Consider the following 72,089-nt stretch of genomic DNA (forward strand, 5'->3'; position numbering starts at 1 on the left):
GCAGTTATAGCAGGAGTACATATTTAACAGTGCACACTTTTGCTGCCAGAGTGCCAGTGTGGCTGACCAACAGTGACCACCAGTATATTGTCTGCCTGAAAAAGTTAAACACTCGTGTGGTGTTTTTTTTATTTATTCTATAAACGCATTCTGCTGACAGTGTCCAGCAGGTCCGTCATTCATTATATTTCTATCTTCTTCATACTAGTAGTTTAGGAGTCTGCAGTGCTGACAGTGTCCAGCAGGTCCGTCATTATACAATATATACCTGTTCTGCAGTAGTGATATATATATATTTTTATATAATTATCATCCAGTCTATACTAGCAGACGCAGTACGGTAGTCCACGGCTGTAGCTACCTCTGTGTCAGCAGTCGCTCGTCCATAATTGTATACCTACCTGTGGTGGGTTTTTTTTTTCTATCTTCTTCATACTAGTAGTTTAGGAGTCTGCAGTGCTGACAGTGTCCAGCAGGTCCGTCATTATACAATATATACCTGTCCTGCAGTAGTGATATATATATATTTTTTATATCATTATCATCCAGTCTATACTAGCAGACGCAGTACGGTAGTCCACGGCTGTAGCTACCTCTGTGTCGGCAGTCGCTCGTCCATAATTGTATACCTACCTGTGGTGGTTTTTTTTTTTCTATCTTCATACTAGTAGTTTAGGAGTCTGCAGTGCTGACAGTGTCCAGCAGGTCCGTCATTATACAATATATACCTGTCCTGCAGTAGTGATATATATATATTTTTTATATCATTATCATCCAGTCTATACTAGCAGACGCAGTACGGTAGTCCACGGCTATAGCTACCTCTGTGTCGGCAGTCTCTCGTCATCCATAAGTATACTAGTATCCATCCATCTCCATTGTTTACCTGAGGTGCCTTTTAGTTGTGCCTATTAAAATAAGGAGAACAAAAATGTTGAGGTTCCAAAAATAGGGAAAGATCAAGATCCACTTCCACCTCGTGCTGAAGCTGCTGCCACTAGTCATGGCCGAGACGATGAAATGCCATCAACGTCATCTGCCAAGACCGATGCCCAATGTCATAGTACAGAGCATGTAAAATCCAAAACACCAAATATCAGTAAAAAAAGGACTCAAAAATCTAAAATAAAATCGTCGGAGGAGAAGTGTAAACTTGCCAATATGCCATTTACCACACGGAGTGGCAAGGAACGGCTGAGGCCCTGGCCTATGTTCATGGCTAGTGGTTCAGCTTCACATGAGGATGGAAGCACTCATCCTCCCACTAGAAAAATGAAAAGACTTAAGCTGGCAAAAGCACAGCAAAGAACTGTGCGTTCTTCGAAATCACAAATCCACAAGGAGAGTCCAATTGTGTCGGTTGCGATGCCTGACCTTCCCAACACTGGACGTGAAGAGCATGCGCCTTCCACCATTTGCACGCCCCCTGCAAGTGCTGGAAGGAGCACCCGCAGTCCAGTTCCTGATAGTCAGATTGAAGATGTCAGTGTTGAAGTACACCAGGATGAGGAGGATATGGGTGTTGCTGGCGCTGGGGAGGAAATTGACCAGGAGGATTCTGATGGTGAGGTGGTTTGTTTAAGTCAGGCACCCGGGGAGACACCTGTTGTCCGTGGGAGGAATATGGCCATTGACATGCCTGGTGAAAATACCAAAAAAATCAGCTCTTCAGTGTGGAAGTATTTCAACAGAAATGCGGACAACATTTGTCAAGCCGTGTGTTGCCTTTGTCAAGCTGTAATAAGTAGGGGCAAGGACGTTAACCACCTCGGAACATCCTCCCTTATACGTCACCTGCAGCGCATTCATCATAAGTCAGTGACAAGTTCAAAAACTTTGGGCGACAGCGGAAGCAGTCCACTGACCAGTAAATCCCTTCCTCTTGTAACCAAGCTCACGCAAACCACCCCACCAACTCCCTCAGTGACAATTTCCTCCTTCCCCAGGAATGCCAATAGTCCTGCAGGCCATGTCACTGGCAATTCTGACGAGTCCTCTCCTGCCTGGGATTCCTCCGATGCATCCTTGCGTGTAACGCCTACTGCTGCTGGCGCTGCTGTTGTTGCTGCTGGGAGTCGATGGTCATCCCAGAGGGGAAGTCGTAAGACCACTTTTACTACTTCCACCAAGCAATTGACTGTCCAACAGTCCTTTGCGAGGAAGATGAAATATCACAGCAGTCATCCTGCTGCAAAGCGGATAACTGAGGCCTTGGCATCCTGGGTGGTGAGAAACGTGGTTCCGGTATCCATCATTACTGCAGAGGCAACTAGAGACTTGTTGGAGGTACTGTGTCCCCGGTACCAAATACCATCTAGGTTCCATTTCTCTAGGCAGGCGATACCGAAAATGTACACAGACCTCAGAAAAAGACTCACCAGTGTCCTAAAAAATGCAGTTGTACCCAATGTCCACTTAACCACGGACATGTGGACAAGTGGAGCAGGGCAGACTCAGGACTATATGACTGTGACAGCCCACTGGGTAGATGTATGGACTCCCGCCGCAAGAACAGCAGCGGCGGCACCAGTAGCAGCATCTCGCAAACGCCAACTCTTTCCTAGGCAGGCTACGCTTTGTATCACCGCTTTCCAGAATACGCACACAGCTAAAAACCTCTTACGGCAACTGAGGAAGATCATCGCAGAATGGCTTACCCCAATTGGACTCTCCTGTGGATTTGTGGCATCGGACAACGCCAGCAATATTGTGTGTGCATTAAATATGGGCAAATTCCAGCACGTCCCATGTTTTGCACATACCTTGAATTTGGTGGTGCAGAATTATTTAAAAAACGAGAGGGGCGTGCAAGAGATGCTGTCGGTGGCCAGAAGAATTGCGGGACACTTTCGGCGTACAGGCACCACGTACAGAAGACTGGAGCAACACCAAAAACGCCTGAACCTGCCCTGCCATCATCTGAAGCAAGAAGTGGTAACGAGGTGGAATTCAATCCTCTATATGCTTCAGAGGTTGGAGGAGCAGCAAAAGGCCATTCAAGCCTATACAACTGAGCACGATATAAGAGGTGGAATGCACCTGTCTCAAGCGCAGTGGAAAATGATTTCAACGTTGTGCAAGGTTCTGCAACCTTTTGAACTTGCCACACGTGAAGTCAGTTCAGACACTGCCAGCCTGAGTCAGGTCATTCCCCTCATCAGGCTTTTGCAGAAGAAGCTGGAGACATTGAAGGAGGAGCTAACACAGAGCGATTCCGCTAGGCATGTGGGACTTGTGGATGGAGCCCTTAATTTGCTTAACAAGGATTCACGGGTGGTCAATCTGTTGAAATCAGAGCACTACATTTTGGCCACCATGCTCGATCCTAGATTTAAAACCTACCTTGGATCTCTCTTTCCGGCAGACACAAGTCTGCAGGGGTTCAAAGAACTGCTGGTAAGAAAATTGTCAAGTCAAGCGGAACGCGACCTGTCAACATCTCCTCCTTCACATTCTCCCGCAACTGGGGGTGCGAGGAAAAGGCTCAGAATTCCGAGCCCACCCGCTGGCGGTGATGCAGGGCAGTCTGGAGCGAGTGCTGATGCTGACATCTGGTCCGGACTGAAGGACCTGCCAATGATTACGGACATGTCGTCTACTGTCACTGCATATGATTCTCTCCCCATTGAAAGAATGGTGGAGGATTATATAAGTGACCGCATCCAAGTAGGCACGTCAGACAGTCCGTACGTATACTGGCAGGAAAAAGAGGCAATTTGGAGGCCCTTGTACAAACTGGCTTTATTCTACCTAAGTTGCCCTCCCACAAGTGTGTACTCCGAAAGAGTGTTTAGTGCCGCCGCTCACCTTGTCAGCAATCGGCGTACGAGGTTCCTTCCAGAAAATGTGGAGAAGATGATGTTCATTAAAATGAATTATAATCAATTCCTCCATGGAGACATTCACCAGCAGCAATTGCCTCCACAAAGTACACAGGGAGCTGTGATGGTGGATTCCAGTGGGGACGAATTGATAATCTGTGAGGAGGGGGATGTACACGGTGATGAATCGGAGGATGATGATGAGGTGGACATCTTGCCTCTGTAGAGCCAGTTTGTGCAAGGAGAGATTAATTGCTTCTTTTTTGGTGGGGGTCCAAACCAACCAGTCATTTCAGTCACAGTCGTGTGGCAGACCCTGTCACTGAAATGATGGGTTGGTTAAAGTGTGCATGTCCTGTTTATACAACATAAGGGTGGGTGGGAGGGCCCAAGGACAATTCCATCTTGCACCTCTTTTTTCTTTCATTTTTCTTTGCGTCATGTTCTGTTTGGGGAGTGTTTTTTGGAAGGGCCATCCTGCCTGACACTGCAGTGCCACTCCTAGATGGGCCAGGTGTTTGTGTCGGCCACTAGGGTCGCTGAGCTTAGTCACACAGCTACCTCATTGCGCCTCTTTTTTTTCTTCTTTGCGTCATGTGCTGTTTCGGGAGTGTTTTTTGGAAGGGCCATCCTGCCTGACACTGCAGTGCCACTCCTAGAAGGGCCAGGTATTTGTGTCGGCCACTAGGGTCGCTGAGGTTAGTCACACAGCTACCTCATTGCGCCTCTTTTTTTCTTTGCATCATGTGCTGTTTGGGGAGTGTTTTTTGGAAGGGCCATCCTGCGTGACACTGCAGTGCCACTCCTAGATGGGCCAGGTGTTTGTGTCGGCCACTAGGGTCGCTGAGCTTAGTCACACAGCTACCTCATTGCCCCTTTTTTTTTTTCTTCTTTGCGTCATGTGCTGTTTGGGGAGTGTTTTTTGGAAGGGCCATCCTGCGTGACACTGCAGTGCCACTCCTAGATGGGCCAGGTGTTTGTGTCGGCCACTAGAGTCGCTGAGCTTAGTCACACAGCTACCTCATTGCGCCTCTTTTTCTCTTTTCTTTGCGTCATGTGCTGTTTGGGGAGTGTTTTTTGGAAGGGCCATCCTGCCTGACACTGCAGTGCCACTCCTAGATGGGCCAGGTGTTTGTGTCGGCCACTAGGGTCGCTGAGCTTAGTCGCACAGCTACCTCATTGCGCCTCTTTTTTTTCTTCCTTGCGTCATGTGCTGTTTGGGGAGTATTTTTTGGAAGGGCCATCCTGCCTGACACTGCAGTGCCACTCCTAGATGGGCCAGGTGTTTGTGTCGGCCACTTGGGTCGCTGAGCTTAGTCACACAGCTACCTCATTGCGCCTCTTTTTTTCTTAGCGTCATGTGCTGTTTGGGGAGTGTTTTTTGGAAGGGCCATCCTGCGTGACACTGCAGTGCCACTCCTAGATGGGCCAGGTGTTTGTGTCGGCCACTTGGGTCGCTGAGCTTAGTCATCCAGCGACCTCGGTGCAAATTTTAGGACTAAAAATAATATTGTGAGGTGTGAGGTGTTCAGAATAGACTGAAAATGAGTGGAAATTATGGTTATTGAGGTTAATAATACTTTGGGATCAAAATGACCCCCAAATTCTATGATTTAAGCTGTTTTATAGGGTTTTTTGAAAAAAACACCCGAATCCAAAACACACCCGAAACCGACAAAAAAAATTCGGTGAGGTTTTGCCAAAACGCGTTCGAACCCAAAACACGGCCACGGAACCGAACCCAAAACCAAAACACAAAACCCGAAAAATTTCCGGTGCACATCTCTAGTTTTGGATTCTATATACAGTAACTCCCCGGTGATTGGTACTATCTTCATTCCGGCATTGGAGTGTATACTGGACGGATGTGTCCATCTGCAGTACTGGGTGGCGTGGTGTCGGGCAGGTGCTCTGTCTGCTGTATCTGAAAGGGGTGCTCTGTCTGCTGTATAAGTCCTGGGGTGCCCTGTCTGCTGTATAAGTCCAGGGGTACCCTGTCTGCTGTATCAGCCAGGGGTACACTGTCTGCTGTATAAGTACTGGGGTGCCCTGTCTGCTGTATAAGTCCTAGGGTGTCCTGTCTGCTGTATAAGTCCAGGGGTACCCTGTCTGCTGTATCAGCCAGGGGTGCACTGTCTGCTGTATAAGTACAGGGGTGCCCTGTCTGCTGTATAAGTCCTAGGGTGTCCTGTCTGCTGTATAAGTCCAGGGGTACCCTGTCTGCTGTATCAGCCAGGGGTGCACTGTCTGCTGTATAAGTACAGGGGTGCCCTGTCTGCTGTATAAGTCCAGGGGTACCCTGTCTGCTGTATTAGGCAGGGGTGCTGCTAAGCCTTCCGTATCAGTCCAGGGGTGCCCTCTCTGTTGTATCAGTCCAGGGGTGCCCTGTTTGCCATATAAATCCAGGGGTGCTCTGTTTGCCATATCAATCCAGGGATGCTGCTAAGTCTGCTGTATCAGTCATGGGGTGCCCAGTCTGTCGTATCAGTCCAGGGGTGCCCTGTTTGCCGAACCAGTCCAGGGTTGCTGCTAAGTCAGCTGTATCAGTCCAGGGGTGCCCTGTCTGCCGTTTCCATCCAGGGGTGCTGCTAAGTCTGCCGTATCAGTCCAGGGGTGTCCAGTCTGCTGTATCAGTCCAGATGTACTGTACCCTGTCTGCCTTTTTGGTGCCAGCTTCACTCCGGAATTAGAGAGTGTACTGGACGGATGTGTCCATCTGCAGTGCTGGGTGGCGTGGTGTGGGGCGGGTGCTCTGTCTGCTGTATCTAAAATGGGTGCTCTGTCTTCTGTATCAGCCAGAGGTGCCCGGTCTGCTGTATCAGTCCATGTGAGCCATGTCTGCCATATCAGTCCAAGTATGCTGCTAAGTCTGCCGTATTAGTCCAAGGGTACCCTCTCTACCGTATCAGACCAGGCGTGCCCTGTTTGCTGTATCAGTCCAGTGGTGACCTGTCTGAAGTTTCAGTCCAGGGGTTCCCTGTCTGCCCTATCACTCCAGGGGTGCTGCTAAGTCTGCCGTATCTGTCCAGGGGTGTCCTGTGTGCCATTTCAGTCCAGGGGTGCTGCTAAGTCTGCTGTATCAGTCCAGGGGTGCTCTGCCTACTGTATCTGTCCATCCATCCGGGTGCTCCACCCCACTGTAAAATTAAAATAATAAAAGCTATAAACAAAGAGTGCTGTACCCCAGTTTACTATACAATTTTTATTTTATTTTCATAAGTACTGTGATACTGCTGGTCAAACTGCAGTATATTATTTCGTACTGATACACGTATTGTGCGATGCTGTTGGTGAGGTCAACCGCAATGCAAAATTATTATTATTAATTATATACATTTCTAACTCAGTTTGAGACACTGTAACCACCGGTGTGTCATATAAAAAATACTTCTACATATTTCTGACCATATTATTTCCTACTCATACACATATTGTGCTATGCTGTCGGAGAAGTCAACCGCAGTGTGTAATTATTATACATATTTCTGACTCATTTGTGCGACGCTGGCGGTGAAATCAACCGCAGTAAGTAATTATTATAAGTAATTATTATATAAATTTCTGACTCATTTGTGCGACTCTGTCGGTGAAGTCAACCGCAGTGTGTAATTATATATATTTCTGACTCATTTGTGCGATGCTGTCAGTGAAGTCAACTGCAATGTGTTATTATTATATATATTTATGACTCATTTGTGCGACATTGTTGCTGTAACACACTTCGTGTTGATAGAAATGGAGGACAAACAATTGAAAGATCAGGAACCACTTCCTACTATTAGTCCTGAAGCTGCTGCTTCTAGTCATGACATTGACAATGCAAGTCAGTCAACATCATCTGCTAAGGCCAATTCCAAATAAATTTAAAAAAAGTTAAGTTAGCTGGCGAGAAATATAAAAATGGCAATATGCCATTCAATACATGAAGTGGCAAGAAAAGGCTAAGGCCTTGGCCCGTGTTTATGACTGGTGGTTCTGCATTTTATAATGATGATGTAAGCCATCCTCCCTGTAGAAAAGTTAAAATATGAAACTTGTTAAGGCACAGGAACCAACTGTGCGTTCAGAAATATCACCAATCCCAAAGGAGAGTCCAAGTGTGTCCGCGGTTGCGATGTATAAGCCTGACCTTTCCAATACTGTACAGGAAGAGGAGGCTCCTTCCACCATTTGCATGCCCTCTGCAAGTGTTGGGAGGAGCAGTGCCAGTCAATGTGCTGACATTGAAATTGAGGATGTCACTGTAGAAGTACACCACGAGGAGCAGGAGATTGGTTTAGCTGGCACTAATGAGAATGTTGACGATGGGGATTTTGATGATGGGGATGTGATTTGTTTAAGTAAGGCTCCAGTGAAGACAGTTGTTACCCATGGTATAAATAAGCCCATTGTCATGCCTGGGAAAAAGACAAAAACATCCACCTCTTCTGTGTGGAATTACTCCCCACACCCGGACAATTACTGCGTAGCCATCTGTAGCATTTGTAAAGCTGTTGTAAGTAGAGGTAGGGATCGTAACCACCTAGGAACCTCCTCCCTGTTACGCCACTTGCAGCGCATACATCACGACTTATTGAAATATTTAGAAGCTTTGGCTAAGAACGTAACCAGTCCAGTGATACCTAGCTCCCTTTTCTCTGTTGGATCCAAGTGCCTGCAATTTCCACTACCAATACCCTCATTGTCAATTTCCTCCTCAATCAGGATCGGAAGTAGTTCTGTATCCAATTCTTTCGGAGGATCCTTGAGTGCTACACCTACTGCTGCTGCTGCTGTTGCTGCTGGGAGTCGATCTTCATCCCAGAAGGGGACCAGGAAGACTACTTGTAGTTTAACAAAACAATTGACTGTTCAACAATCCTTTGCAAGGAACATGAAGTATGACAGCAGTCACCCAGTTACAAAGCGTATTACTGAGGCCATAACAACTATGTTGGTGTTAGACGTGCATCCAGTATCCACTACTAGTGCAGTGGAATTTAGACAGTTGATTGACTACTGTTTCCCCAGTACCAAATCCCGTCTAGATTCCACTTCACTAGACAACCTATTCGTAGCCTGTACAAGGATATTTAAAAAAGTGTTATTAGTGTCATAAGAAATGCCATTGTACCTACTGTCCACTTAACCACGGAAATGTGGACAAATGGAACAGGGCAAACTAAAGACTACATGAATGTGACAGCCCACTGGGTAGATGTCTTTCCTTCTGCAGCACCAACAGCAGCGGCACCAGTAGCAGCATCTCACAAATGCCAATTCATTCAGAGGCAGGCTACGCTGTGTATCAACAGTTTCAGTAAGAGGTACACCACTGAGAACCTCTTAGAAAAACTCAGGGAAGTCATTACACAATGGCTTACCCCGCTTGGACTCTCCTTGGGAATTGTGATATCTGAAAATGTCACCAATATTGTGAGAACATTACATCTGGGCAAATACCAACACGTCCCATGTTTTGCTCACACAATTAATTTGGTGGTGCTGAATTTTTTAAAATATGACAGGGGCATGCAGGAGATGCTGTCGGTGGCCTGAAAAATTTGTGGACACTTTCGACATAAAGCAACTGCATGTCGAAGACTGGAGTGCCAGCAAACACTCTTGCCCTGCCATAAACTGAAGCAAGAGGTGGTAACAAGGTGGAATTCGACCCTTTATATGCTTCAGTGGATGGAGGAGCATCAAAAGGCCATTCAAGCCTATACATCCACCTACGATATAGGCAAAGGAGGGGGAATGCACCTGACTCAAGCGCAGTGGAGAATTATTTCCGTGTTGTGCAAGGTTCTTAAACCCTTTGAACTTGCCACATGTGAAGATACTTCTGACACTGCCAGCTTGAGTCAGGTCATTCCCCTCATCAGGCTTTTGCGAAAGATCTTGGAGAAAGTGAAGGAGGAGCTGAAACAGAGTTTTAAGTCTTACGTCATTTTCTTCGGCAACTGCGGCTGTGAGGAAAAAAAATCAACTTTCCTAAGAGACCCGCTGATGGTGATGTAGATCAGTCAGGAAGCACTTTTGACATCTGGTCCAGACTGAAGGCGCTGCCTACAATTATTGACATGTCTACTGTTACTACATATGATGCCGTCACCACTGAAAGAATGGTTGATGAATATTTCAGTGATAGCTTCCAAATAGGCATGTCAGACAGTCCGTTTCAATACTGGCAGGAAAAAGAGGCAATTTGGAGGCCCTTGGACAAACTGGCTTTGTTTTACTTAAGTTGCACCCCCTCCAGTGTGCACTCCGAAAGAGTGTTTAGCGCAGCCGGGAACCTTGACAGCGATTGGCGTAGGAGGTTACTTCCACTAAATGTGGAAAAAATGATGTTCATCAAAATGAATTACAAATTCCATGAGGAAGACATTTACCAGCAATTACATCCAAAAAGTAGAGAGGGACCTGTGATGGTGGATTCCAGCAGGGATGAATTAATACTCTGTGAAGAAGAGGATGTACACACTGATAGGGGTGAGGAATTAGATGCTGATGATGACATCATTCCTATTTAAAGTACTAAAGCCAGTTTGTGCACTGCCCATTGCCAGCTTGTTTTGTGGGGGTCCAAACAAACCAATCATTTCAGCCACAAGTGACAGTCCCTGTTGCTGAAATGATTGATTTGTTAAACCTTGCTTGTCCTGTTTAATATACAACATAAGGGTGGGTGGGAGGGGCCAAGGACAATTCCATCTTGCATCTCTTTTCTTTGCATTGTGTGCTCTTTGGAGCATTTTTTTGCCATAGTTTATAAAAATGATATCCTGTCTGCCACTGCAGTGCCACTCCTAGATGACGTGCCACGTGTTCGGGCCGCCCAGTGCTGTCGCTTAGCTTAGTCACCCAAGTACCTCGGTGCAACCTTTTGACCTAAACTGGATGAAAACAATATTGTGAGAAAGTAGTCACAAAATCCCAATCAAAGTTGCCCTGCCCCCCATAAAATGGGGCATGACGGAGGGCAGGGCAACTTTGATTTAAGAATCTTTTGATGAAAGTGCACCCCTGTTAAAAGCCGGCTACTGTGACAAAGTGCCATGGAAACAAGGGATTTATTGACACAAACCCCTGGTGATGCGTGGTCATGTGATCGGAGAGATCTGGAAGGAGTGTGCTATATACGTCACGCATAACACGGTGCGGTACGAGCGGGGCATCCCTGGAGAGGAAGGGAAGCGCCAGCTATGTAGCTCGGACACGTCATGGATGACGAGTTGTCATGTGACGGAGAACTTGGAGAGGAGGGATGCACGACTTTGTATAGTATGGAGAAGCTACAAACAACGGGATACCACGTGACCGCGATGATGTGGAAATACAACTTTGTGGCACCCTGGAAATGCTCCGTGATTGGAGTAACTAAGCAAGCTGTATAGTAGTTAGGGGTTGCCCTAGCGCACACGATCTTGGGCTCATTTACGCTCGCCACGCTGTCAGTATGTCGGCGGTCGGGCTCCCGGCGCCAGTATGCTGGTCGCCGGGAGCCCGGCCGCCGGCATACCATACTACACCCGTTGTAAGGAGGGCAGTCCTACCAGTGAATGTCTATACCACAATTGTGTGGTTTTCTGTGAAATTTTTAATTGTTTTTTAACTGGTCCTATGTGATGTTTGTATGCTTCATGTGTGTGATGTATGAAATTATATTCTTATACAGTATCACACTATGTTTGCATATTAACTCTTTTTCCGGTAAAACTCCTGTGACGCGCTTGAGAGTTTCTTCTGACCTAACATACAAGGAGGAAAGCTATACAGAATTAAGAGGTGGAAATTCCGCTAACGTGGAGTGAGGCACTGGTGAAGTGGTATCCTATGTATTGTTTTTTCTATATTCTATGGTAGAGGTGGGAAAGTCCTCTTATAGTTTACTACATGACTAGCTGTCTCTGCGCACTGTTGGTACATCGCACTTTATACTGCATTTGTAATGCCAAAAAGGCTTATTTACGAACCGCAAAACATGTGTACTCCCTCCGCTTCTTAGTTTATGAAAACAAGGAACACATCACTTCATTTTACAAATCAGCATAAGATTCAAAGATCAAGTTCATAAACAAAAAGCAATAAAATAAACTAGTGTATAAAACGTTGCCTGCCGGAGCCTAAATTGCTGCATTACAGTATTTTCAGCTATTTTTTTTTTTTCAATTCAAACATCACTGTGATTTTCTTTTATTATTCTTTATTTTATCAGGACAGCAAGAATGCCTGAACAATGAAGAAAATGAAAATTGCTTAGTAGACCTGGTTTTACAGAGTCACAACCAGTGCATTCACACGCAAATAAACTCAACATATTGAAAATAAACATTTGTGAGTGTGACTCCTTTTTATCTCTGTGGGGAACACAACAAAGGGAATGCTCAGAGGATTGATGAAGGAGCATAGAATTGGCTACTGCAGGCATTTGAACAGAATGGTAACAATAAAGGGATAATCTTTTCATCATGGTTATGTGACCTGTTCACTGGAGACAAATCATTGCATTGTAAGGGACAGGGCTGGACTGGGCCACAGGGGAACTTGGAAACCCCCCCGGCGGGCCCACTGACCGAGGGCCGCATCCCTTCCTCTAGTGTCAGGTTCCAGATAGTGCAGTCAAATTATACATTGCTGCTGTATTCAGTGGCTTAGGGAGGGCGGTTCCGGTGGAGCTCGAGCTACAGGCACCCAAGACAGTACAGGGCGCCACAGCTCGACTCCGCCGTAACCTCTGCCTGGCCGCAAGCAGCTTGCAGCCGCAGCTGTCAGTCACTGACAGCTGGCAGCCCGAGCTGCTTCAAATCTCTCCCTCCCCTCCCCTCGCCTCTCCTCCCGTCCCTCCTCTCCGCTCCCCTCCCTCCTCCCCTCCGGTCTGTGACTAACGTGTGACGTCACGCGTCACACGCGTGGACGGCGGAGACGCGGCCAGCAGCAGTCGGGAGGCAGAAGCGGGCAGGTGATTATTTTTTGTTTTGTTTTGTTTTTCATTTTACTGTATGTTGTGTTTTCGGCGCTACCAGGGGGCACAGCTACAGGGGGCACACCTACTGGGGCCACATCTACTGGGGGCACAGCTACAGGGGCACACCTACTGGGGGCACACCTACAGGGGCACACCTACTGGGGCCACAGCTACAGGGGGCACATCTACTGGGGGCACAGCTACAGGAGGCACACCTACTGGGGGCACAGCTGCAGGGGGCACACCTACTGGGGGCACAGCTACAGGGGGCACACCTACTGGGGGCACAGCTACAGGGGGCACACCTACTGGGGGCACAGCTACAGGAGGTATACCTACTGGGGTCACAGCTACAGGGGGCACACCTACTGGGGGCACAGCTACAGGAGGTACACCTACTGGGGTCACAGCTACAGGAGGTACACCTACTGGGGTCACAGCTACAGGAGGTACACCTACTGGGGTCACAGCTACAGGAGGTACACCTACTGGGGTCACAGCTACAGGGGGCACACCTACTGGGGGCACAGCTACAGGGGGCACACCTACTGGGGGCACAGCTACAGGAGGTACACCTACTGGGGGCACAGCTACAGGGGGCACACCTACTGGGGGCACAGCTACAGGAGGTACACCTACTGGGGTCACAGCTACAGGAGGTACACCTACTGGGGGCACAGCTACAGGAGGTACACCTACTGGGGGCACACCTACTGGGGTCACAGCTACAGGGGGCACACCTACTGGGGTCACAGCTACAGGGGGTACACCTACTGGGGTCACAGCTACAGGAGGTACACCTACTAGGGTCACAGCTACAGGGGGCACACCTACTGGGGTCACAGCTACAGGGGGTACACCTACTGGGGTCACAGCTACAGGGGGCACACCTACTGGGGGCACAGCTACAGGGGGCACACCTACTGGGGTCACAGCTACAGGGGGCACACCTACTGGGGTCACAGCTACAGGGGGCACACCTACTGGGGGCACAGCTACAGGGGACACACATACTGGGGGCACAGCTACAGGAGGTACACCTACTGGGGTCACAGCTACAGGGGGCACACCTACTGGGGTCACAGCTACAGGGGGTACACCTACTGGGGTCACAGCTACAGGGGGCACACCTACTGGGGGCACAGCTACAGGGGGCACACCTACTGGGGCCACAGCTACAGGGGGCACACCTACTGGGGTCACAGCTACAGGGGGCACACCTACTGGGGTCACAGCTACAGGGGGCACACCTACTGGGGTCACAGCTACAGGGGGCACACCTACTGCGGCCAAAGGAAACTTTCGCCCATGATGTCACAAGGTCTAGAAATGGCCTTGTGGCCACGCCCCCAAATCAGTACAGGGGAGGGGGCGCCGAAACATACCTTGCTCCAGTCACCATGACACCTTGCTACACCTCTGGCTGTATTAGATGATCAGCTACATGGGGCCATATGTAACAGTGTGCGAGTTTGCCTGAGGTGTGGAACGCCTACCGATCTTGGACAATTGTTTAAAGCAGCAATAATTTACAAGGCAAAACCAACTTGCTTTTTCCTTATTTTTGCCGCTTTAAGAAAATGTCAGAGATTGGCTGGCAGCTTGCATCTCCGGCAAACTCGCACCCAGTATTATACGTTTTCTGCCTGAAAAATGCTCCATATCTATGCTGCATTGTAGTATATAGTAGGAGGACAGTGCATAATTTTGCTGACCAGTGACCACCAGTATATAATATAGAGCAGTACGGTACAGTAGGCCACTGCTATACCTACCTCTGTGTCGTCAAGTATACTATCCATCCATACCTGTGGTGCATTTTAGTTGTTCTGCGCAGTAGTAGGAGGACAGTGCATAATTTTGCTGACCACCAGTATATAATATATAGCAGTACGGTACAGTAGTCCACTGCTCTACCTACCTCTGTGTCGTCAAGTATACTATCCATCTATACCTGTGGTGCATTTAAGTTGTGCGCAGTATATATGTAGTAGTGGGACAGTGCATAATTTTGCTGACCACCAGTATATAATATATAGCAGTACGGTACAGTAGTCCACTGCTCTACCAACCTCTGTGTCGTCAAGTATACTATCCATCCATACCTGTGGTGCATTTTAGTTGTTCTGCGCAGTAGTAGGAGGACAGTGCATAATTTTGCTGACCACCAGTATATAATATATAGCAGTACGGTACAGTAGTCCACTGCTCTACCTACCTCTGTGTCGTCAAGTATACTATCCATCCATACCTGTGGTGCATTTAAGTTGTGCGCAGTATAAATATAGTAGTAGGACAGTGCATAATTTTGCTGACCACCAGTATATAATATATAGCAGCACGGTACAGTAGGCCACTGCTCTACCTACCACTGTGTCGTCAAGTATACTATCCATCAATACCTGTGGTGCATTTAAGTTGTTGTGCTCAGTAGTAGGAGGACAGTGCATAATTTTTCATACCACCAGTATATAATATATAGCAGTACGGTACAGTAGGCCACTGCTCTACCTACCTCTGTATCGTCAAGTATACTATCCATCCATACCTGTGGTGCATTTTAGTTGTGCGCAGTATATATAGTAGGAGGACAGTGCATAATTTTGCTGACCACCAGTATATAATATATAGCAGTACGGTACAGTAGTCCACTGCTCTACCAACCTCTGTGTCGTCAAGTATACTATCCATCCATACCTGTGGTGCATTTTAGTTGTTCTGCGCAGTAGTAGGAGGACAGTGCATAATTTTGCTGACCACCAGTATATAATATATAGCAGTACGGTACAGTAGTCCACTGCTCTACCTACCTCTGTGTCGTCAAGTATACTATCCATCCATACCTGTGGTGCATTTAAGTTGTGCGCAGTATAAATATAGTAGTAGGACAGTGCATAATTTTGCTGACCACCAGTATATAATATATAGCAGCACGGTACAGTAGGCTACTGCTCTACCTACCACTGTGTCGTCAAGTATACTATCCATCAATACCTGTGGTGCATTTTAGTTGTTGTGCTCAGTAGTAGGAGGACAGTGCATACATTTTCATACCACCAGTATATAATATATAGCAGTACGGTACAGTAGGCCACTGCTCTACCTAACTCTGTGTCGTCAAGTATACTATCCATCCATACCTGTGGTGCATTTAAGTTGTGCGCAGTATATATATAGTAGTAGGACAGTGCATAATTTTGCTTACCACCAGTATATAATATATAGCAGTACGGTACAGTAGGCCACTGCTCTACCTACCTCTGTGTCGTCAAGTATACTATCCATCCATACCTGTGGTGTATTTAAGTTGTGCGCAGTATATATATAGTAGTAGGACAGTGCATAATTTTGCTGACCACCAGTATATAATATATAGCAGTACGGTACAGTAGTCCACTACTCTACCTATCTCTGTGTCGTCAAGTATACTATCCATCCATACCTGTGGTGCATTTTAGTTGTTGTGCGCAGTAGTAGGAGGACAGTGCATCATTTTGCTGACCACCAGTATATAATATATAGCAGTACGGTACAGTAGTCCACTGCTCTACCTACCTCTGTGTCGTCAAGTATACTATCCATCCATACCTGTGGTGCATTTAATTGTTCGGAGCAGTAGAAGGAGGACAGTGCATAATTTTGCTGACAACCAGTATATAATATATAGCAGTACGGTACAGTAGTTCACTGCTCTACCTACCTCTGTGTCGTCAAGTATACTATCCATCCATACCTTTGGTGCATTTAAGTTGTGCGCAGTATATATATAGTAGTAGGACAGTGCATAATTTTGAAGACCACCAGTATATAATACATAGCAGTACGGTACAGCAGGCCACTGCTCTACCTACCTCTGTGTCGTCAAGTATACTATCCAATTTAGAGATGAGCGCCTGAAATTTTTCGGGTTTTGTGTTTTGGTTTTGGGTTCGGTTCCGCGTCCGTGTTTTGGGTTCGAACGCGTTTTGGCAAAACCTCACCGAATTTTTTTTGTCGGATTCGGGTGTGTTTTGGATTCGGGTGTTTTTTTCAAAAAACACTAAAAAACAGCTTAAATCATAGAATTTCGGGGTCATTTTGATCCCAAAGTATTATTAACCTCAAAAACCATAATTTACACTCATTTTCAGTCTATTCTGAATACCTCACACCTCACAATATTATTTTTAGTCCTAAAATTTGCACCGAGGTCGCTGTGTGAGTAAGATAAGCGACCCTAGTGGCCGACACAAACACCGGGCCCATCTAGGAGTGGCACTGCAGTGTCACGCAGGATGTCCCTTCCAAAAAACCCTCCCCAAACAGCACATGACGCAAAGAAAAAAAGAGGCGCAATGAGGTAGCTGTGTGAGTAAGATTAGCGACCCTAGTGGCCGACACAAACACCGGGCCCATCTAGGAGTGGCACTGCAGTGTCACGCAGGATGTCCCTTCCAAAAAACCCTCCCCAAACAGCACATGACGCAAAGAAAAAAAGAGGCGCAATGAGGTAGCTGACTGTGTGAGTAAGATTAGCGACCCTAGTGGCCGACACAAACACCGGGCCCATCTAGGAGTGGCACTGCAGTGTCACGCAGGATGTCCCTTCCAAAAAACCCTCCCCAATCAGCACATGATGCAAAGAAAAAGAAAAGAAAAAAGAGGTGCAAGATGGAATTGTCCTTGGGCCCTCCCACCCACCCTTATGTTGTATAAACAAAACAGGACATGCACACTTTAACCAACCCATCATTTCAGTGACAGGGTCTGCCACACGACTGTGACTGATATGACGGGTTGGTTTGGACCCCCCCCAAAAAAGAAGCAATTAATCTCTCCTTGCACAAACTGGCTCTACAGAGGCAAGATGTCCACCTCATCTTCACCCTCCGATATATCACCGTGTACATCCCCCTCCTCACAGATTATCAATTCGTCCCCACTGGAATCCACCATCTCAGCTCCCTGTGTACTTTGTGGAGGCAATTGCTGCTGGTCAATGTCTCCGCGGAGGAATTGATTATAATTCATTTTAATGAACATCATCTTCTCCACATTTTCTGGATGTAACCTCGTACGCCGATTGCTGACAAGGTGAGCGGCGGCACTAAACACTCTTTCGGAGTACACACTTGTGGGAGGGCAACTTAGGTAGAATAAAGCCAGTTTGTGCAAGGGCCTCCAAATTGGCTCTTTTTCCTGCCAGTATAAGTACGGACTGTGTGACGTGCCTACTTGGATGCGGTCACTCATATAATCCTCCACCATTCTATCAATGTTGAGAGAATCATATGCAGTGACAGTAGACGACATGTCCGTAATCGTTGTCAGGTCCTTCAGTCCGGACCAGATGTCAGCATCAGCAGTCGCTCCAGACTGCCCTGCATCACCGCCAGCGGGTGGGCTCGGAATTCTGAGCCTTTTCCTCGCACCCCCAGTTGCGGGAGAATGTGAAGGAGGAGATGTTGACAGGTCGCGTTCCGCTTGACTTGACAATTTTGTCACCAGCAGGTCTTTCAACCCCAGCAGACCTGTGTCTGCCGGAAAGAGAGATCCAAGGTAGGCTTTAAATCTAGGATCGAGCACGGTGGCCAAAATGTAGTGCTCTGATTTCAACAGATTGACCACCCGTGAATCCTTGTTAAGCGAATTAAGGGCTGCATCCACAAGTCCCACATGCCTAGCGGAATCGCTCCCTTTTAGCTCCTTCTTCAATGCCTCCAGCTTCTTCTGCAAAAGCCTGATGAGGGGAATGACCTGACTCAGGCTGGCAGTGTCTGAACTGACTTCACGTGTGGCAAGTTCAAAGGGCATCAGAACCTTGCACAACGTTGAAATCATTCTCCACTGCACTTGAGACAGGTGCATTCCACCTCCTATATCGTGCTCAATTGTATAGGCTTGAATGGCCTTTTGCTGCTCCTCCAACCTCTGAAGCATATAGAGGGTTGAATTCCACCTCGTTACCACTTCTTGCTTCAGATGATGGCAGGGCAGGTTCAGTAGTTTTTGGTGGTGCTCCAGTCTTCTGTACGTGGTGCCTGTACGCCGAAAGTGTCCCGCAATTTTTCTGGCCACCGACAGCATCTCTTGCACGCCCCTGTCGTTTTTTAAAAAATTCTGCACCACCAAATTCAAGGTATGTGCAAAACATGGGACGTGCTGGAATTTGCCCATATTTAATGCACACACAATATTGCTGGCGTTGTCCGATGCCACAAATCCACAGGAGAGTCCAATTGGGGTAAGCCATTCCGCGATGATCTTCCTCAGTTGCCGTAAGAGGTTTTCAGCTGTGTGCGTATTCTGGAAAGCGGTGATACAAAGCGTAGCCTGCCTAGGAAAGAGTTGGCGTTTGCGAGATGCTGCTACTGGTGCCGCCGCTGCTGTTCTTGCGGCGGGAGTCCATACATCTACCCAGTGGGCTGTCACAGTCATATAGTCCTGACCCTGCCCTGCTCCACTTGTCCACATGTCCGTGGTTAAGTGGACATTGGGTACAACTGCATTTTTTAGGACACTGGTGAGTCTTTTTCTGACGTCCGTGTACATTCTCGGTATCGCCTGCCTAGAGAAGTGGAACCTAGATGGTATTTGGTAACGGGGGCACACTGCCTCAATAAATTGTCTAGTTCCCTGTGAACTAACGGCGGATACCGGACGCACGTCTAACACCAACATAGTTGTCAAGGCCTCAGTTATCCGCTTTGCAGTAGGATGACTGCTGTGATATTTCATCTTCCTCGCAAAGGACTGTTGAACAGTCAATTGCTTACTGGAAGTAGTACAAGTGGGCTTACGACTTCCCCTCTGGGATGACCATCGACTCCCAGCGGCAACAACAGCAGCGCCAGCAGCAGTAGGCGTTACACGCAAGGATGCATCGGAGGAATCCCAGGCAGGAGAGGACTCGTCAGAATTGCCAGTGACATGGCCTGCAGGACTATTGGCATTCCTGGGGAAGGAGGAAATTGACACTGAGGGAGTTGGTGGGGTGGTTTGCGTGAGCTTGGTTACAAGAGGAAGGGATTTACTGGTCAGTGGACTGCTTCCGCTGTCACCCAAAGTTTTTGAACTTGTCACTGACTTATTATGAATGCGCTGCAGGTGACGTATAAGGGAGGATGTTCCGAGGTGGTTAACGTCCTTACCCCTACTTATTACAGCTTGACAAAGGGAACACACGGCTTGACACCTGTTGTCCGCATTTCTGGTGAAATACCTCCACACCGAAGAGCTGATTTTTTTGGTATTTTCACCTGGCATGTCAACGGCCATATTCCTCCCACGGACAACAGGTGTCTCCCCGGGTGCCTGACTTAAACAAACCACCTCACCATCAGAATCCTCCTGGTCAATTTCCTCCCCAGCGCCAGCAACACCCATATCCTCCTCATCCTGGTGTACTTCAACACTGACATCTTCAATCTGACTATCAGGAACTGGACTGCGGGTGCTCCTTCCAGCACTTGCAGGGGGCGTGCAAATGGTGGAAGGCGCATGCTCTTCACGTCCAGTGTTGGGAAGGTCAGGCATCGCAACCGACACAATTGGACTCTCCTTGTGGATTTGGGATTTCAAAGAACGCACAGTTCTTTGCGGTGCTTTTGCCAGCTTGAGTCTTTTCAGTTTTCTAGCGAGAGGCTGAGTGCTTCCATCCTCATGTGAAGCTGAACCACTAGCCATGAACATAGGCCAGGGCCTCAGCCGTTCCTTGCCACTCCGTGTGGTAAATGGCATATTGGCAAGTTTACGCTTCTCCTCCGACAATTTTATTTTAGGTTTTGGAGTCCTTTTTTTACTGATATTTGGTGTTTTGGTTTTGACATGCTCTGTACTATGCCATTGGGCATCGGCCTTGGCAGACGACGTTGCTGGCATTTCATCGTCTCGGCCATGACTAGTGGCAGCAGCTTCAGCACGAGGTGGAAGTGGATCTTGATCTTTCCCTAATTTTGGAACCTCAACATTTTTGTTCTCCATATTTTAATAGGCACAACTAAAAGGCACCTCAGGTAAACAATGGAGATGGATGGATTGGATACTAGTATACAATTATGGACGGGCTGCCGAGTGCCGACACAGAGGTAGCCACAGCCGTGAACTACCGCACTGTACTGTGTCTGCTGCTAATATATAGACTGGTTGATAAAGAGATAGTATACTCGTAACTAGTATGTATGTATAAAGAAAGAAAAAAAAACCACGGTTAGGTGGTATATACAATTATGGACGGGCTGCCGAGTGCCGACACAGAGGTAGCCACAGCCGTGAACTACCGCACTGTACTGTGTCTGCTGCTAATATATAGACTGGTTGATAAAGAGATAGTATACTCGTAACTAGTATGTATGTATAAAGAAAGAAAAAAAAACCACGGTTAGGTGGTATATACAATTATGGACGGGCTGCCGAGTGCCGACACAGAGGTAGCCACAGCCGTGAACTACCGCACTGTACTGTGTCTGCTGCTAATATATAGACTGGTTGATAAAGAGATAGTATACTCGTAACTAGTATGTATGTATAAAGAAAGAAAAAAAAACCACGGTTAGGTGGTATATACAATTATGGACGGGCTGCCGAGTGCCGACACAGAGGTAGCCACAGCCGTGAACTACCGCACTGTACTGTGTCTGCTGCTAATATATAGACTGGTTGATAAAGAGATAGTATACTCGTAACTAGTATGTATGTATAAAGAAAGAAAAAAAAACCACGGTTAGGTGGTATATACAATTATGGACGGGCTGCCGAGTGCCGACACAGAGGTAGCCACAGCCGTGAACTACCGCACTGTACTGTGTCTGCTGCTAATATATAGACTGGTTGATAAAGAGATAGTATACTCGTAACTAGTATGTATGTATAAAGAAAGAAAAAAAAACCACGGTTAGGTGGTATATACAATTATGGACGGGCTGCCGAGTGCCGACACAGAGGTAGCCACAGCCGTGAACTACCGCACTGTACTGTGTCTGCTGCTAATATATAGACTGGTTGATAAAGAGATAGTATACTCGTAACTAGTATGTATGTATAAAGAAAGAAAAAAAAACCACGGTTAGGTGGTATATACAATTATGGACGGGCTGCCGAGTGCCGACACAGAGGTAGCCACAGCCGTGAACTACCGCACTGTACTGTGTCTGCTGCTAATATATAGACTGGTTGATAAAGAGATAGTATACTCGTAACTAGTATGTATGTATAAAGAAAGAAAAAAAAACCACGGTTAGGTGGTATATACAATTATGGACGGGCTGCCGAGTGCCGACACAGAGGTAGCCACAGCCGTGAACTACCGCACTGTACTGTGTCTGCTGCTAATATAGACTGGTTGATAAAGAGATAGTATACTCGTAACTAGTATGTATGTATAAAGAAAGAAAAAAAAACCACGGTTAGGTGGTATATACAATTATGGACGGGCTGCCGAGTGCCGACACAGAGGTAGCCACAGCCGTGAACTACCGCACTGTACTGTGTCTGCTGCTAATATAGACTGGTTGATAAAGAGATAGTATACTACTACTAATATTATATATACTGGTGGTCAGGTCACTGGTCACTAGTCACACTGGCAGTGGCACTCCTGCAGCAAAAGTGTGCACTGTTTTAATATAATATTATGTACTCCTGGCTCCTGCTATAACCTATAACTGGCACTGCAGTAGTGCTCCCCAGTCTCCCCCACAATTATAAGCTGTGTGAGCTGAGCAGTCAGACAGATATATAATATATATAGATGATGCAGCACACTGGCCTGAGCCTGAGCAGTGCACACAGATATGGTATGTGACTGACTGAGTCACTGTGTGTATCGCTTTTTTCAGGCAGAGAACGGATATATTAAATAAACTGCACTGTGTGTCTGGTGGTCACTCACTATATAATATATTATGTACTCCTGGCTCCTGCTATAACCTATAACTGGCACTGCAGTAGTGCTCCCCAGTCTCCCCCACAATTATAAGCTGTGTGAGCTGAGCAGTCAGACAGATATATATAATATTATATATAGATAATAGATGATGCAGCACACTGGCCTGAGCCTGAGCAGTGCACACAGATATGGTATGTGACTGAGTCACTGTGTGCTGTGTATCGCTTTTTTCAGGCAGAGAACGGATTATAAATAAAACTGGTGGTCACTATCAGCAAAACTCTGCACTGTACTGAGTACTCCTAATGCTCCCCAAAATTAGTAAATCAAGTGTCTCTCTAATCTATTCTAAACGGAGAGGACGCCAGCCACGTCCTCTCCCTATCAATCTCAATGCACGTGTGAAAATGGCGGCGACGCGCGGCTCCTTATATAGAATCCGAGTCTCGCGATAGAATCCGAGCCTCGCGAGAATCCGACAGCGTCATGATGACGTTCGGGCGCGCTCGGGTTAACCGAGCAAGGCGGGAAGATCCGAGTCGCTCGGACCCGTGAAAAAAAACATGAAGTTCTGGCGGGTTCGGATTCAGAGAAACCGAACCCGCTCATCTCTACTATCCATCCATACCTGTGGTGCATTTAAGTTTTTGTGCGCAGTATATATATAGTAGTAGGACAGTGCATAATTTTGCTGACCACCAGTATATAATATTTAGCAGTACGGTACAGTAGGCCACTGCTCTACCTACCTCTGTGTCGTCAAGTATACTATCCATCCATACCTGTGGTGCATTTAAGTTGTGCACAGTATATATATAGTAGTAGGACAGTGCATCATTTTGCTGACCACCAGTATATAATATATAGCAGTACGGTACAGTAGTCAACTACTCTACCTACCTCTGTGTTGTCAAGTATACTATCCATCCATACCTGTGGTGCATTTAAGTTTTTGTGCGCAGTATATATATAGTAGTAGGACAGTGCATAATTTTGCTGACCACCAGTATATAATATATAGCAGTACGGTACAGTAGGCCACTGCTCTACCTACCTCTGTGTCGTCAAGTATACTATCCATCCATACCTGTGGTGCATTTTAGTTTTTGTGCGCAGTAGTAGGAGGACAGTGCATAATTTTGCTGACCACCAGTATATAATATATAGCAGTACGGTACAGTAGGCCATTGCTATTGATATATTACTCGCATATAATTCCACACATTAAAAAATGGAGAACAAAAATGTGGAGGGTAAAATAGGGAAAGATCAAGATCCACTTCCACCTTGTGCTGAAGCTGCTGCCACTAGTCATGGCCGAGACGATGAAATGCCATCAACGTCGTCTGCCAAGGCCGATGCCCAATGTCATAGTAGAGAGCATGTAAAATCCAAAAAACAAAAGTTCAGTAAAATGACTCAAAAATCTAAATTTAAAGCATCTGAGGAGAAGCGTAAACTTGCCAATATGCCATTTACGACACGGAGAGCAAGGAACGGCTGAGGCCCTCTCCTATGTTCCTCATGACTAGTGGGTCAGCTTCACATGAGGATGGAAGCACTCATCCTCCCACTAGAAAAATTAAAAGACTTAAGCTGGCAAAAGCACAGCAAAGAACTGTGCGTTCTTCTAAATCACAAATCCCCAAGGAGAGTCCAATTGTGTTGGTTGCGATGCCTGACATTCCCAACACTGGACGGGAAGAGGTGGTGCCTTCCACCATTTGCACGCCCCCTGCAACTTCTGGAAGGAGCACCCGCAGTCCAGTTCCTGATAGTCAAATTGAAGATGTCCCTGTTGAAGTACACCAGGATGAGGATATGAGTGTTGATAGCTCTGAGGAGGAAATTGACAAGGAGGATTCTGATGGTGAGGTGGTTTGTTTAAGTCAGGCACCCGGGGAGACACCTGTAGTCCGTGGGACGAATATGGCCATTGACATGCCTGGTCAAATTACAAAAAAAATCACCTAGTCGGTGTGGAATTATTTTAACAGAAATGCGAACAACTTTTCTCTTCCTCCTTAGACAGGAACGCCAATAGTCCTGCAGGCCATGTCACTGTCAAGTCTGACGAGTCCTCTCCTGCCTGGGATTCCTCCAATGCATCCTTGAGTGTAACGCCTACTGCTGCTGGCGCTGCTGTTGTTGCTGGTGGGAGTCGATCGTCACCCCAGAGGGGAAGTCGGAAGACCACTTGTACTACTTCCAGTAAGCAATTAACTGTCCAACAGTCCTTTGCGAGGAAGATGAAATATCACAGCAGTCATCCTGCTGCAAAGCGGATAACTCAGGCCTTTGCAGCCTGGGTGGTGTTAAACGTGTTTCCGGTATCCACCGTTAATTCACAGGAAACTAGAGATTTGCTTGAGGTACTGTGTCCCCGGTACCAAATACCATCTAGTTTCCATTTCTCTAGGCAGGCAATACCGAGAATGTACACAAACCTCAGAAAAAGAGTCGCCAGCGTCCTAAAAAATGCAGTTGTACCCAATGTCCACTTAACCACGGACATGTGGACAAGTGGAGCATGGCAGACTAAGGACTATGTGACTGTGACAGCCCACTGGGTAGATGTATTGCCTCCCGCAGCAAGAACAGCAGCGGCGGCACCAGTAGCAGCATCTCGCAAACGCCAACTCATTCCTAGGCAGGCTACGCTTTGTATCACCGCTTTCCAGAAGAGGCACACAGCTGACAACCTCTTACGGAAACTGAGGAACATCATCGCAGAATGGCTTACCCCAATTGGACTCTCCTGGGGATTTGTGACATCGGACAACGCCACCAATATTGTGCATGCATTACATCTGGGCAAATTCCAGCACGTTCCATGTTTTGCACATACATTGAATTTGGTGGTGCAGAATTATTTAAAAAACGACAGGGGCGTGCAAGAGATGCTGTCGGTGGCCCGAAGAATTGCGGGCCACTTTCGGCATTCAGCCACCGCGTGCCGAAGACTGGAGCACCAGCAAACACTCCTGAACCTGCCCTGCCATCATCTGAAGCAAGAGGTGGTAACGAGGTGGAATTCAACCCTCTATATGCTTCAGAGGATGGAGGAGCACCAAAAGGCCATTCAAGCCTATACATCTGCCCACGATATAGGCAAAGGAGGGGGAATGCACCTGACTCAAGCGCAGCGGAGAATGATTTCAACCTTGTGCAAGGTTCTGCAACCCTTTGAACTTGCCACACGTGAAGTCAGTACAGACACTGCCAGCCTGAGTCAGGTCATTCCCCTCTTCAGGCTTTTGCAGAAGAAGCTGGAGAGATTGAAGGAGGAGCTAAAACAGAGCGATTCCGCTAGGCATGTGGGTCTTGTGGATGGAGCCCTTAATTCGCTTAACCAGTATTCACGGGTGGTCAATCTGTTGAAATCAGAACACTACATTTTGGCCACCGTGCTCGATCCTAGATTTAAAACCTTCGTTGGATCTCTCTTTCCGGCAGACACAAGTCTGCAGAGGTTCAAAGACCTGCTGGTGAGAAAATTGTCAAGTCAAGCGGAACGTGACCCGTCAACAGCTCCTCCTTCACATTCTCCCGCAACTGGGGGTGCGAGGAAAAGGCTAAGAATTCCGAGCCCACCCGCTGGCAGTGATGCAGGGCAGTCTGGAGCGAGTGCTGACATCTGGTCCGGACTGAAGGACCTGCCAACGATTACTGACATGTTGTCTGCTGTCACTGCATATGATTCTGTCACCATTGAAAGAATGGTGGAGGATTATATGAGTGACCGCATCCAAGTCTGCACGTCAGACAGTCCGTACGTATACTGGCAGGAAAAAGAGGCAATTTAGAGGCCCTTGCACAAACTGGCTTTATTTTACCTAAGTTGCCCCCCCTCCAGTGTGTACTCCGAAAGAGTGTTTAGTGCAGCCGCTCACCTTGTCAGCAATCGGCGTACGAGGTTACTTCCAGAAAATGTGGAGAAGATGATGTTCATCAAAATGAATTATAATCAATTCCTCCGTGGAGACATTCACCAGCAGCAATTGCCTCCAGAAAGTACACAGGGACCTGAGATGGTGGATTCCAGTGGGGACGAATTAATAATCTGTGAGGAGGGGATGTACACAGTGAAAGGGGTGAGGAATCGGAGGATGATGATGAGGTGGACATCTTGCCTCTGTAGAGCCAGTTTGTGCAAGGAGAGATTGATTGCTTCTTTTTTGGTGGGGGCCCAAACCAACCAGTCATTTCAGTCACAGTCGTGTGGCAGACCCTGTCGCTGAAATGATGGGTTTGTTAAAGTGTGCATGTCCTGTTTATACAACATAAGGGTGGGTGGGAGGGCCTAAGGACAATTCCATCTTGCACCTCTTTTTTTCTTTAATTTATCTTTGCATCATGTGCTGTTTGGGGACTATTTTTTAAATCTGCCATCCTGTCTGACACTACAGTGCCACTCCTAGATGGGCCAGGTGTTTGTGTCGGCTACTTGGGTCGCTTAGCTTAGCCACACAGCTACGTCATTGCACCTCTTTTTTTCTTTGCATCATGTGCTGTTTGGGGACTATTTTTTAAATCTGCCATCCTGTCTGACACTGCAGTGCCACTCCTAGATGGGCCACTTGGGTCGCTTAGCTTAACCATCCAGCGACCTTGGTGCACCTCTTTTTTTCTTTGCATCATGTGCTGTTTGGGGACTATTTTTTAAATCTGCCATCCTGTCTGACACTGCAGTGCCACTCCTAGATGGGCCAGGTGTTTGTGTCGGCCACTTGGGTCGCTTAGCTTAGCCACACAGCTACCTAATTGCACCTCTTTTTTTCTTTGCATCATGTGCTGTTTGGGGACTATTTTTTAAATCTGCCATCCTGTCTGACACTGCAGTGCCACTCCTAGATGGGCCAGTTGTTTGTGTCAGCCACTTGGGTCGCTTAGCTTAACCATCCAGCGACCTTGGTGCACCTCTTTGTTTCTTTGCATCATGTGCTGTTTGGGGACTATTTTTTAAATCTACCATCCTGTCTGACACTGCAGTGCCACTCCTAGATTGGCCAGTTGTTTGTGTCGGCCACTTGGGTCGCTTAGCTTAGTCACACAGCGACCTTGGTGCACCTCTTTTTTTCTTTGCATCATGTGCTGTTTGGGGACTATTTTTTGAAGTGCCATCCTGTTTGACACTGCAGTGCCATTCCTAGATGGGCCAGGTGTTTGTGTCGGCCACTTGGGTCGCTTAGCTTAGTCATTCAGCGACCTCGGTGCAAATTTTAGGACTAAAAATAATATTTTGAGGTGTGAGGTGTTCAGAATAGACTGGATATGAGTGGAAATTATGGTTATTGAGGTTAATAATACTATGGGATCAAAATGACCCCCAAATTCTATGATTTAAGCTGTTTTTGAGGGTTTTTTGTAAAATAAACACCCGAATCCAAAACACACCCGAATCCGACAAAAACATTTCAGGGAGGTTTTGCCAAAATGCGTCCGAATCCAAAATACGTCCGCGGAACCGAATCCAAAACCAAAACACAAAACCCGAAAAATGTCCGGTGCACATCACTAGTAATATATCAATAGCAATGGCCTACTGTACCGTACTGCTATATATTATATACTGGTGGTCTGCAAAATTATGCACTGTCTTCCTATTATATATAAACAACTAAAATGCAACTCAGGTATGGATGGATAGTATACTTGACGACACAGAGGTAGGTAGAGCAGTGGCCTACTGTACCGTACTGCTATATATTATATACTGGTGGTCAGCAAAATTATGCACTGTCCTCCTACAATATATACTGTGCAGAACAACTAAAATGCACCACAGGTATGGATGGATAGTATACTTGACGACACAGAGGTAGGTAGAGCAGTGGCCTACTGTACCGTACTGCTATATATTATATACTGGTGGTTAGCAAAATTATGCACAGTCCTCCCTCTATATATACTGCACACAACAACTAAAATGCACCACAGGTATGGATGGATAGTATACTTGACGACACAGAGGTAGGTAGAGCAGTGGCCTACTGTACCGTACAGCTATATATTATATACTGGTGGTCAGCAAAATTATGCACTGTCCTCCTACTATATATACTGCGCACAACAACTAAAATGCACCACAGGTATGGATGGATAGTATACTTGACGACACAGAGATAGGTAGAGCAGTGGCCTACTGTACCGTACTGCTATATATTATATACTGGCGGTCAGCAAAATTATGCACTGTCCTCCTACTATATATACTGCGCAGAACAACTAAAATGCACCACAGGTATGGATGGATAGTATACTTGACGACAGAGAGGTAGGTAGAGCAGTGGACTACTGTACCGTACTGATATAATACTGGTGGTCACTGGTAAGCAAAATTCTGCACTGTCCTCCTACTATATCCTACAATGCAGCACAGATATGGAGCGTTTTTCAGGCAGAGAACGTATAATACTGGTGGTCACTGGTCTGCAAAACTCTGCACTGTCCTCCTACTATATAATACTGGTGGTCCCCAGTCCCCACAATAAAGCACACTGAGCACAGATATTTGCAGCACACTGAGCACAGATATGGAGCGTTTTTCAGGCAGAGAACGTAGATATTTTCAGCACACTGAGCACAGATATTTGCAAGCACACTGAGCACAGATATTTGCAAGCACACTGAGCACAGATATTTGCAGCACACTGAACACAACTGAGAGAACGCTGCACGTCCTCTCCCTATCATCTTCAATGCACGAGTGAAAATGGCGGCGACGTGCGGCTCCTTATATAGAATACGAATCTCGCGAGAATACGACAGCGGGATGATGACGTTCCAGCACGCTCGGGTTAACCGAGCAAGGTGGGAGGATCCGAGTCTGCCTCGGAACCGTGTAAAATGGGTGAAGTTCGGGAGGGTTCAGATTCCGAGGAATTGAACCCGCTCATCACTAGTATGGAGTGCCTCCCATCCTGTGCTGGGGAAGAGTGACTGTCCTGCAGTGACATGGGTCATTAATGACACCAATGAATCAAGTTATATAGTATGTTAAGTTATACATTCTCGAACTGGGGAGGTTCAGTGGTAAGGTCATGGTGTGGTGTCATCACATGATCATGTCCCCTCACCACTTCACCAGAAAACCTACTTCAGTGAGAGCCAGGGGAACTCTACCCAATTCACAAGGCTCCCGGAAATACCATAAGAGAATTGCAAGTACAGTGTTGGTGGTCATTCCGAGTTGTTCGCTCGGTAATTTTCTTCGCATCGCAGCGATTTTCCGCTAATTGCGCATGCGCAATGTTCGCACTGCGACTGCGCCAAGTAAATTTGCTATGAAGATTGGTATTTTACTCACGGCATTACGAGGTTTTTTCTTCGTACTGGTGATCGTAATGTGATTGACAGGAAGTGGGTGTTTCTGGGCGGAAACTGGCCGTTTTATGGGTGTGTTTGAAAAAACGCTGCAGTTTCTGGGAAAAACACGGGAGTGGCTGGAGAAACGGAGGAGTGTCTGGGTGAACGCTGGGTGTGTTTGTGACGTCAAACCAGGAACGACAAGCACTGAACTGATCGCACTGGAAGAGTAAGTCTTGAGCTACTCAGAAACTGCACAGAGAAGTCTTTTCGCAATATTGCGAATCTTTCGTTCGCAATTTTGATAAGCTAAGATTCACTCCCAGTAGGCGGCGGCTTAGCGTGTGCAATGCTGCTAAAAGCAGCTTGCGAGCGAACAATTCGGAATGAGGGCCGTTGTACAGTATGTTATTATGACCATTAATCAACTTGTTTTCAGATTAAATCCAATGTACTGTACCGTACTGCTAACATTTGCTCTTTAGTGCACTTTAGGTTGCTAATTGCTCATTTCTAAAGTAATTTTATGTTTGTTTATAGTCGATTTGATCTCTCTCTGTTCTAAATAAAATAGTACTTTTAGCTGTTTCTTTATGATGCATTTTGGCTGAACCTAAAATGAGGATTTAGCATTATGGCCCTCATTCCGAGTTGTTCGCTCGGTATTTTTCATCGCATCGCAGTGAAAATCCGCTTAGTACGCATGCGCAATGTTCGCACTGCGACTGCGCCAAGTAACTTTACTATGAAGACAGTAATTTTACTCACGGCTTTTTCTTCGCTCCGGCGATCGTAATGTGATTGACAGGAAATGGGTGTTACTGGGCGGAAACACGGCGTTTCAGGGGCGTGTGGCTGAAAACGCTACCGTTTCCGGAAAAAACGCAGGAGTGGCCAGGGAAACGGTGGGAGTGCCTGGGCGAACGCTGGGTGTGTTTGTGACGTCAACCAGGAACGACAAGCACTGAAATGATCGCACAGGCAGAGTAAGTCTGGAGCTACTCTGAAACTGCTAAGTAGTTAGTAATCGCATTATTGCGAATACATCGGTCGCAATTTTAAGAAGCTAAGATTCACTCCCAGTAGGCGGCGGCTTAGCGTGTGTAACTCTGCTAAATTCGCCTTGCGACCGATCAACTCGGAATGAGGGCCTATGTGCGGGTGAGAAAACCAGATATCCATTCTTTATCATCGGGACTCTAGGGGGGAGATTTATCAAAGCTTAGAGAGAGAAAGTACCAACCAACCAGCTTCTGTCATCTCACATTTGAAAAATTACAGTTAGGAGCTGATTGGTTGGTACTTTATCTCTCTCCACTTTGTCTACAAGCTTTGATAAATCTCCCCGCAAATACCCCACCACCACCATTACCACACACAAACACACACACACACACACACACACACACACACACACACAAGAATTTCAGTGAGGAGACATACCATACCATTCTTAATTATGGGATTTGATACTTTTAGGATACACACAATTCTCCTCTGGTCCCATATTTGCAAATTATTATTACAGTGCTGCAAAAGTTGTTGATTGATGTAGATTAGTGCATGACCTCAGAAATATGAACAATTTTATATTTCATTTGTCTTATTAATATACTTACTATGTCCTTAAATTTCCTTCTATTTACATATGTATAATTGTTTGTGCTTGTATTATTGTGTACTGTATGAACGATGCAATAGAATAGACCTTGCATAGGGCTTAATAAGTATGTAATTATTTGCAATTTGTATTATTAGCATATCCTCTTAAGTGCTGTTTTTTGGGGTCTTGGTTTCTATGAACCAATAGGTTGTATGTGTTGCAGAGGACAAATGGACCAGAATCGTAAGAGTTTCAATATATTCTCTTATCTCTTGCTTTGATGCTTGTGCAGGAAATAGGATGATGACTCGGTCTCACACATTTTTATTCATACTCTTTCCAGATGAAAGATGGGGTGGGAAAGGTTAATGCATTAAAAGCAATGTGTCAACTTCCATTACATGTTATAATGCTATTCCGACTCCAGCTCATGATAAACACCATCTCACAGGAAAAAAAGCAAATAATACCTATTTCTGTTTTGTATCAGAAAACCAAAATTTATTATACAGTAGTATAAACACAAATGTTAATTAAATAAATAATTATATTTTGTATTACTGGTTTGAGAAATAAAAAAAAAAGGCAGTACGGATGGTGCAATGGTTAGCATTCCTGCCTCACAGCACTGAGGTCATGGGTTCAATTCCCACCATGGCTCTAACTGTGTGGAGTTTGTATATTCTCCCCGTACTTGCGTGGGTTTCCTCCCACAATCCAAAAATATACAGGTAGGTTAATTGGTTCCCAACAAAAAATAACCCTAACGTACGTGTGTGTGTACTTGTTGTAGGGAATATTGGCCCTCATTCCGAGTTGATCACTCGCTGGCTAGTTTTAGAAGCCGTGCAAACGCTATGCCGCCGCCCACTGAGGAGTGTATTTTAGCTTAACAGAAGTGCGAACGCCTGTGCAGCCGAGCTCTGCAAAAACAGTTTGTGCAGTTTCTGAGTAGCTCTGAACCTACTCAGCACTTGCGAGTACTTCAGCCTATTTGTGTCCAGATTTGACATCATACACACGCCCAGCGAACGCCCAGCCACGCCTGCATCTTCAGACACACCTGCGTTTTTGCAAACACTCCCTGAAAACGGTCAGTTGACACCCAGAAACCCCCCCTTCCTGTCAATCTTCTTGCGGCCGTCAGTGCGACTGAAAACTTTGCTAGAACCTGTGCAAAACCACAACGGGCTTTGTATCCGTACGTCGCGCGCATTGCGGGGCATACGCATGCGGAGAAATGCAGATTTTTATCCTGATTGCTGCGCTTCGAACAACTGCAGCTAGCGATCAACTCGGAATGACCCCCATAGATTGTAAGCTCCACTTGGGTAGGGACTGATGTGAATGGCCAAATATTCTCTGTAAAGCGCTGCGGAATATGTGTGCGCTATATAAATAACTGGTAATAAATAAATAAATAATAAAGGCAGGCACTTGCTTTATGATTTCTCAGTCACCTGTAGAAGAACATACTCCCCAACCATCAATGACCGGAGGCCCCGCTATCTTCACACGGAAGCTTGTTGAACAGTGCTGCGCTCTAGTAATGTCTTGCGGCTCCATCAATACCTTAGTATGGTGTTGATGTACTACAGAAATCCTGCGCTATGTTTTCAATGGTGCGCTAGTAGGACAGAACTCACAGATGACACTAATTATAATGTATCATTTTATTTTATTTTTATATATTTATATTTAATTAATAATGCAGTTGAACAAGCCGTATACTATATGAATTTACAAAAGGTACCCTATATAAACCTGGGAGGTGGATCATAAAAAAAACTATGCGTATATTTTGATATAAAAAATATTGTTTTGTTTTTTTATAAATAAAAATAGTTCCAGTAGTAATCACTGTAGACAATGGTATCAAACCTATATCCGAGTTCTGGGAAATAGATAGGCGTCGTTCCGGTGCTCCAGGCTGATGAGGTGCTATTGTTTTGCTCCAGGCTGATAAGGTGCTTTTGTTATATTCCTTAATTAGCACACAAATGTTCTGAGTGACCCCCACCCCCACACTTCCAACAGGCGCTGTCGGAGCATTAGTAGTATGGATATGGCTAAAACCAAGTTGGGGAAAGGACCTCTGACGCCACTAGGTGGAGGAGCAAGGCCCGAACAGGGTACCCGAAATGTAGCAGTAGGTGGCGTGGATAGTGACAGTACTATCATGCCGGCCTAGCTCCTCCCCCTGACGCCAGAGGTCCTTTAGCCCACTTGGTTTTAGCATCTATCTTAGTTGTATGGTCCTTCCTTCACCATGTAGGTTCAATCGGTGGGTGGTTATTCCACGTAGAGGCAGATATCCAATCTCTGGAAACTCCGCTAGTAGCCGCTTAACGGGAAGGAGCTGGTAAAGGGACCGATCGGACGTCTCCATGTCCCTGATAGTAAATGCCGCTCAACTTCCCGTGAATATAGGCGGTCAGTGCGGGATCTGGTTTTAAGATGTCCTCAAAGCATGGTGTTGATGTATCAAGCAGTGAAAAGAGTGGAGAAGTTGCCCATAGTAACCAATCAGCAGTGAAGTAGCATATATCAAGGACATTTCATAAAATGATAGTCAGCTGATTGGTTACTATGGGCAACCGGTCCACTTCTCCAATCTTTCCATTGCTTAAAATTAGTGATGTGCACCCGAAATTTTTCAGGTTTTGTGTTTTGGTTTTGAATTCGGTTCCATGGCCGTGTTTTGGATTCGGACGCGTTTTGGCAAATCCTCCCTGAAAATTTTTTGTCGGATTCGGGTGTGTTTTGGATTCGGGTGTTTTTTTACAAAAAACCCTCAAAAACAGATTAAATCATAGAATTTGGGGGTCATTTTGATCCCATAGTATTATTAACCTCAATAGCCATAATTTCCACTCATTTCCAGTCTATTCTGAACACCTCACACCTCACAATATAATTTTTAGTCCTAAAAAAGGTCGCTGGATGGCTAAGCTAAGCGACCCAAGTGGCCGACACAAACACTTGGCCAATCTAGGAGTGGCACTGCAGTGTCAGATAGGATGGCAGATTTAAAAAATAGTCCCCAAAAAGCACATGATGCAAAGAAAAAAAGAGGTGCAATGAGGTAGCTGTGTGACTAAGCTAAGCGACCCAAGTGGCCGACACAAACACCTGACCCATCTAGGAGTGGCACTGCAGTGTCAGACAGGATGGCAGATTTAAAAAATAGTCCCCAAACCACATGATGCAAAGAAAAAAAGAGGTGCAATGAGGTAGCTGTGTGACTAAGCTAAGCGACCCAAGTGGCCGACACAAACACCTGGCCCATCTAGGAGTGTCACTGCAGTTTTCTAGCGAGAGGATGAGTGCTTCCATACTCATGTGAATCTGAACCACTAGCCATGAACATAGGCCAGGGCCTCAGCCGTTCCTTGCCACTCAGTGTCGTAAATGGCATATTGGCAAGTTTACGCTTCTCATCAGACGCTTTTAATTTTGATTTTTGGGTCATTTTACTGAACTTTTGTAGTATACTTGACGACACAGAGGTAGAGCAATGGACTACTGTACCATACTGCTATATATATACTGGTGGTCACAGCAACATTCTGCACTGTCCCCTCCTACTATATACTGCGCAAAACTAAAATGCAGCACAGGTATGGATGCATAGTATACTTGACGACACAGAGGTAGAGCAGTGGACTACTGTACCGTACTGCTATATATATACTGGTGGTCACAGCAACATTCTGCACTGTCCCCTCCTACTATATACTGCGCACAACTAAAGTGCAGCACAGGTATGGATGCATAGTATACTTGACGACACAGAGGTAGAGCAGTGGACTACTGTACCGTACTGCTATATATATATACTGGTGGTCACAGCAACATTCTGCACTGTCCTCCTACTATATACTACAATGCAGCACAGATATGGAGCGTTTTTCAGGCAGAGAACGTAGATATTTTCAGCACACTGAACACAGATATTTGCAGCACACTGAGCAGATATTTGCAGCACACTGAACACAGAAACTGAGAGAACGCAGCCACGTCCTCTCGCTATCATCTCCAAAGCACGAGGGAAAATGGCGGCGACGCGCGGCTCCTTATATAGAATTCGAATCTCGCGAGAATCCGACAGCGGGATGATGACGTTCGGGCGCGCTCGGGTTAACCGAGCAAGGCGGGAAGATCCGAGTATGCCTCGGAACCGTGTAAAATGGGTAAAGTTCGGGGGGGTTCGGATCCCGAGGAACCGAACCCGCTCATCACTACTTAAAATATCAACCTCCAAGTTCCACAGACTCCAGGAATATGTAGACACTCCTGGAGGAGTGCTAGCTTTTCGCACTGGTCAGAGTTAAGGATTGGTTGTACAAAATATGATAGTAAATACAGAGAAAAAATATCAGCGGTCTTTGTGATCTTGGAACAAATAGTCAAATTATGTTGTAATGTGGTCATTTTTTTCATAACTTGGATGGCTATAGCAGAAGACGTGTTGTGGCCATGTTTGTTCTGGTCAGATTCTTGTTAAATGGGCTTTGGGAAGCTGTCACTGGCAACACCCAATTAAATGTATCTCCCATTAAATAGAGCTCACAGGGCCTACAAAAAGATTTCACTGGCTGTAACATTTTTCGTCTTTTTCAATATTATGGCATTAAAAACGTGTTTTTTTTTTTTTTTCCAGGAACAAAAAGATAAAAGATAAAAATCTAATAATAATAATAATAATAATAATAATAATAATGATAATAGTAATAATAATGATAATAGTAATAATAATACAATAACATTGTAAAACTTTTTCTTAATTAAGTACAAAGGTAAAAACGGACAATAAGTAATTGCACAAGTATTCACACCCCTTGTTTAAATATGTACTAGAAACACCTTTATCTGCAGTACCGTCTGTAGGCCTGCTTGGGTCTCTACCACTTTGCCCATCTGGATGCTGCATTTTCCATGTGTCTTCCTCTACGGTATTGCTCAAGTTCCGTCAGGTTGGATGGAGACATTTGCTAAACAGTAATTTTAAAATAATATTCCGGATTCTCTTTTAGACTAAAATCTGAGCTTTGGCTGTTCCACATCAGGACTTTTTCTCTGTGTGTATAAGTAATTTCAGTGCTGCTTTTGGTCATGTTGCTGCTAAAAAAAAAATTCCAGCTCTCTTGCAAAATTCAGACCAATTTAAGCCAAGATTTGTCTATTTTGTTCTACCCATTGGGCCCTCTAATTTGCCACTTTTGTTAGTCCATGACAGATATACTGTACTGTACATCCCCAACCTCACAGTATCATGCCGGTGTCATTTTTCATTCAATTTTCTGTATGGGGTGTGGCCATTTATGCTGGCTTTAGCCACACCCTTTTCAGTACTAGGGCCCCACAGCTGTCTGAATGGCCCTGGTTATGTCATGTTCTCTCCTTTTCTTTATGATGCAATGACAGTGCTGCAGGAGATATTACGTCTTTCAACTCTTCTTATATATGCTTCCTCTAATTGGTGCTTTGCTATTTAGAAATGCCCCCTTCAGTACCCGGGCCCCATGGCTGTTTAAATGGCCCTGCAGTGCTTACATCATGGTCTCTACTTTTCTTTATGATTCTACAACAGTGCTGCATGCGATATAAAAAGTCTATGAACTTTACAAATATATATGCTTCCTCTAAATGGTGCTTTGCAATAAACTTTTCTGGGATTTGCTTTGAAAATTCTTTGATCTTCATGATAAAGCTTTAGTTTAGAACTAGGCATACACATTATTGACTCTTATCAAGTCCAATCAGTTAATTATGCAACATCTGAACAATTATTAAAAATTGGTTTATTTAGGTGTTCCAAAATAGGTTAATACTTATTTACTGTCTGTTTTGTTTGTTATCTTTTTTACTTTTATAGTTGATTACAGTGGCGAATTTTACCTATCCCCCAGTTAAGATCCGCCACCCCTCTCAGTGTCAGTGAGCAAGATGCAGTCCGTGACTATACTGGCTTCACTGTGATTGGCAGTGACTTCCTATTGGAAGTCCTATCTGTCAGTCACAGAAACACAAGGCAGTCCCATTGGGAAGTGTTTCCTCCCCCTGGGGCTGCCAGATCGAACTGCTATTAACAGAGAGCTGGCTACTATGTGGCCACTCCCTGCCTTTGGCGCTATCCAATCCAAATCCGGGGGTTTGCGCATGCACATTCACACTGTGACATCCATTGCGCAGGTGCCGGGACCCAAGGCTGACTTTCTCCTCTCAGGGCAACTAGAAGTAAGTAGGAAGCGCCGCTGGTTGATTATGAAAAAAGTTTGGCTCTTCAGTCAGATCAGATGGGAAAAAGCTACATTATTCTTGAATAAAGATGTTCTAACTTTGATACACCTGAACCATCTTTTGGATGGAAGGAGAGAAAATATACAATAGTTAGGATGACAACAATCATGTACGATGCTACTTCTTTTATGACGGCAGTTTTCAATGTAAATATCTTTAATTGACGGTAGCTCACTGCCAGTAATACCCTCAGCTGTACATACAACTCCCTCCTAGAGCTTACGATCACCCTTGGTGTTGTTACCGCCAAACAGTAATGCAATACGTCAACACACTTTAAATAACAGTGATAAAACCTAACCAAATTTCCTTGGATACATTTCCAGCACGCGATTTCCTAAGGAAAATAGGTGGTGTTGGGGCCTCCTTACAATAGATACAATATTAGCGGCCCATGTCAGATCATCTGAAATAACAGTGCCCAAGAGTTTACAATCTTTAAGTATTTTTACCACCAAGTTGTCAATAGTTAAGGGTACCAGCTCCCACCTACTCTGACATCTGATGTCGATGATTATCACTTTAGTTTTTTTTTTTTAAACTAACTTATTGCCATCACTCCATTTAACCAAGATTTTGTACCAGAAGTATAGCAAATTGGATGAGGTCTAACAATTTAGTACATGGGCAGAATGAAAGGGAGACCAGTTGGATGCCCTAATGTGTAATTGGAAGGTGACCACACAGGCAGGCTGATAGCAGAAAGAGAAAAGTCTATGTCAAGAATACATAGGCCAAATGTTTATATACAGAGATTAAATACATATGCAAAGTTGTGTGTATAAATTCTTACTCAGCCTATCTCCTATATATTTGCCCAAATCTGTGACTTTGTGACTCATTTGCTAACGCTGGGTGGAGTCACAATGCTGGGCGGAGTCAAGTCACAGATCTGCCCAAATATATGGGAGAAGCATAGGAGAGAATAGGAGAACACATAACAGTACATCGTGATAACAGTACATACATAGTGAGTGCAGGAGAGACAGCAGCAGCGGCAGCAGGTTAAGGCTCCATACAAGCAGCGCCCCCAGCCGCCAGCCATTGGACACATGGCTGAAGGGTGCGCTGCGATTGGCCGCCAGTGCAACTAGCACCTGGGTCCCCCACACACACAGGGAGATGCTGCCGGAACTACGATGCCAGGCGCCGGAGGGTCCGGTAAGTTGCCCGTGCGCTCCGTCTCCTGGCACTGAGCCTCTCTCCATACCCGCCCCCGCTAGATGGAGGGAGTTGGGGATGCTCAGTACCACGGGGGCAGCAGCAGTAGCTCCATCCCACCCACAGCACACCCACGGAAGACAACGGTGAGAGGGTTGGGTATGCGTGACCGGCGATGCCGGAATCCCAGCTTTCAGATTGCCGGTGGGGGAAGGCAAGTGGAGCGAAGCCCCTTGTGGGCTCTTTGGCGAGCTGCGGTTGCCACAGGTTATATCCCCACCCTATGGGTGTCGTGGACGGTATCCGGTTAGATGGTCAACAATGTTAAGGTCGTCACTCATTAGGTCGACCACTACTGGTCGACATTGACATGCTCGGCATGGACAAATGGTCGGCACATGAAATGGTCGACACATGAAATTGTCGACTTGAGTATTTTTAAAAAATCTGTTTTGGAACATTTTCATACTTTATGATCCACGTGGACTACGATTGGGAATGGTAACCTGCCCAAAGCATGGCGAGTGAAGCGTGCCATGCGAGGGGACGCAGAAAACGACACCCAAAAAAGTAAAAAAACTTGTGTCGACCTTTTCATGTGTCGACCATTTTCATGTGTCGACCATTAGTATATGTCAACCATGTCAATGTCGACCAATAGTGGTCAACCTAATGAGCATCAACCTTAACATTGTCAACCATTCATACCGGAACCGTCGTGGACACCCACAAGTAAGAATAGTCCCTGTTAGTAGGCATGATGACTGTCGGGACTGTAAGAGGGTGGGATTCCAGCGTTGGTATTGTGAAGACTGCCGGTCACGTAACTGCCTCCCCAGTACTATATATCACTTTTATACTATTACTTGTCACTGTTACTTACACACGCGGACCTGCATTTTTTGTGGTTCTTAAGTGATCCTTAATTTGGTTCAGATGGTGTAGGGATGTCGTTCTTGGTCGATGTTCTTGAAATCCTCCCAGTTCAGCTTTGTTACTGTGGTAATATTTGTACAAAATCCAAACTTGTCCTAAACGATTCACTAATTGTACCAATCAGAAATAATTAATATTTCCCATCACAGATGAATGACAAACTAATTGTGGGTTTTCATTTTCTTTGTCCATTATTTATTTACACAGTTTATTAATTCCCCGGCAGCACAAATATTTATCAACAACGCTATTATCCACCCTCTCCTCCTCCTGTATGGCGTTTAGCATCCGTGCCGACAGCTTCAATAACCACCTACTAATTAATGTAATTGTTGGCCCGCATCTCTTAGTCTATTTTGTCTGTAATTACACTCTGTGGGAAATCTTGTGGGACTCGGAAGACATTTAATTTATTCTGCACAAATCAAAAACAACTTTCCTGAAAAGGGCTTTAATATTCATGTTTAACAGCATGCCACGGGATTCTAACCAGGGAGATTTAAAGTTGGTTCTTAGGACTGTCCCATTGTATAAAATCTACAGAGAAGTTATTTCAAATATTTAATTGTTCCTTTTCTTTCTAAGTTAATTAACTCAGTTTAGGGAGCATTTCCTTTGCAAAGCTACTACAAAGCCCTTGGCACAACTTGCGCAAAAGAACGGGGTAATTGATGGTTCATTAAGAAATTGTTGACGATTTTCTTCTTAATTTAGAATAGATTGTGTACACAAGAAATGTGTCGTCCTCGGTAATGAAAAGGAACCTGGATACCAATTAACACACACCGCTTGAATGGGAAGAACAATCTTGTATTTACTAGTTGAGGATGAACACCTACAATCTTGTTATTGTTATTATAATACTCAATAATATTATTATTAGTGTCATCATCATTAAAATTACTATTATCTCCAGTAATATTATTATTATTATTATTATTATTATTATTAGTAGTAGTAGTAATATTATTATTATTATTATTATTATTATTATCATTATAGTCATCGGTAATATTATTATTATTTTTATTATTATCATCATCATTAATATTACTAATATCATCATCATTAGTAATATTCTTCTATTTCTTCTTCTTCTTTTTCTTCTTCTACTTCTTATTGTTATTATTATTATTTTTTATTATTATTATTATTATTATTATTATTATTACTACTAATACTACTGTATCAGTGGTTCAAAAATGTGTTTAATTTAAAAAAGCTAAATAAAAACTTATCTTGCATTACCTTGTGTCATCATATTTGACAAAATTATTATTAAAGCATTTATTAAAAAAAAGTGTAAGTGCACGTATTAAATAATTCCATGTGAATTAATATGTCATATTCGCTTCTCCGGTTTATGTGCGACTCTGAAATCAACAACCTTCAAATATTTATAACAAATGTTTTCCTTCCACATCTAATTATAATTCACATTCCTACTTAGCATGGCAGAATATTGCAGGTGTTAGTGAATCTAAAAACTCTAATTGCAATTACATTTTACTTGTCATGTACTCACTTGCTTAAATATAGGGATACATCAGACTTATTTAAGAAATTAGCCCTAAAATGCTCTATTGGTTCTTGCTATGGTCATGGGATAATGGAGTATTGATGAAACAGCAATTGCCTGCATATAGAGTAAGCCCCCCCCCCACATACATTGGTGTCTCATATCTCAGTCTTGTGTATAGAGATGTGAGGATTAACCTGTGCTAGTAGGGGCACAGAATTAATTGGTTGTCTCTCCTGAATTTCCATGTTCTGCTTGGAGACATACATGACAGGCTGTGTGTATTTAGCTGTAAGATGGGAGTACTTGGTAATAAATCATGACAGAGGTCATGTATGCTCAGATCTTAAGTTCTCATATTTTCTCAAATACTATAGTCCTATCTGATATTAATTTTTAGTTCAATTTATGACACATGGGGCCTTCTGAGTATGTGTCTGCCCCTTTATGCTAATGTTGCTACAAAGCCCTTCCCTGATGTATATCTGAGCATTTGAATGTGTGAGGATTGTAGGGCCCCTTTTGAAGATCTTCTGATGTGGCAATAGTGCTTGGTGCGTCTTTAGTCCCACCATCGGTTGTATAATTGAAATCTTCACCATCCCTATGGCAGGTGCAGAGAAAGAAAGAAAGAAAGAGAAAGAAAGAAAGAAAGAAAGAAAGAAAGAAAGAAAGAAAGAAAGAAAGAGAAGAAAGACCCATCATGTGAATTTAACTGATTTTCCCTTTAAGTGTTGGATTTTATCATTTTATGCTGTTTGACTGTTAATAGGCTGTAAATACCAATAAAAATACCAATATATGGAAAACATGATAATAATCTCCTTAACGCAAGTCAATAACATATACCGCTTGTAGCCCTGCTTTGCATCACTAAACGTTTGGCAGCCTTCTACTTTATAATGATCTATTTCCATATTGTGCATATTAGAAGCCATTGTCCTTGCTTTCTCATTATTATATCAAAATTCAGAGCGTGTTCCCTGCAAAAGTGATACTAATGCAGCGGAAACTCAGATGAAAATATGCTAAGAATGTTTATTTGGCTACTGATGTGTTATATTTTTTAAACTGCTCACTGCAAACAGAAACAGTCAACTAGCTATCAATGTCTGAAAAATGAAGGAACAATGGCCCTCATTCTGAGTTGATCACTCGCTAGCTACTGTTAGCAGCCGTGCAATCGCATAGTTGGGGAGCGTATTTTCGCTTTGCAAGTGTGTGAATGCGTGTGCAGCCGAGCGGGCCGAAAAAGTTTTTTGCAGTTTCTGAGTAGCTCGGGACTTACTCAGCCCTTGCGATCACTTCAGTCTTTTTGGTCCCGGAATTGACGTCAGACACCCGCCCTGCAAACACTTGGACACGCCTGCGTTTTTCCAAACACTTCCTGAAATTGGTCAGTTGCTACCCACAAACGCCCTCTTCCTGTCAATCTCCTTGCGATCGGCTATGCAAATGGATTCATCGTTAAATCCATCACCCAACAGCGATCCACTTTATACCCGTAAGATGCGCCTGCGCATTGCGGTGCATATGCATGCGCAGTAGTAACCTGTTCGCTGCGCTGCAAAAAACGGCAGCGAGCGATCAACTCGGAATGACCCCCATTATACAATAAAGTCTTAAGCTGGGTGAGTATATGACCAATTGGTGTAGCATACTGTAGCCTGTGTGAATTCAAACTGGTCACACTCAGAAGGATGGATGTGATCACTTCACTTCTTCCTGATAGCCTGGGTCCCTGCGATATAAACTGACACACCCAAGCGGAAGAAGAATCCTTATTGCAGTGGTATGCGGCGGTAAGGATTTTTAATATTCGAAACGCATAAATTGATCTTCCAATGAGAATTTAACCATAAACTGTTGGACTTGTGAAAACAGTGCCCAATTACAGTATTCAAAATTAGCATATCTCAATTAGTAATACATACACTACAATTCCTTTGAAGAACTGGTGTTTCATAACAATTCCTTAGAATAATAAAGGTATGTGTTTATTTATTCCCGAAGCGAGGCGAGGAGCAAATCAATGTGCAATTAAACTGTGTAAATTACATTTTATAGATTGAGCATGTTCTTATGGATTTTCAGGGCTTTCATTGATAGTGAGTAACTTCAGACGCAGTTTAATGACTGGGGCTGGACAGTGCTGAAGAATTTTAGCAAGTTCGTTGAATTTGCCCCTGGACAATCCATGTTGTTGTGCTGCACAGTGATCTAGTGCAACTTTACTTTCATTTTTATTTCCCTTGCTCGCAGGGAAAATGCTTCCCAGCTGGCAAAATGGTCATCCATCAATATGAATAATACAATTATTATTTCTATTGTGTTTACTTAAAAACGATGCAATTTTCTGCATTGGGGCTGACAGGGTAGGGGGTTGTCCACATGGTAATGGCCACACCCACACAGCAATGGCCACACCCTTATGACACTGGTCCCACCCACATATCACTGACCATGCCCACACAGCACTGGTCACAGCACCTCCTCTTCTCCCAACAAGACCTTTTCATTCCCAGCCCAATGCCCTTGTGGTGTTCAATCTGGTCCTGGGGTATCTGTAAGTATGCACTGATGATGATGATGATGATGATGATGATGATTATATTACCAAACCAGTGCTGGGGTGGTGGTTGCAATGCAAGACGGGCACAAATCTTCATATGAGTACAAATATCTGTTTGTATCCTTCCACAAAGTGGTGGAAAACATGAGCATGATTTCCGTCCATATTGGCATCAGTACTATAGAGATTAGCCAAGATGGACAACCCTCCTAAACCTTAATCTGTTTAACACATTTAAAATTTCCCTCCATGGTTTAGTTAAGATGCAAAACTTCACCTTCAAGCCAAATGGTTTTACTCCTGTGGCTCAGGCCCTTGAGAATAATAGCAAAATAACAAAGATGATGGCTTTATATGATGTATGATAGGGCAAAACATGTTGACCGCTGTTCTCTGACCCTTGTTTTTAGATTTAACTGCATATTGGAGAGCGTCCCCATCTGGCCAGGCGTGCGCACCTGCTGTGGAGACGAGCCCCATTCATTTGAATGAAGAGCGTCTCCGTCTGCGCGCCCAGACAGAGACGCTCACAATGGGAGCGTCTCTGTGCACTCCCGGCGTGACTATGCGGACGGATCGCCTAGTCACACCGGGAGTGCACGTTTGCGATGGAGCCGCCTCAGATGAGCATGGCTCCATCTGTATTTTGAGAACCACACTAAGAATCACACTCAGCTTCCCGTTGTTCAATACCTGAAAGACGGAGAGCAGCCAGATGCTGGCCGATTGCTTTGGGACGGAACCTCATCCAAACTGCTAGATCGGCCAACTGCATAGGGTAAAGGTAGAGGGTGATCTGGAGCACCCAGGCCTTAGATTCATTTGGGCTGATGAGGCTGCTGCCATTTGTTATTGTCCGTGAAATCATTCTGACACACATAGAGTGGCCACTATAAATGTGCTGACTTTGATCTGATTACCTACGGTTCCATTATATGCTTGCAGTTGACAGCGGCAAGTGTCAATCAGTCAGGCTATCTGTAAAACAAAGAGTTAATTTTCATGGCCAGAGAGCAAGGACACACAGACACAACTGTGTATCAGGCAGTACTCTGATGTTAAATAGGACCACTGGGCTTTCTAAAGCTTTTCTAATTAGGCATCATCTCATATGCATGTCTAATCATGATATAAATGTGACATACTGTAAATTACAAGCTCAATTTTTTATTAACCACAGAGGGCAGTACTGGCTGATTATTAATAAGCAAATAATTATAATTTCTAGTCTTTATTTTTTATTTTTTTTGTCAAGCATTAAAAAGTCTTTGTTTGCTATCTATGAGAATGCAGGTGCTACCCTTGGAATGAGTATGGTGCAGTATTTGTATAACTGGAACAAAGGCTCATAAAGAAAGTGTGCTTAGAAGTGTGTGGGAATTAAAACTAAGCAACTTCTGAGCAAATATTTGTGGATATTTGATTTAAAGACAAATCCTAATTTTTAAATGTCAGCATATACATGTATTTGAACAAAATCATTATTTTAAAATATCGAATTAACTATCACAGTGGAGTGCTCTGTGCTGGAAGTAATTTACCTGGATATTTTAGAAACCCATATTTGAGCATAGCGGAATGTGCTGTGTGACTGTGTGAGTAACTTTTATTATACATGCCTATATTTCTGCAGTTCAACCTATATACCTGATTTTAGTTGTTATTATAGTGTGATATCTGTTGACTATTATTATACAGTAAACATCTTTATAAAGGAGAAGCTTGTTATTTTGTTGCATTTTGTTGCAAATTGTTGGTGTATGTGGTTACTCAATTTATTATGCCTGCTGGGTGCAACTGGGAACCTTTTTTTCTGGCTGTCATTACTGTTTAATTCATGAGTAATTAAATCAGTCTTCACAATAACACTTACTTATCTCCAGTTATGTTTTCTTAAATACATTTTAATAGCTAGCACTCACTTCTGATGAGGCCATTACCATTTTACAAATAGAAATTAAATCATCGTTTGAAAGTAAGGTTGGTAGTATCATTCTATAAAACTCAACATAGATCTCAGCAAAGGTCATTGAGGAATGTGGATAACCATGGGGCCCTTAGCACAAATGCAGTTGACTGTTCTTTTTTTTTTTTTTGACGTGATTGACATATTTTTGGCCAGCTGCTCTTTTTGTGGATTAGTACTTCAAGATTGGGGCAAAAGTGGAGAAACAAAATAATGTCATCTTCTAATAGGATAAATCCGGCCACCTGGCTCCCAAATTCAAACATTTTTTGTGCAGACTACAGAGGGGGGAGATACAGTATTCCAATGGACATCAAGGGAGGAGATGGAGTACAAATGGAGGGATGAGTTGTGTGGCTACAGGTGAGGATGAGGGGAGACTGGTGGATGAGGGGAGATAAAAATGAATTGAGGGGCTATAACTGGATCAAAATAATAGGTCATAGAGAAAACATTTGGAGTTATTGTAACTTGTGGGAGACATCACCTGTTCATAATTCACATTCTGAAAGCTGTGTCCTTGAAGATGGTAGCACCCAACAATCTCAACATTTTTTATGTTAGCTATCAGCAAAGTGCTACGTGCATTCCATACATTCTTAGTATATTCATGTATGCATAAAACGTGTACTGGTACAAGTCCTGTACGTGGATTTAGTCACCTAGATAGGTGTGGTATGAGTTGCCGGCGGCCGGATCCCCGGCGGCCAGCATACCAGTGCTGGGATCCCGACTGCCGGCTTGCCGACAACACTTGCGGGCACGGTAGCGCGCTACGCGATCCATGCTAGCTATTCTCCCTCCAGGGGTGTTGTGGACCCTCAAGAGGGAGAAAAGATGACGGTATGCTGGTTGTCGGGATTCCGGCGCCGGTATACTGTGCACCGGGATCCCGACAACCGGTCTACTGAATACCACCCACCTAGATATGTCTACAGATGTGTCTTACTGAGTAACTATCCTGCTGATGAGACTTAGCTTATATAGGGTGAAAGAAAAACATCTTGTTATACTGTTAGATATCACAATTTTGGGATAAGGTGTCACAACATAGGTGTGCGCATGGGGGGCAGGCTGAGAGGCACAGAGGGTGGGGGGGCAGGCTGAGAGGCACAGAGGGAAGGGGTAGCCGGCTGAGAGATCGTGAAAGGGTGGTGGGGCAGGCTGAAAGGCACAGAGCGAAGGGGGGGGGTGAGGCTGAGAGGCACAGAGAGAAGGGGGGCAGGCTGAGAGGCACAGAGGGATGGGTTAGCTCTCAGAGGCATGGGGAGGGACAGGCTGAGAGGCTCTGAGTGAAGGGGGGAGGCTGAGAGACACATAGTGAGGGGGATGGTGAGAGATGCAGATGGGAGATGGTGTGACAGAGAGACGCAGGCAGGAGATGATGGTGTGGCTGAGAGACGCGGGGTGGGTGATGCTGTGGCTAAGAGACACGGGGTGGGTGATGCTGTGGCTGAGAGACATGGGGGAGATGATGGTGTAGCTGAGAGATGCGGGGAGGAGATGATGGTGTGGCTGAGGGATGCAGACGGGGGGATGATGGTGTGGCACTGGCATCACTCATTTGGTAACGATAAATGATTTTACTGTAAAGCTGCTTAGTGATATACTGCAAATGTCGCACTTAAGTTTCTACTTTATTCACGACAAATACCAAAAGAAAACATCCTAATGGGTAAGATGTGTTTGCATTCTGCTGTGTTTTCTACCTCCACCAAGATCTGTCTTTTTCAATGTTTTTTTGTAAAATGTGTATCTGGCTTTTTCAGTGTACTGTATTTTATGCGGTTCTGGCTATATAAATATCTTTTATGTGGATCTTGATATTTAAACGTATTTTATGTGGATCTAGCTATTTCAATGTATTGCATGTGGATCTGGCTAGGTCAAGGTATGCGAATTTTTTATATATATATATATATATATATATATATATAGTGCAGGGGGATGAGGTTGTTACAAGCGACCAAAGGTGTCAAATAAATAATGTAAAAAACCAGGTACTGATAAAAAAAAAATTATTTTAATTTCAAAAGGCCGAGCACTAAAAAAAGGTTGGTAATAATTGAAACAATAAAAATAGACCAATGCAGCCTAGTAAAAAACTGTTGTATAAAAAAGAGCAAGAAGCTAGGCTGATAAAATCAAAGCTACATATGCCAAAAATTCATAAAAGGTACACACATACATGGGAAAAATACGGTATAAAATGCACAGGATAAAACATGAAAAAGCTTATCTTTTAAGAGGTTGAGGTAAAATCAGAGTAGCACCCAACGCGTTTCGTCCCTCATGGACTTCATCATGAGGGAAGTCCATGAGGGACGAAACGCGTTGGGTGCTACTCTGATTTTACCTCAACCTCTTAAAAGATAAGCTTCTTCATGTTTTATCCTGTGCATTTTATACCGTATTTTTCCCATGTTTGTGTGTACCTTTTATGAATTTTTGGCATATGTAGCTTTGATTTTATCAGCCTAGCTTCTTGCTCTTTTTTATACAACAGTTTTTTACTAGGCTGCATTGGTCTATTTTTATTGTTTCAATTATTACCAACCTTTTTTTAGTGCTCGGCCTTTTGAAATTAAAATAAAATTTTTTTTATCAGTACCTGGTTTTTTACATTATTTATTTGACACCTTTGGTCGCTTGTAACAACCTCATCCCCCTGCACTATTTTCAATTTGTAGGCATATATACCAGTGCCTTCGTATATCTTTGAGGTTTTTAAGCTGACGCCCTAAATACTTGGAAGGGAGTGTCCACCAGGTCTAGTTCTGTTTATTAGTCCAGAACGGTCCTTTTCTTTTTTCCCATACTGTTTATATACCTTAGATACTGTATCTGTGGCGCTGGTAGCTTCTTTTGTACACACATATATATATATATATATATATATATATATATTTATGTGGAGATTTTATATATATATATATATATATATATATATATATATACAGTTGTGCTCATAAGTTTACATACCCTAGCATAATTTGTGATATTCTGGCCATTTGTCAGAGAATATGAATGATAACTCACAAACTTTTCTTTCGCTCATGGTTAGTGGTTGGGTGAAGCCATTTATTGTCAAACAACTGTGTTTACTCTTTTTAAATCATAATGACAACAGAAACAACCCAAATGACACTGATCAAAAGTTTAGATATCCCAGTTCTTAATACCGTGTATTGCCCCCTTTAACATCAATGACAGCTTGAAGTCTTTTGTGGTAGTTGTGGATGAGGCTCTTTATTTTCTCAGATGGTAAAGCTGCCCATTCTTCTTGGCAAAAAGCCTCCAGTTCCTGTAAATTCTTGGGCTGTCTTGCATGAACTGCACGTTTGAGATCTCCCCAGAGTGGCTCAATGATATTGAGGTCAGGAGACTGAGATGGCCACTCCAGAACCTTCACTTTATTCTGCTGCAGCCAATGACAGGTAGACTTGGCCTTGTATTTTGAATCATTGTCATGTTGGAACGTCCAAGTATGTCCCATGTGCAGCTTCTGGGCTAATGAGTGCAAATTTTCCTCCAGTATTTTCTAGTGGTGTGCACCGGAAATTTTTCGGGTTTTGTGTTTTGGTTTTGGGTTCGGTTCCACGGCCGTGTTTTGGATTCGGACGCGTTTTGGCAAAACCTCCCAGAAATTTTTTTTGTCGGATTCGGGTGTGTTTTGGATTCGGGTGTTTTTTTACAAAAACCCCTCAAAAACAGCTTAAATCATAGAATTTGGGGGTCATTTTGATCCCATAGTATTATTACCTCAATAACCATAATTTCCACTCATTTTCAGTCTATTCTGAACACCTCACACCTCACAATATTATTTTTAGTCCTAAAATTTGCACCGAGGTTGCTGGATGACTAAGCTAAGCGACCCAAGTGGCCGACACAAACACCTGGCCCATCTAGGAGTGGCACTGCAGTGTCAGACAGGATGGCACTTCAAAAAAATAGTCCCCAAACAGCACATGATGCAAAGAAAAAAAGAGGCACAATGAGGTAGCTGTGTGACTAAGCTAAGCGACCCAAGTGGCCGACACAAACACCTGGCCCATCTAGGAGTGGCACTGCAGTGTCGGGCAGGATAGCACTATAAAAAAATAGTCCCCAAACAGCACATGATGCAAAGAAAAAAAGAGGTGCCTGACTTAAACAAACCACCTCACCATCAGAATCTTTCTTGTCAATTTCCTCCTCAGCGCCAGCAACACCCATATCCTCATCCTGGTGTACTTCAACAGTGACATCTTCAATTTGACTATCAGGAACTGGACTGCGGGTGCTCCTTCCAGAAGTTGCAGGGGGCGTGCAAATGGTGGAAGGCGCCACCTCTTCCCGTCAAGTGTTGGGAAGGTCAGGCATCGCAGCCGACACAATTGGACTCTCCTTGGGGATTTGTGATTTAGAAGAACGCACAGTTCTTTGCTGTGCTTTTGCCAGCTTAAGTCTTTTCATTTTTCTAGCAAGAGGATGAGTGCTTCCATCCTCATGTGAAGCTGAACCATTAGCCATGAACATAGGCCAGGGCCTCAGCCGTTCCTTGCCACTCCGTGTCGTAAATGGCATATTGGCAAGTTTACGCTTCTCCTCAGATGCTTTTCATTTTGATTTTTGGGTCATTTTACTGAACTTTTGTGTTTTGGATTTTACATGCTCTCTACTATGACATTGGGCATCGGCCTTGGCAGACGACGTTGATGGCATTTCATCGTCTCGGCCATGACTAGTGGCAGCAGCTTCAGCACGAGGTGGAAGTGGATCTTGATCTTTCCCTATTTTACCCTCCACATTTTTGTTCTCCATTTTTTAATGTGTGGAATTATATGCCAGTATCAATAGCAATGGCCTACTACTATATATACTGCGCACAACTGAAATGCACCACAGGTATGGATGGATAGTATACTTGACGACACAGAGGTAGGTAGAGCAGTGGCCTACTGTACCGTACTGCTATATATTATATACTGGTGGTCAGCAAACTGTGCAAAACTGAAACGCACCACAGGTATGGATGGATAGTATGTAAAAGCAAAAAGGTAGGATCAGTTTGCTCCTTTGGCGCAAAGGGGAAAAATTATGAATTGTGTCTATGTGTCTAACAATAAAAAACAATAGTCTGCGTACCCCCACTCACACTATGCGAGCGTGGGATATGTCCATAAAGGTATCTTTAACACGATATCACATCAATCTGGATCTTGTTCCAGGAGTCAATAAAAAACACGATTTGAAAATGACTGGGTATCATACCCCAACTCACACGAAACAGGAGATGATGACTCCTATAAAGGTATCTTTGAATATCTGATGTGGCTTTGGATATGCCTCCGTGGTGGGCGGTGATCTCATAAATGTAGAAAGATGGAAAAAACAACCAATGTGTAGTATTTCAATTAATGCCACTCATATGTGCAATTCTACACCATAAGGTATGACTGTGCATTACTTACACTAAGGTTAAATGTTTTGGTTATAGATTTAAGCATCCACCCTATACAATGGTTAGTTTAAATGGGAGCGTACCCCAAACTCACAGTATTTTGGAGGAATAAATCTATTGTTGAATCCTTGGGACACTATAACTGTTTGGGAGTCCATTCTTGACTAACAAAGCAGGAATTCAATAAAGAAACCTTGATGGGAGTATCCCTGCATTTATACTCGTGAGTTGTGGTACGCCATTTGAATATGAATGAGTGCGTAAAGATACCTTGATAAGAGTCACCCTATTGACCATTTTGTGAGTTTGGGGTACGCTCCCATTTAAACTAACCATTGTATAGGGTGGATGCTTAAATCTATAACCAAAACATTTAACCTTAGTGTAAGTAATGCACAGTCATACCTTATGGTGTAGAATTGCACATATGAGTGGCATTAATTGAAATACTACACATTGGTTGTTTTTTCCATCTTTCTACATTTATGAGATCACCGCCCACCACGGAGGCATATCCAAAGCCACATCAGATATTCAAAGATACCTTTATAGGAGTCATCATTTCCTGTTTCGTGTGAGTTGGGGTACGATACCCAGTCATTTTCAAATCGTGTTTTTTATAGACTCCTGGAACAAGATCCATATTGATGTGATATCGTGTTAAAGATACCTTTATGGACATATCCAACGCTCGCATAGTGTGAGTGGGGGTACGCAGACTATTGTTTTTTATTGTTAGACACATAGACACAATTCATCATTTTTCCCCTTTGCGCCAAAGGAGCAAACTGATCCTACCTTTTTTGCTTTTACATACGTTTTTTTGGATTTAAAGTGAAATCCAACTGGTTCAGTTTGCCCCACAGGCAGCATTTCCCCATTGCGCCACTGTGTATATTTTACAAAAATTTTTTTGTTTAGACATGGATGGATAGTATACTTGACGACACAGAGGTAGGTAGAGCAGTGGCCTACTGTACCGTAATGCTATATATTATATACTGGTGGTCAGCAAACTGTGCCAAACTTAAATGCACCACAGGTATGGATGGATAGTATACTTGACGACACAGAGGTAGGTAGAGCAGTGGCCTACTGTACCGTAATGCTATATATTATATACTGGTGGTCAGCAAACTGTGCAAAACGTAAATGCACCACAGGTATGTATGGATAGTATACTTGACGACACAGAGGTAGGTAGAGCAGTGGCCTACTGTACCGTACTGCTATATATTATATACTGGTGGTCAGCAAACTGTGCAAAACTGAAATGCACCACAGGTATGGATGGATAGTATACTTGACGACACAGAGGTAGGTAGAGCAGTGGCCTTCTGTACCGTACTCCTATATATTATATACTGGTGGTCAGCAAAATTATGCACTGTACTCCTACTATATACAACAATGCAGCACAGATATGGAGCGTTTTTCAGGCAGAGAACGTATAATACTGGTGGTCACTGGTCAGCAAAACTCTGCACTGTACTCCTCCTATATAATATACTGGTGGTCCCCAGTTCCCACAATAAAGCAGTGTGAGCACAGATATATGCAGCACACTGAGCACAGATATGGAGCATTTTTCAGGCAGACAACGTATAATACTGGTGGTCACTGGTCAGCAAAACTCTGCACTGTACTCCTCCAATATAATATACTGGTGGTCCCCAGTACCCACAATAAAGCAGTGTGAGCACAGATATATGCAGCACACTGAGCACAGATATGGAGCATTTTTCAGGCAGACAACGTATAATACTGGTGGTCACTGGTCAGCAAAACTCTGCACTGTACTCCTCCTATATAATTGTCTGGTGGTCCCCAGTACCCACAATAAAGCAGTGTGAGCACAGATATATGCAGCACACTGAGCACAGATATGGAGCGTTTTTCAGGCAGACAACGTATACTGGTGGTCACTGGTCAGCAAAACTCTGCACTGTACTCCTCCTATATAATATACTGTGGTCCCCAGTACCCACAATTAAGCAGTGTGAGCACAGATATATGCAGCACACTGAGCACAGATATGGAGCGTTTTTCAGGCAAACAACGTATACTCAAGAAAAGAGATTACTCTGCGCCAAGAGACACTAAATAAAACCACAGTGTGCAGTCTGTCATGTGTAGTAATTGACTCAGTAAGACTTCAGATATATGTAACCACTTTTATATTTGATCTGTTAAAAATAACAAAATTGGACACACAAATAACATATACTTTGTAACAATTGGCTATTCTCTATGAAAGCAATATAAATAGTATACAATATATTTAAAACTATCTTGTTGGCTCTGTTTGGTTGGAATTATATAAATTAGCACTGGCGTCCCAGTGTCAAATTGAGTGAAAAAGTCCTGCAATGTAATAACGCAGTCTCTTGATAAATAGCTTACAGAAATTGCAGTGTATAATTACCCATGTGCTAGTTCCTGGAATAATTAAATGCAGGGTCCGTTTTGTAGAATGATGCACATATGCAGGTAATCAGTATGGTATGGAATTACCGTTCAGAAGGCAAAGCACACACTGGTTGTTTAATTTATCAGGAAGCCTCTAGGGTTATTTCCACGTCGCGGGTAATAGACCTCACAGCGGAGGACAATGGTATGTACCCGATGTAAGCAGGTGGAATCCTGGATGTAATTGAGGCAACTATAGGCAGCCGTGAGCGGTGATCAGCGGGTGCCCGCCGGCTTTGATAACGGTAGAAAGCCGTAGACGGTAGACGTTGCGGGAGACCGCCGGCTGTGAACACCTGCAAGAAGCCGTAAGCGGTGATGTCAGCGGGTAGTCGCCGGCTGGAGCGCCCGGCGTGCAGCGTGTAGAGGTGTGCTGAGACTGTAAGGAGCCGTGAATAGGCTCGATGGGCAGGTTGAACCAAACAGAAAACAAACGTGGAGTGGGCGTCAACGCGTTTCGTCTCCTAGGCAACCGGAGACTTCCTCAAGACGTATACTGGTGGTCACTGGTCAGCAAAACTCTGCACTGCACTCCTCCTATATAATACTGCTGGTCCCCAGTCCCCACAATAAAGCAGTGTGAGCACAGATATATGCAGCACACTGAGCACAGATATGGAGCGTTTTTCAGGCAGACAACGTATAATACTGGTGGTCACTGGTCAGCAAAACTCTGCACTGTACTCCTCCTATAATACTGCTGGTCCCCAGAATAAAGATATGCAGCCCCCTGAAACAAAGTGAGAGGACGCCAGCCACGTCCTCTCACTATCATTTCCAATGCACGAGTGAAAAATGGCGGCACCGCGCGGCTCCTTATATAGAATCCGAATCTCGCGAGAATCCGACAGCGGGATGATGACGTTCGGGCGCGCTCGGGTTAACCGAGCCATACGGGAGAATCCGAGTATGCCTCGGACCCGTGTAAAATGGGTGAAGTTCGGGGGGGTTCGGTTTCCGAGGAACCGAACCCGCTCATCTCTAGTATTTTCTGATAACATGCTGCATTCATCTTGCCATCAATTTTGACCAAGTTTCCAGTGCCTTTGTAGCTCACACATCCCCAAAACATCAGCGATCCACCTCCGTGTTTCACAGTAGGAATGGTGTACCTTTCATCATAGGCCTTGTTGACTCCTCTCCAAATGTAATGTTTATGGTTGTGGCCAAAAAGTAAAATTTTGGTCTCATCACTCCAAATGACTTTGTTCCAGAAGTTTTAAGGCTTGTCTCTGTGCTGTTTGGAGTATTGTAAGCGGGATGCTTTGTGGCATTTGCGTAGTACTTGACGTTGCAGCCCATTTTTCTTCAAATGCCTCCTTATTGTGCATCTTGAAACAACCACACCACTTTTTTTTAAGAGAGTCCTGTATTTCAGCTGAAGTTATTTATGGATTTTTCTTTGCATCCCGAACAATTTTCCTGGCAGTTGTGGCTGAAATTTTTTTTTACCTGACCATGATTTGGTTTCCACAGAATCCCTCATTTTCCACTTCTTAATTAGAGTTTGAACACTGCTGATTTGCATTCTCAATTGCTTGGATATCTTTTTATATCCCTTTCCTGTTTTATACAGTTCAATTACCTTTTCCCGCAGATCCTTTGACAATTATTTTTCTATCCCCATGACTCAGAATCCAGACACATCAGTGCAGCACTGGATGAAAGATGCAAGGGTCTTTCAGGAGTCCAGAAACTCACTGACCTTTTATACACACACACTGATTACAAGCAAACAGATCACAGGTGAGGATGGTTACCTTTAGTAGCCATTCAAACCCGTTTGTGTCAACTTGTGTGCATGTTATCAGGCCAAAATCTCCAGGGTATGTAAACTTTTGATCAGGGTCATTTGGGTAGTTTCTGTTGTCATTATGATTTAAAAAGAGTAAACACAGTTGTTTGACAATAAATGGCTTCACCCAACCACTAACCATGAGTGAAAGAAAAGTTTGTGAGTTATCATTCATATTCTCTGACAAATGGCCAGAAAATCACAAATTCTACTAGGGTATGTAAACTTATAAGCACAACTGTATATATATATATATATATATATAATGTGTGTGTATTGATGTAGCTTTCCATATATACTGTATATCCACAGCTCCAGCCCTGCCCACATGCCAGGTCTGCAGCTGCAGCAGTCACTAAATAAATGAGCTGCCCTCCGCCACATCTCTAACATCAAAAGATGTGTCGAGCGGGCAGTGCTAGTCTTCCTCCCCTAGCCCTGCCTCCCTCAGTCCCGCTCTGAACCATGTTCACATGCCAATGCCTGCATTCTGGGATTGACGTAAGGGTAGATCCCACGTACCCATCCTATTCAGCACTCCCACATTATTTTGCATTATTATGCTCTCCCACTTACACTAATTGGAAAATGGTGCTAGCCACGCCCAATAGGTGGTGCTAGACTTGCCCCTCCTACGGTGCACAGCCTAGTAAAATGTGCTGCGCACGCCTATGTGTCACAACCTATTATTCCATGGGCGAGATGTAGTAATGATCACATTTATAATAGAAATGTGGAATTTGGTCGTCCAAAAATACATCATGTGTTTGAAAGATGACAGTTGGGAGCTGATTGGCTGGAGCACCATTTATCAACACAACGGGTTTTCTCTGACCTCCTAGTGGATGCTGGGAACTCCGTAAGGACCATGGGGAATAGCGGCTCCGCTGGAGACTGGGCACAACTAAAAGAAAGCTTTTAGACTACCTGGTGTGCACTGGCTCCTCCCACTATGACCCTCCTCCAAGCCTCAGTTAGATATCTGTGCCCGGCCGAGCTGGATGCACACTAGGGGCTCTCCTGAGCTCCTAGAAAGAAAGTTTATTTTAGGTTTTTTATTTTACAGTGAGACCTGCTGGCAACAGGCTCACTGCATCGAGGGACTAAGGAGAGAAGAAGCGAACCTACCTGCTTGCAGCTAGCTTGGGCTTCTTAGGCTACTGGACACCATTAGCTCCAGAGGCATCGACCGCATGGAACTGGCCTTGGTGTTCGTTCCCGGAGCCGCGCCGCCGTCCCCCTTACAGAGCCAGAAGCAAGAAGAGGTCCGGAAAATCGGCGGCAGAAGACATCAGTCTTCACCAAGGTAGCGCACAGCACTGCAGCTGTGCGCCATTGCTCCTCATACACACTTCACACTCCGGTCACTGAGGGTGCAGGGCGCTGGGGAAGGGGGGCGCCCTGAGCAGCAATAAAAACACCTTGGCTGGCAAATATATCACAATATATAGCCCCAGAGGCTATATATGTGATAAATACCCCTGCCAGAATCCATAAAAAAGCGGGAGAAAAGTCAGCGAAAAAGGGGCGGAGCTATCTCCCTCAGCACACTGGCGCCATTTTCTCTTCACAGTGCAGCTGGAAGACAGCTCCCCAGGCTCTCCCCTGTAGTTTGCAGGCTCAAAGGGTTAAAAAGAGAGGGGGGGGGGGCACTAAATTTAGGCGCAATATTGTATATGCAAGCAGCTATTGGGAAAAATTCACTCAATATAGTGTTAATCCCTAAATTATATAGCGCTCTGGTGTGTGCTGGCATACTCTCTCTCTGTCTCCCCAAAGGGCTGTGTGGGGTCCTGTCCTAAGTCACAGCATTCCCTGTGTGTGTGCGGGTGTCGGTACGGCTGTGTCGACACGTTTGATGAGGAGGCTTATGTGGTGGCAGAGCAGATGCCGATAAATGTGATGTCGCCCCCTGTGGGGCCGACACCAGAGTGGATGGATAGGTGGAAGGTATAAACCGACAGTGTCAACTCCTTACATAAAAGGCTGGATGACGTAACAGCTGTGGGACAGCCGGCTTCTCAGCCGCGCCTGCCCAGGCATCTCAAAGGCCATCAGGGGCTCAAAAACGCCCGCTCCCTCAGATGGCAGACACAGATGTCGACACGGAGTCTGACTCCAGTGTCGACGAGGTTGAGACATATACACAATCCACTAGGAACATCCGTTACATGATCCCGGCAATTAAAAATGTGTTACACATTTCTGACATTAACCCAAGTACCACTAAAAAAGGGTTTTATGTGTGGGGAGAAAAAGCAGGCAGTGCTATGCGAGCGTGGGATATGTCCATAAAGGTATCTTTAACACTATATCACATCAATCTGGATCTTGTTCCAGGAGTCAATAAAAAACACGATTTGAAAATGACTGGGTATCATACCCCAACTCACACGAAACAGGAGATGATGACTCCTATAAAGGTATCTTTGAATATCTGATGTGGCTTTGGATATGCCTCCGTGGTGGGCGGTGATCTCATAAATGTAGAAAGATGGAAAAAACAACCAATGTGTAGTATTTCAATTAATGCCACTCATATGTGCAATTCTACACCATAAGGTATGACTGTGCATTACTTACACTAAGGTTAAATGTTTTGGTTATAGATTTAAGCATCCACCCTATACAATGGTTAGTTTAAATGGGAGCGTACCCCAAACTCACAGTATTTTGGAGGAATAAATCTATTGTTGAATCCTTGGGACACTATAACTGTTTGGGAGTCCATTCTTGACTAACAAAGCAGGAATTCAATAAAGAAACCTTGATGGGAGTATCCCTGCATTTATACTCGTGAGTTGTGGTACGCCATTTGAATATGAATGAGTGCGTAAAGATACCTTGATAAGAGTCACCCTATTGACCATTTTGTGAGTTTGGGGTACGCTCCCATTTAAACTAACCATTGTATAGGGTGGATGCTTAAATCTATAACCAAAACATTTAACCTTAGTGTAAGTAATGCACAGTCATACCTTATGGTGTAGAATTGCACATATGAGTGGCATTAATTGAAATACTACACATTGGTTGTTTTTTCCATCTTTCTACATTTATGAGATCACCGCCCACCACGGAGGCATATCCAAAGCCACATCAGATATTCAAAGATACCTTTATAGGAGTCATCATTTCCTGTTTCGTGTGAGTTGGGGTACGATACCCAGTCATTTTCAAATCGTGTTTTTTATAGACTCCTGGAACAAGATCCAGATTGATGTGATATCGTGTTAAAGATACCTTTATGGACATATCCAACGCTCGCATAGTGTGAGTGGGGGTACGCAGACTATTGTTTTTTATTGTTAGACACATAGACACAATTCATCATTTTTCCCCTTTGCGCCAAAGGAGCAAACTGATCCTACCTTTTTTGCTTTTACATACGTTTTTTTGGATTTAAAGTGAAATCCAACTGGTTCAGTTTGCCCCACAGGCAGCATTTCCCCATTGCGCCACTGTGTATATTTTACAAAAATTTTTTTGTTTAGACATGGATGGATAGTATACTTGACGACACAGAGGTAGGTAGAGCAGTGGCCTACTGTACCGTAATGCTATATATTATATACTGGTGGTCAGCAAACTGTGCCAAACTTAAATGCACCACAGGTATGGATGGATAGTATACTTGACGACACAGAGGTAGGTAGAGCAGTGGCCTACTGTACCGTACTGCTATATATTATATACTGGTGGTCAGCAAACTGTGCAAAACGTAAATGCACCACAGGTATGTATGGATAGTATACTTGACGACACAGAGGTAGGTAGAGCAGTGGCCTACTGTACCGTACTGCTATATATTATATACTGGTGGTCAGCAAACTGTGCAAAACTGAAATGCACCACAGGTATGGATGGATAGTATACTTGACGACACAGAGGTAGGTAGAGCAGTGGCCTTCTGTACCGTACTCCTATATATTATATACTGGTGGTCAGCAAAATTATGCACTGTACTCCTACTATATACAACAATGCAGCACAGATATGGAGCGTTTTTCAGGCAGAGAACGTATAATACTGGTGGTCACTGGTCAGCAAAACTCTGCACTGTACTCCTCCTATATAATATACTGGTGGTCCCCAGTTCCCACAATAAAGCAGTGTGAGCACAGATATATGCAGCACACTGAGCACAGATATGGAGCATTTTTCAGGCAGACAACGTATAATACTGGTGGTCACTGGTCAGCAAAACTCTGCACTGTACTCCTCCTATATAATATACTGGTGGTCCCCAGTACCCACAATAAAGCAGTGTGAGCACAGATATATGCAGCACACTGAGCACAGATATGGAGCATTTTTCAGGCAGACAACGTATAATACTGGTGGTCACTGGTCAGCAAAACTCTGCACTGTACTCCTCCTATATAATTGTCTGGTGGTCCCCAGTACCCACAATAAAGCAGTGTGAGCACAGATATATGCAGCACACTGAGCACAGATATGGAGCGTTTTTCAGGCAGACAACGTATACTGGTGGTCACTGGTCAGCAAAACTCTGCACTGTACTCCTCCTATATAATATACTGGTGGTCCCCAGTACCCACAATTAAGCAGTGTGAGCACAGATATATGCAGCACACTGAGCATAGATATGGAGCGTTTTTCAGGCAGACAACGTATACTCAAGAAAAGAGATTACTCTGCGCCAAGAGACACTAAATAAAACCACAGTGTGCAGTCTGTCATGTGTAGTAATTGACTCAGTAAGACTTCAGATATATGTAACCACTTTTATATTTGATCTGTTAAAAATAACAAAATTGGACACACAAATAACATATACTTTGTAACAATTGGCTATTCTCTATGAAAGCAATATAAATAGTATACAATATATTTAAAACTATCTTGTTGGCTCTGTTTGGTTGGAATTATATAAATTAGCACTGGCGTCCCAGTGTCAAATTGAGTGAAAAAGTCCTGCAATGTAATAACGCAGTCTCTTGATAAATAGCTTACAGAAATTGCAGTGTATAATTACCCATGTGCTAGTTCCTGGAATAATTAAATGCAGGGTCCGTTTTGTAGAATGATGCACATACTGTATGCAGGTAATCAGTATGGTATGGAATTACTGTTCAGAAGGCAAAGCACACACTGGTTGTTTAATTTATCAGGAAGCCTCTAGGGTTATTTCCACGTCGCGGGTAATAGACCTCACAGCGGAGGACAATGGTATGTACCCGATGTAAGCAGGTGGAATCCTGGATGTAATTGAGGCAACTATAGGCAGCCGTGAGCGGTGATCAGCGGGTGCCCGCCGGCTTTGATAACGGTAGAAAGCCGTAGACGGTAGACGTTGCGGGAGACCGCCGGCTGTGAACACCTGCAAGAAGCCGTAAGTGGTGATGTCAGCGGGTAGTCGCCGGCTGGAGCGCCCGGCGTGCAGCGTGTAGAGGTGTGCTGAGACTGTAAGGAGCCGTGAATAGGCTCGATGGGCAGGTTGAACCAAACAGAAAACAAACGTGGAGTGGGCGTCAACGCGTTTCGTCTCCTAGGCAACCGGAGACTTCCTCAAGACGTATACTGGTGGTCACTGGTCAGCAAAACTCTGCACTGCACTCCTCCTATATAATACTGCTGGTCCCCAGTCCCCACAATAAAGCAGTGTGAGCACAGATATATGCAGCACACTGAGCACAGATATGGAGCGTTTTTCAGGCAGACAACGTATAATACTGGTGGTCACTGGTCAGCAAAACTCTGCACTGTACTCCTCCTATAATACTGCTGGTCCCCAGAATAAAGATATGCAGCCCCCTGAAACAAAGTGAGAGGACGCCAGCCACGTCCTCTCACTATCATTTCCAATGCACGAGTGAAAAATGGCGGCACCGCGCGGCTCCTTATATAGAATCCGAATCTCGCGAGAATCCGACAGCGGGATGATGACGTTCGGGCGCGCTCGGGTTAACCGAGCCATACGGGAGAATCCGAGTATGCCTCGGACCCGTGTAAAATGGGTGAAGTTCGGGGGGGTTCGGTTTCCGAGGAACCGAACCCGCTCATCTCTAGTATTTTCTGATAACATGCTGCATTCATCTTGCCATCAATTTTGACCAAGTTTCCAGTGCCTTTGTAGCTCACACATCCCCAAAACATCAGCGATCCACCTCCGTGTTTCACAGTAGGAATGGTGTACCTTTCATCATAGGCCTTGTTGACTCCTCTCCAAATGTAATGTTTATGGTTGTGGCCAAAAAGTAAAATTTTGGTCTCATCACTCCAAATGACTTTGTTCCAGAAGTTTTGAGGCTTGTCTCTGTGCTGTTTGGAGTATTGTAAGCGGGATGCTTTGTGGCATTTGCGTAGTACTTGACGTTGCAGCCCATTTTTCTTCAAATGCCTCCTTATTGTGCATCTTGAAACAACCACACCACTTTTTTTTAAGAGAGTCCTGTATTTCAGCTGAAGTTATTTATGGATTTTTCTTTGCATCCCGAACAATTTTCCAGGCAGTTGTGGCTGAATTTTTTTTTTACCTGACCATGATTTGGTTTCCACAGAATCCCTCATTTTCCACTTCTTAATTAGAGTTTGAACACTGCTGATTTGCATTCTCAATTGCTTGGATATCTTTTTATATCCCTTTCCTGTTTTATACAGTTCAATTACCTTTTCCCGCAGATCCTTTGACAATTATTTTTCTATCCCCATGACTCAGAATCCAGACACATCAGTGCAGCACTGGATGAAAGATGCAAGGGTCTTTCAGGAGTCCAGAAACTCACTGACCTTTTATACACACACACTGATTACAAGCAAACAGATCACAGGTGAGGATGGTTACCTTTAGTAGCCATTCAAACCCGTTTGTGTCAACTTGTGTGCATGTTATCAGGCCAAAATCTCCAGGGTATGTAAACTTTTGATCAGGGTCATTTGGGTAGTTTCTGTTGTCATTATGATTTAAAAAGAGTAAACACAGTTGTTTGACAATAAATGGCTTCACCCAACCACTAACCATGAGTGAAAGAAAAGTTTGTGAGTTATCATTCATATTCTCTGACAAATGGCCAGAAAATCACAAATTCTACTAGGGTATGTAAACTTATAAGCACAACTGTATATATATATATATATATATATATATATAATGTGTGTGTATTGATGTAGCTTTCCATATATACTGTATATCCACAGCTCCAGCCCTGCCCACATGCCAGGTCTGCAGCTGCAGCAGTCACTAAATAAATGAGCTGCCCTCCGCCACATCTCTAACATCAAAAGATGTGTCGAGCGGGCAGTGCTAGTCTTCCTCCCCTAGCCCTGCCTCCCTCAGTCCCGCTCTGAACCATGTTCACATGCCAATGCCTGCATTCTGGGATTGACGTAAGGGTAGATCCCACGTACCCATCCTATTCAGCACTCCCACATTATTTTGCATTATTATGCTCTCCCACTTACACTAATTGGAAAATGGTGCTAGCCACGCCCAATAGGTGGTGCTAGACTTGCCCCTCCTACGGTGCACAGCCTAGTAAAATGTGCTGCGCACACCTATGTGTCACAACCTATTATTCCATGGGCGAGATGTAGTAATGATCACATTTATAATAGAAATGTGGAATTTGGTCGTCCAAAAATACATCATGTGTTTGAAAGATGACAGTTGGGAGCTGATTGGCTGGAGCACCATTTATCAACACAACGGGTTTTCTCTGACCTCCTAGTGGATGCTGGGAACTCCGTAAGGACCATGGGGAATAGCGGCTCCGCAGGAGACTGGGCACAACTAAAAGAAAGCTTTTAGACTACCTGGTGTGCACTGGCTCCTCCCACTATGACCCTCCTCCAAGCCTCAGTTAGATATCTGTGCCCGGCCGAGCTGGATGCACACTAGGGGCTCTCCTGAGCTCCTAGAAAGAAAGTTTATTTTAGGTTTTTTATTTTACAGTGAGACCTGCTGGCAACAGGCTCACTGCATCGAGGGACTAAGGGGAGAAGAAGCGAACCTACCTGCTTGCAGCTAGCTTGGGCTTCTTAGGCTACTGGACACCATTAGCTCCAGAGGCATCGACCGCATGGAACTGGCCTTGGTGTTCGTTCCCGGAGCCGCGCCGCCGTCCCCCTTACAGAGCCAGAAGCAAGAAGAGGTCCGGAAAATCGGCGGCAGAAGACATCAGTCTTCACCAAGGTAGCGCACAGCACTGCAGCTGTGCGCCATTGCTCCTCATACACACTTCACACTCCGGTCACTGAGGGTGCAGGGCGCTGGGGAAGGGGGGCGCCCTGAGCAGCAATAAAAACACCTTGGCTGGCAAATATATCACAATATATAGCCCCAGAGGCTATATATGTGATAAATACCCCTGCCAGAATCCATAAAAAAGCGGGAGAAAAGTCAGCGAAAAAGGGGCGGAGCTATCTCCCTCAGCACACTGGCGCCATTTTCTCTTCACAGTGCAGCTGGAAGACAGCTCCCCAGGCTCTCCCCTGTAGTTTGCAGGCTCAAAGGGTTAAAAAGAGAGGGGGGGGGGGCACTAAATTTAGGCGCAATATTGTATATGCAAGCAGCTATTGGGAAAAATTCACTCAATATAGTGTTAATCCCTAAATTATATAGCGCTCTGGTGTGTGCTGGCATACTCTCTCTCTGTCTCCCCAAAGGGCTGTGTGGGGTCCTGTCCTAAGTCACAGCATTCCCTGTGTGTGTGCGGGTGTCGGTACGGCTGTGTCGACACGTTTGATGAGGAGGCTTATGTGGTGGCAGAGCAGATGCCGATAAATGTGATGTCGCCCCCTGTGGGGCCGACACCAGAGTGGATGGATAGGTGGAAGGTATAAACCGACAGTGTCAACTCCTTACATAAAAGGCTGGATGACGTAACAGCTGTGGGACAGCCGGCTTCTCAGCCGCGCCTGCCCAGGCATCTCAAAGGCCATCAGGGGCTCAAAAACGCCCGCTCCCTCAGATGGCAGACACAGATGTCGACACGGAGTCTGACTCCAGTGTCGACGAGGTTGAGACATATACACAATCCACTAGGAACATCCGTTACATGATCCCGGCAATAAAAAATGTGTTACACATTTCTGACATTAACCCAAGTACCACTAAAAAAGGGTTTTATGTGTGGGGAGAAAAAGCAGGCAGTGTTTTGTTCCCCCATCAAATGAGTGAATGAAGTGTGAAAAAGTGTGGGTTCCCCCGATAAGAAACTGGTAATTTCTAAAAAGTTACTGATGGCGTACCCTTTCCCGCCAGAGGATAAGTTACGCTGGGAGATATCCCCTAGGGTGGATAAGGCGCTCACACGTTTGTCAAAAAAGGTGGCACTGCCGTCTTAGGATACGGCCACTTTGAAGGTACCTGCTGATAAAAAGCAGGAGGCTATCCTGAAGTCTGTATTTACACACTCAGGTACTAGACTGAGACCTGCAGATAGTGCTGCTGCAGCGTGGTCTGTGACCCTGTCAAACAGGGATACTATTTTGCGAACATATTAAAGACGTCGTCTTATATATGAGGGATGCACAGAGGGATATTTTGCCGGCTGGCATCCAGAATTAATGCAATGTCCATTCTGTCAGGAGGGTTTTAGAGACCCGACACTGGACAGGTGATGCTGACTTTAAAAGGCACATAGAGCCTTATAAGGGCGAGGAATTGTTTGGGGATGGTCTCTGGGACCTCGTATCCACAGCAACAGCTGGGAAGAAAATTTTTTACCTCAGGTTTCCTCACAGCCTAAGAAAGCACTGTATTATCAGGTACAGTCCTTTCGGCTTCAGAAAAGCAAGCGGGTCAAAGGCGCTTCTTTTCTGCACAGAGACGAGGGAAGAGGGAAAAAGCTGCACCAGTCAGCCAGTTCCCAGAATCAAAATTCTTCCCCCGCTTCCTCTGAGTCCACCGCATGACGCGGGGGCTCCACAGGCATAGCCAGTTACGGTGGGGGGCCGCCTTAAAAATTTCAGCGATCAGTGGGCTCGCTCACAGGTGGATCCCTGGATCCTTTAAGTAGTATCTCAGGGGTACAAGCTGGAATTCGAGGCGTCTCCCCCCCGCCGTTTCCTCAAATCTGCCTTGCCGACAACTCCTTCAGGCAGGGAGGCTGTGCTAGAGGCAATTCACAAGCTGTATTCCCAGCAGGTGATAGTCAAGGTGCCCCTACTTCAACAAGGACGGGGTTACTATTCCACACTGTTTGTGGTACCGAAACCGGACGGTTCGGTGAGACCCATGTTAAATTTGAAATCCTTGAACACATACATAAAAAAATTCAAGTTCAAGATGGAATCGCTCAGGGCGGTTATTGCAAGCCTGGAGGATGGGGATTACATGGTATCCCTGGACATCAAGGATGCTTACCTACATGTCCCCATTTACCATCCTCACCAGGAGTACCTCAGATTTGTGGTACAGGATTGCCATTACCAATTCCAAACACTGCCGTTTGGACTGTCCACGGCACCGAGGGTCTTTACCAAGGTAATGGCAGAAATGATGATACTCCTTCGAAAAAAGGGAGTTTTAATTATCCCGTACTTGGACGATCTCCTTATAAAGGCAAGGTCCAAGGAGCAGTTGTTGGTCGGAGTAGCACTATCTCGGGAAGTGCTACAACAGCACGGATGGATTCTATACATTCCAAAGTCACAGCTGGTTCCTACCACACGCCTATTGTTCCTGGGGATGGTTCTGGACACAGAACAAAAAAAGTATTTCTCCCGCAGGAGAAAGCCAAGGAGCTGTCATCTCTAGTCAGAGACCTCCTGAAACCAAAACAGGTATCGGTGCATCACTGCACACGAGTCCTGGGAAAAATGATAGCTTCTTACGAAGCAGAATTCCATTCGGCAGGTTCCATGCAAGAACCTTTCAGTGGGACCTCTTGGACAAGTGGTCGGGATCGCATCTTCAGATGCATCGGCTGATAACCCTGTCTCCAAGGACCAGGGTATCTCTACTGTGGTGGCTGCAGAGTGCTCATCTTCAAGAGGGCCGCAGATTCGGCATACAGGACTGGGTCCTGGTAACCACGGATGCCAGCCTTCGAGGCTGGGGGGCTGTCACACAGGGAAGAAATTTCCAAGGACTTTGGTCAAGTCAGGAGTCGTCCCTACACATAAATGTTCTGGAACTGAGGGCCATTTACAATGCCCTAAGTCTGGCAAGGCCTCTGCTTCAAAACCAGCCGGTACTGATCCGATCAGACAACATCACGGCGGTCGCCCATGTAAACCGACAGGGCGGCACAAGAAGCAGGATGGAGATGGCAGAAGCCACAAGGATTCTCCGATGGGCGGAAAATCACGTCTTAGCACTGTCAGCAGTGTTCATTCCGGGAGTGGACAACTGGGAAGCAGACTTCCTCAGCAGACACGACCTACACCCGGGAGAGTGGGGACTTCATCCAGAAGTCTTCCAACTGTTGGTAAACCGTTGGGAAAGGCCACAGGTGGACATGATGGCGTCCCGCCTAAACAAAAAACTAGATATTGCGCCAGGTCAAGGGACCCTCAGGCAATAGCTGTGGACGCTCTAGTGACACCGTGGGTGTACCAGTCGGTTTATGTATTCCCTCCTCTGCCTTTCATACCAAAGGTACTGAGAATAATAAGAAAACGAGGAGTAAGAACGATACTCGTGGTTCAGGATGGGCCAAGAAGAGCTTGGTACCCAGAACTTCAAGAAATGATATCTGAGGACCCATGACTTTTACCGCTCAGACAGGATCTGCTACAGCAGGGGCCCTGTCTGTTCCAAGACTTACCGCGGCTGCGTTTGACGGCATGGCGGTTGAATTCCAGATCCTAAAGGAAAGGGGCATTCCGGAGGAAGTCATTGCTACGCTGATAAAAGCCAGGAAAGAAGTAACCGCAAACCATTATCACCGTATTTGGCGAAAATATGTTGCGTGGTGTGAGGCCAAGAAGGCCCCAACAGAGGAATTTCAGCTGGGTCGTTTTCTGCACTTCCTACAGTCAGGAGTGACTATGGGCCTAAACTTGGGTTCCATTAAGGTCCAGATTTCGGCTCTGTCGATTTTCTTCCAGAAAGAACTGGCTTCACTGCCTGGAGTTCAGACATTTGTAAAGGGAGTGCTACATATTCAGCCCCCTTTTGTGCCTCCTGTGGCACCTTGGGATCTCAACATGGTGTTGAGTTTCCTAAAATCACATTGGTTTGAGCCACTTAAAACTGTGGATTTAAAATATCTCACGTGGAAAGTGGTCATGTTATTGGCCTTGGCTTCGGCCAGGCGTGTGTCAGAATTGGCGGCTTTGTCATGTAAAAGCCCTTATCTGATTTTCCATATGGATAGGGCAGAATTGAGGACTCGTCCCCAGTTTCTCCCTAAGGTGGTATCAGCTTTTCACTTGAACCAACCTATTGTAGTGCCTGCGGCTACTAGGGACTTGGAAGATTCCAAGTTACTGGACGTAGTCAGGGCCTTAAAAATTTATATTTCCAGGACGGCTGGAGTCAGGAAAACTGACTCGCTTTTTATCCTGTAGGCACCCAACAAAATAGGTGCTCCTGCTTCTAAGCAGACTATTGCTCGCTGAATTTGTAGCACAATTCAGCTGGAGCATTCTGCGGCTGGATTGCCGCATCCTAAATCAGTAAAAGCCCATTCCACGAGGAAAGTGGGCTCATCTTGGGCGGCTGCCCGAGGGGTCTCGGCTTTACAACTTTGCCGAGCTGCAACTTGGTCAGGGGCAAACACGTTTGCAAAATTCTACAAATTTGATACCCTGGCTGAGGAGGACCTTGAGTTCTCTCATTCGGTCATCCGCACTCTCCCGCCCGTTTGGGAGCTTTGGTATAATGCCCATGGTCCTTACGGAATTCCCAGCATCCACTAGGACGTCAGAGAAAATAAGATTTTACTCACCGGTAAATCTATTTCTCGTAGTCCGTAGTGGATTCTGGGCGCCCATCCCAAGTGCGGATTGTCTGCAATACTTGTATGTAGTTATTGCCTAACTAAGGGTTATTGTTGAGCCATCTGTTGAGAGGCTCAGTTATATTTCATACTGTTAACTGGGTATAGTATCACAAGTTATACGGTGTGATTGGTGTGGCTGGTATGAGTCTTACCCGGGATTCAAAATCCTTCCTTATTGTGTCAGCTCTTCCGGGCACCGTATCCTAACTGAGGCTTGGAGGAGGGTCATAGTGGGAGGAGCCAGTGCACACCAGGTAGTCTAAAAGCTTTCTTTTAGTTGTGCCCAGTCTCCTGCGGAGCCGCTATTCCCCATGGTCCTTACGGAGTTCCCAGCATCCACTACGGACTACGAGAAATAGATTTACCGGTGAGTAAAATCTTATTTTATCATTCACAACAAGCTTTATTACTTGTTGATAAATGGGCCCCTTCTACCTGAATTTTGCATCACAATTGTTTCATAGTTGCAAACAAATTTGCTTACAGTGGACCAGTGACAGTAGACTGGTGCTTTTGTTGCTAAGGAGTTGGTATAAAGTAGAGATGTGCGGCGGGCACTTTTCGTGTTTTGGTTTTGGTTCTAATTCCCCGCTCGTGTTTTGGTTTTGGGTTGGTTTTGCCAAAACCACCCTTTCGTGTTTTGGTTTTGGTTTTGGATCTGGATGATTTTTGAAAAAAAACCCCCATAAAAACAGCTAAAATCACAGAATATGGGGGTAATTTTGATCCTACAGTATTATTAACCTCAATAACATTAATATCCACTCATTCCCAGTCAATTTTGACCACCTCACACCTCACAATATTGTTCACCAACATAGGCCAAAGCCTGGCTGGCTAAACTAAGCAACAGAGCATCGGCACAAACACACGGCAGTTATTTCTGTTTAAAAATGTTTTACAAATTAGTACTGTATTAGCAATAACCAATCAAACCAATAGAAAACAATCCAACACAGAAATTTCGTCAGAATCGTGTGTACAATATCATTGCTCTGAAGTAGTTACCAAACAGCAAATAAAAAAAACCCTAAACCATGTGTAAAATAGCAACAGTGGACATTGATGCCCCCTACACAAGTGCACATGCCCCCAGCACATGCCTTTTTTCAGTGCCCAGTCTGTACCTCCCTCCTGGGGGCCTTGGGTCACTGATGACTGGCACCCTGTGCCCATGTAAAGCCCCAATCAGCCATTTTGTTGAGCAGCTCTCCAAATTCTCCCTAATCACAAAAAAAAGCATTCTGTACCTGCGTAGGACAGTGCGGAATACTTTGGGACACACAGTTAAATATTGACCAGGTTACAGTGCTGGTCGGATACAGTGCGGGTCAGATACAGTGCAGGTTACAGTACAGGTCGGATACAGTGCAGGTCAGAGTGTGGGTTGGATACAGTGTGTGGGTTGGATACAGTGTAGGCTACAGTGCAGGTTGGATACAGTGTGTATTGCATACAGTGAGGATTGGCTACAGTGCAAGGTCAGATACAGTGCGTGTCGGATACAGTGCGAGATAAAGTGCAGGTCAGATACAGTATGGGTCGCATACATTGTGAGTTGTATATATTGTGGGTCAGATACAGCATGGGCCGGATAAAGTGCAGGTTACAGTGCGGATCAAATACAGTGTGGGTTGGATACAGCGCAGGTCAGACTCAGTGTGGGTTGGATACAGTGCAGTTTGAATACAGTGTGGATTGGATACAGCGCAGGTCAAATACAGTGTTGGTTGGATACAGTGCGGGTCGAATACAATGCGGGTCGGGTGCAGTGTAGGTCGGATACAGCACGGGTTTCAGTGCAGGTCAAATACAATGTGGGTCGGATACAGTGTTGTTCAGATACAGCATAGGTTACAGTGCAGGTCGGTTATACAGCATGGGTTTCAGACCTAGTGATGTGCACCGGACATTTTTCGGGTTTTGTATTTTGGTTTTGGATTCGGTTCCGCGGCCGTGTTTTGGATTCGGACGCGTTTTGGCAACACCTCACTGAAATTTTTTGGGCGGATTCGGGTGTTTTTTGATTCGGGTGTTTTTTTACAAAAACCCATCGAAAACAGCTTAAATCATAGAATTTGGGGGTCATTTTGATCCCATAGTATTATTAACCTCAATAACCATAATTTCCACTCATTTCCAGTCTATTCTGAACACCTCACACCTCACAATATTATTTTTAGTCCGAAAATTTGCACCGAGGTCGCTGGACGACTAAGCTAAGCAACCCAAGTGGCCGACACAAACACCTGGCCCATCTAGGAGTGGCACTGCAGTGTCAGACAGGATGGCACTTCAAAAAATAGTCCCCAAACAGCACATGATGCAAAGAAAAAAAGAGGTGCACCAAGGTCGCTGGATGGCTAAGCTAAGCGACCCAAGTGGCCGACACAAACACCTGGCCCATCTAGGAGTGCCACTGCAGTGTCAGACAGGATGGCACTTCAAAAAATAGTCCCCAAACAGCACATGATGCAAAGAAAAAAAGAGGTGCAATGACGTAGCTGTGTGACTAAGCTAAGCGACCCAAGTGGCCGACACAAACACCGGGCCCATCTAGGAGTGCCACTGCAGTGTCAGACAGGATGGCAGATTAAAAAAATAGTCCCCAAACAGCACATGATGCAAAGAAAAAAAGAGGCGCAATGAGGTAGCTGTGTGACTAAGCTAAGCGACCCAAGTGGCCGGCACAAACACCTGGCCCATCTAGGAGTGGCACTGCAGTGTTATACAGGATGGCAGATTAAAAAAATTGTCCCCAAACAGCACATGATGCAAAGAAAAAAAGAGGTGCAATGAGGTAGCTATGTGACTAAGCTAAGAGACCCAAGTGGCCGACACAAACACCTGGCCCATCTAGGAGTGGCACTGCAGTGTCAGACAGGATGGCAGATTAAAAAAATTGTCCCCAAACAGCACATGATGCAAAGAAAAAAAGAGGCGCAATGAGGTAGCTGTGTGACTAAGCTAAGCGACCCAAGTGGCCGACACAAACACCTGGCCCATCTAGGAGTGGCACTGCAGTGTCATACAGGATGGCAGATTTAAAAAAATTGTCCCCAAACAGCACATGATGCAAAGAAAAAAAGAGGTGCAATGAGGTAGCTATGTGACTAAGCTAAGAGACCCAAGTGGCCGACACAAACACCTGCCCCATCTAGGAGTGGCACTGCAGTGTCAGACAGGATGGCACTTCAAAAAATAGTCCCCAAACAGCACATGATGCAAAGAAAAATGAAAGAAAATAGAGGTGCAAGATGGAATTGTCCTTGGGCCCTCCCACCCACCCTTATGTTGTATAAACAGGACATGCACACTTTAACAAACCCATCATTTCAGCGACAGGGTCTGCCACAGGACTGTGACTGAAATGACTGGTTGGTTTGGGTCCCCACCAAAAAAGAAGCAATCAATCTCTCCTTGCACAAACTGGCTCTACAGAGGCAAGATGTCCACCT

The sequence above is a fragment of the Pseudophryne corroboree genome, chromosome 4, assembly GCF_028390025.1.
Source record: "Pseudophryne corroboree isolate aPseCor3 chromosome 4, aPseCor3.hap2, whole genome shotgun sequence".
Classification (NCBI taxonomy): domain Eukaryota; kingdom Metazoa; phylum Chordata; class Amphibia; order Anura; family Myobatrachidae; genus Pseudophryne; species Pseudophryne corroboree.